At 44.1% G+C, this 53,986-nt stretch overlaps 1 protein-coding gene across 1 annotated transcript; it reads right to left on the bottom strand.

Annotated features, from left to right (window-relative positions):
* Window positions 1-14,615: 14,615 nt before the first annotated feature.
* Window positions 14,616-49,175, bottom strand: cysltr1 (cysteinyl leukotriene receptor 1). The gene is made up of 3 exons (XM_024143252.2): window positions 49,098-49,175; window positions 15,544-15,729; window positions 14,616-15,308 (listed from the first exon to the last, which is right to left on the bottom strand). The coding sequence occupies exons 1-3, from the start codon at window positions 49,143-49,145 to the stop codon at window positions 14,616-14,618; spliced, it is 927 nt and encodes a 308-aa protein (XP_023999020.1). The 5' UTR covers window positions 49,146-49,175.
* Between the last annotated feature and the right edge of the window lie 4,811 nt (window positions 49,176-53,986).

Genomic DNA, 53,986 nt, shown 5'->3' with positions numbered 1-53,986 from the left:
AGAGACAATACACACCTCACCAGCTACAGACAACATGGAGAGACAATACACACCTCACCAGCTACAAATAACATGGAGAGACAATACACACCTCACCAGAGCTAACAGACCATAATACAACAGATGAGAGACAATTACAACACCTCACCAGCTACAGATAACATGGAGAGACAATACACAACCTCACCAGCTACAGATAACATGGAGAGACAATACACAACCTCACACAGCTAACAGACTAACATGAGAGACAATACACACCTCACCAGCTACAGATAACATTGAGAGGACATACACACCTCACCAGCTACAGATAAATAGCATAGAGACGAGATACACACCTCACCAGCTACAGATAACATAGAGAACATAGAGCAGAACAGACAATACACACCTCACAGCTACAGATAACATGGAGAGACAATACACACCTCACCAGCTACAGATAACATGGAGAGACAATACACCACCTCACCAGCTACAGATAACATGGAAGACAATACACACCTCACCAGCACAATAACATGGAGAGACAATAACACCTCACAGCTCAATAACATGGAGAGACAATGCACAGCTATGTCGTCATGTTACTAGTCTGATTGGTCTTTAGCCATGTCGTCATGTTTACTAGTCTGATTGTCTTTAGCCATGTCGTCATGTTACTAGTTCTGATTGGCCTTTTGCTGGGTCATAAGTTTTTTTGTGAAGGTGTGATATTGTGGCAGTTATGTGTGTCTCCGGTGCAGTGTATTCCAGACATGGGAAGCTCTCACAGAGAAAGCAGATGACTAAAGGTGCTTTTCCTTAAAAGAACTATACAGTCACCTCTCATGGCGGACCTTGTGATCGCTGCCTTGGGTTGTGTGTTCTGTTTAACTAAAGTACTGAGTGAGGGGAGTCAGGTCATTTAGGATCTGGAATACAAGACATGCATTGGTGTATTGCACTGGCGCTCATTCTTTCTGAGACGTAACAGTGATGATTACTATTGACTTCCTATCAAGCACTTGGAGCCTGTTTGTAGACAGACGAATGGGTTTTAATGTTGTACAGCAAGCTTGGGCCCACTAGTCAAGCAGTATGTTAAGTGGGGGTATCATAGCATTAAAGTACAGTTTGCTAGCTCTGTAGGTCAAACAATTTCGGATGAATCGCTAGGTTGAATTCGGTTATTTGAGTTACCCTTTTCACCTGCTTTTTAAAAAGAGATTGGAATTAAGTATGATGCCAAGGTACTTAAAAATAATACCAATTGACTTCTCCCCTGACACATAGACATCTGGCACATAGCATCTGTTGTCCTCTTCGTGAACAATATGCAGACTGTTTTATTTCACATTGAGATGCAAACACGAGTCACTGAGCCACTTTGTAACCTGGACCATTTACAAGTAGTGAGTCACTGAGCCACTTGTAAGAACCTGGACCAACAGTAGTGAGTTACTGAGCCACTTTTAACCTGGACCATTACAGTAGTGAGTCACTGAGCCACTTTGTAACCTGGATCATTACAGTAGTGAGTCACTGAGCCACTTTGTAACCTGGACCATTACAGTAATGATCACTTGTTAACCTGGACATTACAGTAGTGAGTTACTGAGCCATTTGTAAACCTGGACCATTGCAGTAGTGAGTTACTGAGCCACTTTGTAACCTGGACCATTACAGTAGTGATCACTGAGTCACTTTGTAACTGACCATTACAGTAGTGAGTCACTGAGTCACTTTGTAACCTGGACCATTACAGTAGTGAGTCACTGAGCCACTTTTAAACCTGGGACCATTACAGTAGTGAGTACTGAGCACTTTGTAACCTGGACCATTACAGTAGTGATTACTGAGTCACTTTGTAACCGACCATTACTAGATGAGTCACTGAGCCACTTGTAACCTGGACCATTACATATGATCACTGAGCCACTTGTAACCTGGACATTACAGTAGTGAGTCACTGAGTCACTTTGTAACCTGGACCATTACAGTAGTGAGTCACTGAGCCACTTTGTAACCTGGACCATTACAAGTAGTGAGTCACTTTTGTAACCTGGACCATTACAGTAGTGACACTTTGTAACCTGGACCATTACAGTAGTGAGTTATGAGCCACTTTGTAACCTGGACCATTACAGTAGTGAGTCACTGAGCCACTTTGTAACCTGGACCATTAACAGTAGTGAGTCACTTTGTAACTGACATTACAGTAGTGAGTCACTGAGCCACTTTGTAACCTGGACCATTACAGAAGTGAGTTACTGACCACTTTGTAACCTGGACCATTTACAGTAGTGAGTCACTGACCACTTGTAACCTGGACCATTACAGTAGTGAGTCACTAGCCACTTTGTAACCTGGACCATTACAGTAGTGAGTTACTGAGCACTTTGTAACCTGGACCATTACAGTAGTGAGCATGAGCACTGAGCCACTTTGTAACCTGGACCATTACAGTAGTGAGTCACTGAGCCACTTTGTAACCTGGACCATTACAGTAGTGAGTCACTGAGCCACTTTGTAACCTGGACCATTACAGTAGGAGTCACTGAGCCACTTTGTAACCTGGACCATTACAGTAGTGAGTCACTGAGTCACTTTGTAACCTGACCATTACAGTAGTGAGTCACTGAGCCACTTTGTAACCTGACCATACAGTAGTGAGTCACTGAGCCACTTTGTAACCTGGACCATTAAGTAGTGAATTACTGAGCCACTTTGTAACCTGGACATACAGTAGTGATCACTGAGCACTTTGTAACCTGGATCATTACAGTAGTGAGTCACTGAGCCACTTTGTAACCTGGACCATTACAGTAGTGAGTACTTTGAACCGGACCATTACATATAGTTACTGAGCCACTTTTAACCTGACCATTGCATTAAGTGAGTTACTGAGCCACTTTGTAACCTGGACCATTACAGTAGTGAGTCACTGAGTCACTTTGTAACCTGACCATTACAGTAGTGAGTCACGTGATCACTTTGTAACCTGGACCATTACAGTATGAGTCACTGAGCCACTTTGTAACCTGGACCATTACAGTAGTGAGTTCACTGAGCCATTTGTAACCTGACCAATACAGTAGTGATTACTGAGTCCACTTGTAACCTGGACCATTACAGTAGTGAGTCACTGAGCCACTTTGTAACTGGACCATTACAGTAGTGAGTCACTGACCACTTTGTACCTGGACATACATAGTGAGTCCTGAGCACTTTAACCTGACCATTACAGTATTGAGTCACTGAGCCACTTTGTAACCTGGACGCATTACAGTAGTGATCACTTTGTAACCTGGACCATTACAGTAGTGTGTCACTGAGCCACTTTGTAACCTGGACCATTACAGTAGTGAGCTCGAGCCCTTTGTAACCTGGACCATTACAGTAGTGAGTACTGAGCACTTTTGTAACCTGACCATTACAGTAGTGAGTCACTGAGCCACTTTGTAACCTGGACCATTACAGAGTGACTCACTTTTAACCTGGACCATACAGTAGTGAGTCACTGAGCACTTGTAACCTGGACCATTACAGAAGTGAGTTCACTGAGCCACTTGTGTAACCTGACCATTACAGTATTGAGTCACTGAGCCACTTTTAACCTGACCATTACAGTAGTGATTCACTGAGCCACTTGTAACCTGGACCATTACAGTAGTGAGTTACTGAGCCACTTTTTAACCTGACCATTACAGTAGTGAGCATGCACTGAGCACTTTGTAACTGGACCATTACAGTAGTGAGTCACTGAGCCACTTTGTAACCTGGACCATTACAGTAGTGAGTCACTGAGCCACTTTGTAACCTGGACATTACAGTAGTGATCACTGAGCACTTTGTAACCTGACCATTACAGTAGTGAGTCACTGAGCCACTTTGTAACCTGGACCATTACAGTATGAGTCACATGAGCCACTTGTAACCTGGACCATTACAGTAGTGAGTTACTGAGCCACTTTGTAACCTGGACCATTACAGTAGTGAGTCACTGAGCACTTTGTAACCTGGACATTACAGTAGTGATACTGAGCCACTTTGTAACCTGGACCATTACAGTAGTGAGTCCTGATCACTTTGTAACCTGACCATTACAGTAGTGAGATACTGAGCCACTTTGTAACCTGGACCATTACAGTAGTGAGTCACTGAGTCCACTTTGTAACCTGGACCATTACAGTAGTGAGTCACTGAGCCACTTGTAACCTGACCATTACAGTAGTGAGCACTGAGCCACTTTGTAACCTGGACCATACAGTATGAGTACTGAGGCCACGTTTGTAACCTGGACCATTACAGTAGTGAGTTCACTGAGCCACTTTGTAACCTGGACCATTACAGTAGTGAGTCACTGAGCCACTTTGTAACCTGACCATACAGTAGTGAGTCACTGAGCCACTTTGTAACCTGGACCATTACAGTAGTGAGTTCACTGAGCACTTGTAACCTGGACCATTACAGTAGTGAGTCACTGAGCCACTTTGTAACCTGGACCATTACAGTAGGATTACTGACACTTTGTAACCTGGACCATTACAGTAGTGAGTCACTGAGCACTTTGTAACCTGGACCATTACAGTAGGAGTCACTGAGCCACTTTGTAACCTGACCATTACAGTAGTGGTACTGACACTTTGTACCTGGACCTTACAGTAGTGAGTCACTGAGCCACTTTGTAACCTGGACCATTACAGTAGTGAGTCACTGACCACTTTGTAACCTGGACCATTACAGTAGTGATCACTGAGCCACTTGTAACCTGGACCCTTACAGTATGAGTCACTGAGCCACTTTGTAACCTGGACCATTACAGTAGTGAGTCACGAGAGCACTTTGTAACCTGACCATTACAGTAGTGAGTCACTGAGCCACTTGAACTCTGACCATTACATAGGTCTGGAGCCGACTTGTAACCGGGACCATTACAGTATGATCACGAGCCACTTTGTAACCTGGACCATTACAGTAGTGAGCCACTTTGTAACCTGGACCATTACAGTAGTGAGTTACTGAGCCACTTTGTAACCTGGACCATTACAGTAGTGAGTTCTTGTGCAGCTTGTTGTTTACTCTTTGCATGCACATATATCACTGTATTATTTGCACACATTTGATATTCAGACAGAAGACAGATCATTAATGTACAGGCTGAACAGTATTGACCCTTGGGGAATGCCCACATCATAGCTAAGAGTGGGCGACAGCTCATTGCTCACTCTGACACACTGAGTTCTGCCTTCAAGGTATGATTTCATCCATCTCAAGGCATTGGGGAAAAGATTGTGTTGTGTTGAGAACCTCATGGTTCATGGTTAACCTCATGGTTAACAGTATCAAAAGCCTTCCTTGGGTCCAGAAACACAGCCCCAACAACGCCCCCTTTGTCCATCTTGGACTTCACATTTTCCAGAAGAAAGCAGTTGGCCGTTTTTGGGGAGTATTTTGCACTGAAGCCAAACTGCATGGAGTGTAATGTGAAGGGACTGTTATTGAGGTGGGCAGTTGTTCTGCTACAAACTTTTCAACAACCTTTGACACCAAAGGTAGTATACTAATGGACCTGTAGTTACTCATGTCAGCAGGTTCACTGATTTAAAGATGGCCGTTATTATGGCCGACTTCCAGACCCTTGGAAACACCCTGAGACCAATAGATGTGTTGGTGACCTTGGGGCCCATGAGTGACTCTTTGTAGTTTTTAAGAAAGGTAGAGTCCATCCCAAACACATCTTTGGCTTTAGAGTTCTTTAGTGAGCTAATCACCTTGTTCACCTCTGACTCAGAAACCTCCCTTATGGTGAAGACAGGTTGAGTGTCATTCACTTGCGCTGAACCCAAGAAACCACAGATCAATTTAGTCACATGGCCGTGGCTTGCTATATAAAGTTAGTCACATGGCTGTGGCTTGCTATATAAAGCAGGCAGACAGGCGATGTGGCATTCAGTTACTGTTTGATTGAACATTAGAATGGGAAAAACCAGTGACCTAAGTAACTTTGAGCGTGGTATGATCGTCGGTGCCAGGTGCGCCGGTTCCAGTTTCCCAGAAACCAGCCTCCTGGGATTTTCACATATGACAGTGTCTAGGGTTTACTGAGAATAGTGCTACAAATAAATAACATCCCGTCATTGGCAGTCCTGTGGGCGAAAACAGCTCGTTGATGAGAGAGGTTGAAGGAGAATGACAAAAACCATGCAAGCTAACAGGTGGGCCACAAAAAGGCAAATGGTGTACAACAAAGCAGTACGGTGCAGCAATGGTGTGCAGAACGGCATCTTGGAAAGCACAACTCTTCAGTCCTTGTCACGGATGGGCTATTGCAGCAGATGACCAGACCGGATTCCACGTCTATCAGCTAAAAAACAAGAAGAAGCGGCTCCAGTGGGCACACAATCACCACCACTGGACAATTGAGGAGTGAAAAAACATTGCCTGATATGACGAATCACAGTTCCTGTTGCATCACGCTGATGGAAGAGTCAGGATTTGGAGTAAGCAGCATGAGTCCATGGCCCCATCCTGCCTGCTGTCAATGGTACAGGCTGGTGGCGGTTGTGTAATAGTGTGGGAAATGTTTTCCTGGCACACGTTAGGTCCCTTGATACAAACTGAGCAACGTTTTAATGAGACACCTTGAAGAATCCATGCAATTCAGGCTGTTCTGGAGCAAAGCCAGGTCCGACCCAGTACTAGATGAGTGTACCTAAAAACCTGGCCGCCATATATACCAGTCAAACATTTTGGACACATCTACTCATTCAAGGGTTTTTCTATATTTTACTGTTTTCTACATTGCAGAATAATAGTGAAGACATCAAACCTATGAAATAACCCATGGAATCATGTAGTAACCAACACCCCATGAAAGAATGCCAAGAGTGTGCAAAGCTGTCAAGGCAAAGGATGGCTACTTTGAAGAATTTAAAATATATTCGGATTTATCTAACACTTTTTTTGGTAACTTCATGATTCCATATGTGTTATTTCATAGGTTTAATGTCTTCACTATTATTCTGCAATGTAGAAAATAGTAAAAATAAAGAAAAACCCTGGAATGAGTAGGTGTATCCAAACTTTTGACTGTGTGTGTGTGTGTGTGTGTATACACTACAGTTCAAAAGTTTGGGGTCACTTAGAAATGTCCTTGTTTTTGAAAGGAAAGCACATTTTTTGTCCATTAAAATAACATCAAATTAATCAGAAATACAGTGTGTCAGGTTTTGGCCAGGACTGTTCAGGTTTTGTTCACTAGATGTCCCCCTTGCACCTTTTTTGTACCTTTTGTTTTTCTTGCCCTAATTATTGTTTGCACCTGTAAGTCATTCCCTTGTTAGTATTTAAACCCTGTGTGTTCCTCAGTTCCTTGCTCAGTGTTTGTAAGTTAGCACCCAGCCCCAGCCCAAGCCTTGTTTTATTCAGATATTTCTCTTGTTGGATTTTCCAGAGGTTCTCTGGTTTAGTTCTTGTGTATTATTTGAGTAGTCTTTTGAGGTTTGTTTTTCCCTGCTGTTTTTTACCACTTTGTGGAGTTTCTTTTGTATTTTGGAGGATTTCCATTTTGTGCCTTTTGGCTTTATTTTTGGACATTGTGGATTTAGTTTCTTTGCCTGAAGATTTTGTTCTTTAATTAAACCACCATCTCTAGTACTGCTGTGTCTGCCTCATCTTCTGGGATCTTACGATTATTAGTGACTGTTTCTCGCACCGGGTCCTGACACAGTGTAGACATTGTTAATGCAAAATGAAAAAAAATCTGGATCCCTACAAATCAGCTGGGCTAGACAATCTGGACCATCTCTTCCTAAAATTGTCCACTGCCATTGTTGCAACCCCTAATGCTAGCCTGTTCAACCTCTCTTTCGTATCGTCTGAGATTCCTAAAGATTAGAAAGTGGCTGCGGTCATCCCCCTCTTCAAAGGGGGAGACACTCTTGTCCCAAATTGTTACAGAACTATATCCATCCTGACCTGCCCTTCTAAAGTCTTCGAAAGCCAAGTGAACAAACAGATCACCAACCATTTCGAATCCCACCGTACCTTCTCCACTATGCAATCTGGTTTCCGAGCTGGTCATGGGTGCACCTCAGCCACGCTCAAGGTCCTAAAAAATATCCTAACCTCCATCGATAAAAGACAGTACTGTGCAGCCATCTTCATCGACCTGGCCAAGGCTTTCGACTCTGTCAATCACCGCATTCTTATCAGCAGACTCAATAGCCTTGGTTTCTCAAATGACTGCCTCGCCTGGTTCACCAACTACTTCTCAGACAGAGTTTAGTGTGTCAAAACAGAGGGCCTGTTGACTGCCTCCGGCAGTCTCTACGGGTGTGCCACAGGTTTCACTTCTCGGGCTGACTTTTCGTTGTATGTAACAATAATGTCGCTCTTGCTGCGGGTGATTCTTTGATCCACCTCTACGCAGACGACACCATTCTGTATACATCTGGCCCATCTTTGGACACTGTGTTAACATACCTCCAGATGAGCTTCAACGCCATACAACACTCCTTCCGTGGCCTCCAACTGCTCTTAAATGCTAGTAAAACTAAATGCATGCTCTTAAACCGATCGCTGCCCGCACCCGCCCGCCCGACTAGCATCACTACTCTGGACGGTTTTGACTTAGAATATATGGACATCTATAAATACCTAGTTGTCTGGCTAGACTGTAAACTCTCCTTTCAGACTCACATAATTAAGCATCTCCAATCCAAAGTTAAATATAGATTCGGCTTCCTATTTCACAACAAAGCCTAATTCACTCATGCTGCCAACCATACTCTCGTAAAACTGACCATCCTACCGATCCTTGACTTCTACGATGTCATTTACAAAATAGCCCCCAACAGTCTACTCAGCAAATTGGATGCAGTCTATCACAGTGCCATCCGTTTTGTCACCAAAGCCCCATATACTACCCACCACTGCGACCTGTATGCTCTCGTTGGCTGGTCCTCGCAACATATTAGTCACCAAACCCACTGGCTCCAGGTCATCTACAAGTCTTTGCTAGGTAAAGCCCCGCCTTATCTCAGCTCACTGGTCACCATAGCAACACCCACCCGTAGAGCGCTCCAGCAGGTATATTTCACTGGTCATCCCCAAAGCCAACACCTCTTTGGCCGCCTTTCCTTCCAGTTCTCTGCTGCCAATGACTGGAACGAATTGCAAAAATCATTGAAGTTGGAGACTTATATCTCCCTCAATAACTTTAAGCATCAGCTATCAGAGCAGCTTACCGATCGCTGCAGCTGTACACAGTCCATCTGTAAATAGCCCATCCAACCAACTCTCTACCTCATCCCCATATTTGTTTTTGTTTTTCTGCTCTTTTGCACACCAGTATTTCCACTTTACACATCCTCATCTGCACATATATCATTCCAGTGTAAATTGATAAATTGTAATTACTTCGCCACTATTAGCCTATTTATTGCCTTACCTCCTTACTTCATTTGCACACACTGTATACAGATTTGTCTATTGTCTTATTGACTGTACTGTTTGTTTATCCCATGTGTAATTCTGTGTTGTTTTTGTCGCACTGCTTTGCTTTATCTTGGCCAAGTCGCAGTTGTAAATGAGAACTTTTTCCTAACTGGCCTACCTGGTTAAATAAAGGTGAAATAAAAAATACAAATAAAAAATAATGTTGTAAATCACTATTGTTGCTGGAAACGGCTGATTTTTTATGGAATATCTACATAGGTGTACAGAGGACAATTATCAGCAACCAATGGCACGTTGTGTTAGCTAATCCAAGTTTATCATTTTAAAAGGCTAATTGATTATTAGAAAACCCTTTTGCAATTATGTTAGCACAGCTGAAAACTGTTGTCCTGATTAAAGAAGCAATACAACTGGCCTTCTTTAGACTAGTTGAGAATCTAGAGCGTCAGCATTTGTTGGGTTGATTACATAGAATTTGGATTAGCTAACACAACGTGCCATTGGAATACAGGAGTGATGGTTGCTGATAATGGGCCTCTGTACGCCTATGTAGATATGCCATAAAAAATCTGCCATTTTCAGCTACAATAGTCATTTACAACATTAACAATGTCTACACTGTATTTCTGATCAATTTCATGTTAGTGGACCCAAAAAATTGCTTTTCTTTCAAAAACAATGACATTTCTCAGTGACCCTAAACTTTTGAACGGTAGTGTATGTAAATATATATATATATTTACATACACTATATATATATATATAAAACAAAAAAACTAGGTTTTGTGTGAGAATAGGCATTGGTCTGAATTAAAAAAAGATAGGAAATTCACATGAGCACCAGATTGCCAATTCCACCCATGCTGTACCAAGGTTTTACAGCACACAGCTTTGACCTACTACAGTAACTATGTTGGTATTGCACTTCAAACTATGTGTAGGTAGGTTGCTTAGGATTTAAATCTTCTCAAACAGCTTAATTCATAGTCTGAGAGGAGGTGTGCCCACAATAATGTGATTTTTACCACGTGCAAGGTAAAGTATTGGATTCTTCACACACCACAGTAAGACATTATCCCATTATGCTCTCTTTTCATGCTTTTTGTATTAAAAGAAAGCAAACTTTCCTTTTATACTTACAAGACCATCAGGTTTGATTTGTCTTGTAGTAATGTGATGCCTGCCTATATTTCCTTAAACCTTTACTTTAGCAAAACATGTCATTACATTTATTTATTCCTTTTTTGGTTAGTAGGTGCCCAACATAGCAGGTGGTGGTGTGTAGGACACAGTAGCTCAGATAGATAGAGCCTGTCTGCATTCCTGATTTCTGTAACTGTTAGCTTACCTGTGTAAAATTGACATAAACTCAGAGCCATTTGTGTTTGAAACATGGTCCTGTTTTATCAGTTGCTGTGCTGATCAATGGACAGTTCATTAACTCTGTCAAAATAATATGGAGCTTAAAGTCATGTTTGTACTTGTATTTCTTTTTGCAACAAAGATGGTTATGCAGCAATAACACATTTACAATACGCCTATATCTAAAAATACAGCCAAATGATAGACATATACATCATTTTAATAGCAGGGTATAGTAAAGTCCATTATTTTTCTGAAGAGTATAGACTGTTTGAGAAGTGTTGAATGAGCATGGACGGAGTAGGCATTGCGGTGCTCATGAATTTCCTTTCTTTTTCGGCTTCAGACCAATGACTATTCTCACTTAACTTCGTTTTTTTGTTTTTCATTTCAATGGTTTTTACACCGGAAGGTGATAATGCAACATTATTATACACTATTATAATACACATAGCACATGCTCTCCTCACAATGTCATGCGTTTTATTGATTTTATTTATTGATAAGATCCTAGCTCATAATCCTACTGATCATTGCTCAAAGCAAATTGGCGAGAGCAATGAAACACAAACTGAAGTGAATGTTTACTATGTGATTACACAATGTATCTGGCTGGAAGACTACAGGAGAGATTATACAATGTATCTGGCTGGATGACTACAGGAGAGATTATACAATGTATCTGGCTGGATGACTACAGGAGAGATTATACAAACCGTAAATCTGGACTGGAATGACTTACAGAGAGAATTATATAGCAATGTATCTGGCCTGGAGATGGACTACCAGGAGGAGAGTTATACAATGTATCTGGCTGGAAGACTACAGGAGAGATTATATACAATGTATCTGCTGGGTGACTACAGGAGAGATTATACAATGTATCTGGCTGGATGACTACAGGAGAGATTATACAATGTATCTGGCTGGATGACTACAGGAGCGAGAAATATGGATGAGCTGTTCTCAATGGAAGAGTTCTGAAATATTCTTTCTCGGCAAAATGTGACTGTGAGTATGTCATATTCATCAAACTCGGTGGAAATGACTTAGGCCACACAAAGGGGACAGCCCTGGTGCATCAGATGAGAGCTGATTTGGAGGTAGTCATCAGAATGTCCCCCGGAGAACGGTGGTCAACTCTGACATCACACAGTGGAGGAGTTGGATGTTCCAGTGGGAGGAGACCAGGCTGGTACACAGCAAGTCACCAAGCAATGATGCTGATATTGTTATTTGAACCTGGTGCAGTGTGTGGAGTCCCCTGACTATGTTTTACTTGCGGATAGCGATTTCAGATTTTCTGTGAACACACTGAAAAGTAATTTGACACCTATGTTGATCAGTCAGCACACATTTGGATTATAAATGTCAAGACGGCAGGAGAGGGAGTTTATGCCGGAGCTGGCATTTATTCGACAAATGTTTGAAACAGCAATACTGTCAGTCTGGTAAGCATGCACAGCTGAGGTTCGGTTTCCATGTGCGTTTGGGGTTCTTAACTATATGCGGATCAACATCGCTAATTTACTGTATCTCAACAAATCAATTTGTTTTCTCGGCTATGGTTTGTGTTGCGGTCTTGGTTCTTCTTAGTCGAGGAAATGTAGCATAGCTTACTGCAATGCTAGTCCTGTCTGACATTACCGTAGCTTGATCAGTGCAATGCAAATAAACGTGATGAGTATGGCAGTTTCCCAAAGTTTGGTGGTTTTAGACTTAACGTAACTAACATTAACTAAATAGTTATGTTTTGTGTAAGAAAGTATGATATATTGTCGTGCATGAACGGGCCATACACGTTAGCTAAAGTTAAGTCTTACGTTGGCTAAGGTTACTTAGCTAGCTAAAGTTAATTGACTATCATAGCAGCCAAGGACATTAGCTAGTTTATTTGTGCATCTTTGTTTGTGCTCTGGTTACATGTAAGTGTCTAGATCAGCAGTTTACACATGATGATTTAGCTAGCTAGCTAGCGTTCCTTACTTATTGGTTAGCTACCTAGCCAATACTTAGCTCTCACTTGACTGGTATAACATTATGTTAGCTAGCTAGCTAGCTAATCAAAACAAAAACACATTCATCGGCTAGCTACATTTATTTGCCTCTTTGTTTGCTAGCTAGCTTTCAGCTGACTGGTGATAGCTAGCTACAGAGGCTAGCTGCTGGACTTTGTACAAGCAAGCTAATGTTAGCTAGGTAGCGTTAGCTATTTAGCTACCTAGCTAATCAAAATATCTCTTTAAATGTATTGATTAACCTCAGCTATATGGTGGTATCGAAGCTATCTATATACAGTAGTCTTGGTTTGTTCCATACACTTCTTATGACTGGCAGGATGGTGAAAGCAGCTGTATTGTTACCAAGCAACCGACCCAGTGTTAGAACTCTGAGTTTCAGCTAAAAAATATGTTAGCATTGTCAAAAATGCTACCAAAAGGTAGCACATTGTTGTTTCTTAACGGACAGAAATGTGCACGTGAGGCCGATTTGAAATTATAAATTTAACAAAAACTGTTGCACCTACAAACTTAGTCAATCAGCCATTTTTTAAGTCCAACGGTCATTTTATGGAGGGTATAGCCTTGTTTTAATCCGCCATCTAGAATTTGACCTAGGTAGGCGAAAGAAAACACGCTTCACCATCTGGCAGTCCGACGGACGAATCTGGGTTTGGCGGATGCCAGGAGAACGCTACCTGCCACCATGCATAGTGCCAACTGTAAAGTTTGGTGGAGGAGGAATAATTTGTTGTTTTTCGTGGTTCGGGCTAGACCACCTAGTTCCAGCAAAGGAAATCTTAACGCTACAGCATACAATTACATTCTAGACAATTCTGTGCTTCCAACTTAGTTTGGGGAAGGCCCTTTCCTGTTTCAGCATGACAATGCCCCAGTGCACAAAGCGAGGCCCATACAGAAATGGTTTGTTGAGATCAGTGTGGAAGAACTTGACTGGCCTGCACAGAGTCCTGAACTCAACCCCATCGAACATCTTTGGGATGAATTAGAACGCCGACTGCGAGCCAGCACTAATAGCCCAACATCAGTGCCCAACCTCACTAATGCTCTTGTGGCTGAATGGAAGCAATGTTCTAGTGGAAAGATTTTCCAGAAGAGTTGAGGCCAATATTGCAGCGAAGGGGAACCAACTCCATATGCATTGTGCATAGGGGCTTTGTCATGCTGAAACAGGAAACTGTTGCCACAAAGTTGGAACTACAGAATAGTCTAGAATGTCATTGTATGCTGTAGCGTTAAGATTTCCCTTTACTAGAACTAAGGGGCCTAGCCCAAACCATGAAAAACAGAGCTTGGCATTGTGCATGGTGATCTTAGGCTTGTGTGCGTGTGCGTCTCTCTCTCTCTCTCTCTCTCTCTCTCTCTCTCTCTCTCTCTCTCTCTCTCTCTCTCTCTCTCTCTCTACTCTCTCTCTCTCTCTCTCTCTCTCTCTCTCTCTCTCTTCTCTCTCTCTCTTCTTCTTCTCCCCCCTCTCTCTCTCTCCTTCTCTCTCTCTCCTCACGCTCTCTCTTCTCCTCCTCCTCTCTCTCCTCTCTCTCTCTCCTCTCTCTCTCTCTCTCTCTCTCTCTCCTCTCTCTCTCTCTCTCTCTCTCTCTCTCTCCTCTCTCTCTCCTCTCTCTCTCTCTCTCTCCTCTCTCTTCTCTCTCTCTCTCATTGCGCTTCCTCTCTCTCTCTCTCTCTCTTCCTCTCACTCTCTCTCTCTTCACTCAAAAGCGTGTTCCCCTCCCTAACTGTGGCTGTGCCCCTGTCTCTGTGGCCGGTTGGGTTTTCCCTTCGGTGTCGCTGCTAGTGACCTGAAGTTGACAGGCGTCGTCTGAAGCCCTCTCCAGAGAAGAAATAGAGCAGGGGGTCGAAGCAGGAGTTGGAGGCAGCCAGACAGAGTGTCACCACCACACTCTTCTGCATGTACACCAGCTCCGAACAGGAAGTGGCAGTCTGGGACAGAAAGCTGAGGTGGATGGAGCGTTGGACGTGGTACGGCATGAAGCACAGTAGGAATGCCAGCATCACTATGACAATCATTCTGATGGCCTTAGACCCTGCCCCCTTCTGGCGCTGCGCAGTGTGTTTCCGTGACAGCAGGGCCCGGATAATCCCGGCATAGCACAGCAGGATGACCAAGAAAGGAAGCACGAAGCCCACGGCCAATGAGAAGTAGTTGAGCATGATGAGCTTGCTAAGCCCGCCCCCTGTGCTGCGCTCTGGAGGCTCGAAGCACTTGGTCTTATTGGTGGCTGGGTCGAGATGCTGACCAGTCATGAGGAAGGGGGAGGAGACAGTGCAGATGAACACCCAGATACAGACACACACCAGACGGGCGCGACGCTCTGAGACCAGGCGCAGGTTCTGCACGGGAAACACGATGGCGAGGAAGCGTGTGACGGACATGGCGGTCATGAAGAACACGCTGCAGTAGAGGTTCACGTAGAGGGCATAGGACGAAACCCTGCACAGGAAGTCTCCCAGGTTCCACTGACCCTGAGGGAGAGGGTCAAAAACAACAATAATCTATTTTAATAGCATCTCAAAGACCTGATTTCATTCAAAGGTGCGACAATGTGCCTTTTAATAAAAGGCAATTTCCCCCGAAGTAAATTAGCTGTAAAAATCAAGTGAAATGCGCTTGTTGACAACTCACCTTTGATTGAATTTGTCCAAAATGCTGTTACAGAGCACAACCCCCCCCGAAAACAAGAAGTAGAAATAGTCCTACCTTATTAACGTAGTAGAGGACCCGTAGCGGCAGCGTGGAGACACACAGCAGGTCGGACACGGCCAGGTTCAACATGTAGATGTGGAACGCAGAACGCTGACGGAACGTTTTAACCAGAACCARCAGGGCGAAACCATTACCGGCCAGGCCGAACACCGTGATGATAGAGTACACCGTAGAGTACACCTGGAGAGACAAACACCTGGTTACAGACAGTAGAATGCACCTGGAGAGACAAACACCTGGTTACAGACAGTAGAGTACACCTGGAGAGACAAACACCTGGTTACAGACAGTAGAATGCACCTGTTAAAACATAGAAAACCTGGTTACACACAGATACACCTGGTTACAGACAGACAGTAGAATACACCTGGCAACACACAGATACACCTGGTTACAGACAGACAGTAAGAATACACCTGGCAACACACAGATACACCTGTTACAGACAGACAGTAGAATAACACCTGGCAACAACCAAGATACATCTGGTTAAGACAGACCAGTAGAATACACCTGGCAAAACACAAGATACACGCTGGTTGACAGACAGACAGTAAGACCCTACATCACCTGGCAAACACACAGATACACCCTGGTTACAGACAGACAGTAGAATACACTGGCAACACACAGATACACCTGGTTTACAAGACAGAACAGTAGAAATACCACCTGGCAACACACAGATACACCTGGTTTACAGAGCAGACAGTAGAAATACATGGTCACTGGTTAACACACCAGATACCCACCTGGTTACCAGACAGGGACCACAGTAGAAATACACCTGGCACACACAGATACCACCTGGTTACAGACAGACCAGTAAGAAGTAGCCCTTGGTACCTACATTGATACAATCTGGTTAACAGACAGACAGTAGAATAGCCCTGTACATCATTGAATACATCTGGTTACAGAGACAGATCAGTGAATATCACGTGGGTAACACATTGAATTACATCTGGTTACAGACAGACAGTAAAAATACACCTGTTTAACGACACTTGACACACGCTGGTTTACACAACAGAGAGTAGAATTACACTGGTCCACTCATAGATACATCTGGTTACAGACAGACAGTAAAATACACCTGGTAACACATAGATACACCTGGTTACAGACAGACAGTAGAATACACCTGTTAACACATTGCATAGGACATCATGTTACACAATACATTTACGCCATGTTCAGAAATGCCTCCAAAATATCTGGAGAAATTGCAGAGAGCCACGTCAAATAACAGAAATACTCATCATAAACTTTGATGAAAGATACATGTTTTACATAGAATTAAAGATACACTTGTTCTTAATGCAACCGCTGTGTCAGATTTAAAAAAAACGTTACGTAAAAAGCACACCGTGCAATAATCTGAGACATCGCTCAGATAACAACAACATTTCTCCGCCATGTTGGAGTCAACAGAAATACGAAATTACATCATAAATGTTCCCTTACCTTTGATCATCTTCATCAGAATGGACTCCCAGGAATCCTAGTTCCACAATAAATCGTTGTTTTGTTCGATAATGTCCATTACTTATGTCTAAGTAGCTACTTTTGCTAGCATGTTTAGTGCACATGTCCAAACGCTCGCGCAGATGCAGGCAAACTCGGACGAAAACTTCAAAAAGTTATATAGCAGGGCCTCCTGGGTGGCGCAGTGGTCTAGGGCACTGCATCGCAGCGCTAGCTGTGCCACCAGAGTCTCTGGGTTCGCGCCCAGGCTCTGTCGCAGCCGGCCGCGACCGGGAGGTCCGTGGGGCGATGCACAATAGGCCGAGCGTCGTCCGGGTTAGGGAGGGTTTGGCCGGTAGGGATATCCTTGTCTCATCGCGCTCCAGCGACTCCTGTGGCGGGCCGAGCGCAGTGCGCGCTAGCCAAGGGGGTCAGGTGCACGGTGTTTCCTCCGACACATTGGTGCGGCTGGCTTCCGGGTTGGAGGCGCGCTGTGTTAAGAAGCAGTGCGGCTTGGTTGGGTTGTGCTTCGGAGGACGCATGGCTTTCGACCTTCGTCTCTCCCAAGCCCGTACGGGAGTTGTAGCGATGAGACAAGATAGTAATTACTAGCGATTGGATACCACGAAAATTGGGGAGAAAAGGGGGTACAATTTTTTAAAATAGGTTGAATAAACTGGTCAAACTAAGTAGAGAATCAATCTTCAGGATGTTGTTATCATATATGTCCAATAACGTTCCAACCGGAGCATTCCTTCATGTCTGTAGAAGTTATGGAACGCAAGGCGATATCAGGAGGAAAGCGCATGACCAGGAACTGGTGTTCTGCCAGACCAATGACTGAAACACCTCCCATCCGGCCCCACATCACAGCAGAGGCTTCATTCCACGTTCTACAGACTGTTGACATCTAGTGGAAGGCGTAGGAAGTGCAAACAGATCCATATCTCACAGGGAATTGAATCGCGATGAGTTGAACATTGACCAGTCTCAGAATTCTCACTTCCTGTTTGGATTTTTTCTCAGGTTTTTGCCTGCCATATGAGTTATGTTATACTCACAGACATCATTCGAACAGTTTTAGAAACTTCAGAGTGTTTTATATCCAATAGTAATAATAATATGCATATATTAGCATCTGGGACAGAGTAGGAGGCAGTTCACTATGGGCACGCAATTCAACCAAAAGTGAAAATGCTGCCCCCTATCATAAAGAAGTTAATCTTTTTTTAACTGCATTGTTGGTTAGGGGCTCGTAGGTAAGCATTTCACCGTAAGGTCTACACCTGTCGTATACGGCACATGTGACTAATACAATTTGATTTGATTTGAATACACCTGGTAACACATACAATAGATACACCTACAGAATGTAGTTACACCTGGTAACACATACAGTAGATTCACCTCGTTATAGAATGGAAATGTATCCTGTTGTCTCCCCAATTTCATGGTATCCAATTGGTAGTTACTGTCTTGTCTCATCGCTGCAACTCCCATACGGACTCGGGAGAGGCGAAGGTCAAGAGCCGTGTTTTCTCCGAAATATAACCCAACCAAGCCACTCTGCTTCTTGACACAATGCCCACTTAACCCGGTAGCCAGCCGCACCAATGTGTCAGAGGAAACACCGTACACCTGGCGACCGTGTCAGCATGCATTGCGCCCGGCAACCCACAGGAGTCGCTAGTGCGTGATGGGACAAGGACATCACTGCTGGCCAAACCCTTCCCTAACCCGGAGGACGCTGGGCCAATTGTGCGCCGCCCCATGGGTTTCCCAGGCACGACCAACTGCGCCAGAGCCTGGACTCGAACCCTGAATCTCTAGTGGCACAGCTGTACTGCCTTAGACCACTGCGCCACTCGGGAGATAGTATGTAAATACACCTGGTAACGCATACAGTACATACACATGGTTACAGACAGAATGTAGAATACACCTGGTAACATTTTTTTTACCCTTATTTTACCAGGTCATTTGACTGAGAGCATTCTCATTTGCAGCAACAACCTTGGGAATAGTTACAGGGTAGAGGGGTATGAATGAGTCAATTGGAAGTTGGGGATGATTAGGTGGCCATGATTGTATGAGGGCCAGATTGAGAATTTAGCCAGGACACCGGGGACACACCTGCTCTTACAATAAGCGCCATGGGAAGTTGTGACCACAGACAGTGAGGTCACCCGCTTAACGTCCCATCCGAAAGACATCGCCCTACACAGGGTAAGCCCTGTGATATGTTTCTTTAGACCAGAGGAAAGAGTACCTACTATTGGCATTCGAGACCATTTCCAGCAGCATCTGGTCTCCCATTCCACATGCTGAGCACTTATTGCCTGCTTTTCCTTCACTCTGCGGTCCACCTCATCCCAAACCATTTCAATTGGATTGAGGTCGGGTGATTGTGGAGGCCAGGTCATCTGATTCAGCACTCCATCACTCTCCTTCTTGGTCAAATAGCCCTTACAGAGCCTAGAGGTGTGTTTTGGGTCATCGTCCTGTTGAAAAACAAATGACAATCCCACTTAGCTCAAACCAGATGGGATGGCGTATCACTGCAAAATGCTGTGGTAGCCATGCTGGTTAAGTGTGCCTTGAATTCTAAATAAATCACCAACTGTGTCACCAGCAAAGCAACCCCACACCATCACACCTCCTACTCCATGCTTCATGTTGGGATCCACACATGTTGAGATTATCCATTCACCTACTCTGTCTCACAAAGACACGACAGTTGGAACCAAAAATCGCAAATTTGGACTCATCAGACCAAAGGACAGATTTACACTCGTCTAATGTCCATTGTTTGTGTTTCTTAGCCCAAGAAAGTCTCTTCTTCTTATTAGTGTCCTTTAGTAGTGGTTTCTTTGCAGCAATTCGACCATGAAGTCCTGATTCACCCAGTCTCCTCTGAACAGTTGATGTTGAGATGTGTCTGTTACTTCAACTCTGTGAAACATTTATTTGGGCTGCAATCTGAGGTGCAGTTAACTATAATGAATGTATCCTCTGCAGCAAAGGTAACTTTTGATGTCTTCACTATTATTCTACAATGTAGAAAATAGTAAAAATAAAGAAAAACCATTCAATGAGTAGGTGTGTCCAAACTTTTGACTGGTACTGCACGTCGGTGAGTAAATAAACCTCCTCTACCCTCCTTTCTATTGGTGAACATACAAATCACTGGAGAACAAACTGGATGAGATCCATTCTTATCAACGGTACGTGAAGAACTGATATATTTCTCTGAGTCGTGGCTGATCAAGGACATGGATAATATACATCTAGCTGGACCGAACGGAAGCCTCGGGTAAGCTCAAGGGGGAGGTGTGTGTCATGCCCTGACTGTAGAGATCATTTTTATGTCTCTATTTTGGTTGGTCAGGGCGTGAGTTTGGGTGGGCATTCTATGTCTGGTGTTCTATGTTGTCTATTTATTTGTGTTTGGCCGTGTGTGGTTCTCAATCAGAGGCAGCTGTCTATCGTTGTCTGTGATTGAGAACCATATTTAGGTAGCCTGTTTTCCCACTTTGAGTTGTGGGTGATTGTTTCCTGTTTAGTGTTTGTTTCACCTTTCAGGACTGTTCGTTTGTTGTTTTTTTGTTGTTTTGTGTTTCGTATTTTATTTAAAAAAATATGAACACTTACCACGCTGCACCTTGGTCCTCTTCTCCTTCTCCCGACGAAAATTGTTACACAACCACCCACAAACAAAGGACCAAGCAGCGTGGGAACATGGACTCCTGGACATGGCAGGACATTTTGGACGGCAAAGGACCATGGGCACAGTCGGGAGAGTATCGGCGTCCAAAAAAGGAGCTGGAGGCAGCAAAAGCGGCGTGGCAACGCTATGAGGAGTTTGCTCGAGGAGAAGTGCACGAGAGGCAGCCCCAGACATTTTTTGGGGGAGGGGGCACACAGGGAGATTGGCGGACTCAGGTAGGAGACCTGAGCCAACTCCCCGTGCTTACCGTGGTGAGAGAGTGACTGGGCAGGCACCGTATTATGCGGTGAAGCGCACAGTGTCCCCAGTGCGCACGCATAGCCTGGTGCGTTACATCGCAACTCCTCGAATCGGCCGGGCTAGAGTGGGCATCGAGCCAGGAGGGCTGATGCCTGCTCAGCGCTTCTGGTCTCCAGTGCGTCTCCTCGGCCCGGGGTATCCTGCACCAGCCCTACGCACGGTGTCTCCGGTTCACCAGCACAGCCCAGTACGGCCTGTTCCAACTCCCCGCACTTGCCGGGCTACATGAGGTATCCACCCAGGACGAGTTGTGCAGGCTCTTTGTTCGAGACCTCCAGTGCGCCTCCACGGCACAGTGTATCCGGTGCCTCGGCCAAGGACAAGGCCTCCTGCATGTCTCCCCAGCCTGGTGAGTCCTGTGCATGTGCTAAGCCCTAACCCTCCTGCATGTCTCCCCAGCCTGGTGAGTCCTGTGCCTTCTCCCAGAGCCAGGCCTCCTGTGTGTCTCTCCACTCCTGTGATGATCCAGGGCACGAAGCCTCCAGTGATGATCCATGGCAACAAAGCCTCCCAGTGAATGATTCCATGGCACGAAGCCTCCAGTGAGGATCCATGACACGAAGCCTCCAGTGAGGATCCATGGCACGAAGCCTCCAGTGAGGATCAATGGCACGAAACCTCCAGTGAGGAGTTATGGCACGAGGTCCCGAACGAAGGACGTCAGTCCGGAGCCTCCAGCGTCACCCTCTAGTCCGGAGCCTCCAGCGCAGAGTCTCCCTCCTGTCCGGAGCAGCCAGAGTCTCCCTCCTGTCCGGAGCAGCCAGAGTCTCCCTCCTGTCCGGGGCCCACTGGGAGGGTCCCCGGTCCGGGGTCGGCGGTTTTCTCTTTCTCCCGACGAAAATCGTTACAGTGTGTGTATCTTTGTTAACAACAGTTAGTGCACAATCTCTAAAGAAGTCTCAAGGTTCTCCTCGCCTGAGTCAGAATACCTCATGAAAAGCTGTAGATCATATTATTTAGCAAGAGAGTTTTTATCTATATTTTTCATAGCTATTTATTTACCACCACTAACCGATGCTGGCACTAAGACCACACTCAACAAGCTTTATAAGGCCATAAGCAAACTAATAAAAGCTCATTCAGAGGTGGCACTCCTAGTGGCTGGTGATTTTATTCTGTTTTACCTCATTTGAACAAGCATGTCACCTCTAGATCACCTTTACTCCACACACAGATATGCTCTGCATTTCACATATCTGTCTATAGCTCTATACTCCTTATTCCCGCTCACAACCAAAGACTCAAACAGGAAGTACCATTGACGCGCTCAATAAGGAAGTGATCTGATTAAGCGGATGCTAAGCTACAGGACTGTTTCCCTAGCACAGACTTTAATATGTGCCGGGATTCATCCGAAGGCATTGAGGAGTTTACCACATCAGTCACCGGCTTAATTTGTATTTGTATTTATTATGGATCCCCATAAGATCCCCATTACTCTTCCTGGGGTCCAGCAAAATTAAAGTAGTTTTTCAAAACTTTACAGTACATTCACAGATTTCATAACACACTGTGTGTCCTCTGGCCCCTACTCCACCACTACCACATATCTACAGGACAAAATCTGTGTGTACGTGTGTGTATGGTGCATATGTTATTGTGTGTGTGTATACATGTGTCTGAGCCTATGTTTGTGTTGCTTCACAGTCCCTGCTGTTTATAAGGTATTTGTATCTGTTTTTTAAATCTAATTTTATTGCTTGCATCAGTTACTTGATGTGGAATAGAGTTCCATGTATTCATGGCTCTATGTAGTACTGTGCACCTCCCATAGTCTGTTCTGGACTTGGGGACTGTGAAGAGACCTCTGATGACATGTCTTGTGGGGTATGCATGGGTGTCTGAGCTGTGTGCCAGCGACTGAAATAGACAGCTTGGTGCATTCAACATGTCAATACCTCTCATAAATACAAGTAGTGATGAAGTCAATCTCTCCTCCACTTTGAGCCAGGAGAGATTGACATGCATATTATTAATATTAGCTCTCTGTGTACATTCAAGGGCCAGCCGTACTGCCCTGTTCTCAGCCAATTGCAGTTTTCCTAAGTCCCTCTTTGTGACACCTGACCACATGACTGAACAGTAGTCCAGGTGCGACAAATCTAGGGCCTGTAGGACCTGCCTTGTTGATTGCGCTGTTAAGAAGGTAGAGCAACGCTTTATTATGGACAGACTTCTCCCCATTTTAGCTACTGTTGTATCAATATGTTTTGACCATGACAGTTTACAATCCAGGTTAATTCCAGGGTTACTTCAAACATGTTACCTGTTGAAATTGCTGTACAATATGATCTTGTTCCCATTTGATGCACATTCAGATGTCATAAATCAGCACTGCAGAGCTCTCCCTGTCCTCTGCGGTGCCTTGACTGTATTACTGTTGATGATATCTGGAAATGTGCATCTACACCCTGACCCATCTACTGTTGCTGGCTCCAATTCTGACTGGTGCTCTATCTGCTTCACTGATTAAAGCCTTAGTTTTCCGCACGTTAACACTAGAAGCTTATTACCTAAAATGGATCAATTGAAAGTGTGGGTTCACAGCTCCAATCCAGATGTGTTGGTCATTACTGAGACGTGGTTAAGGAAAAGAGTGTTTTGAATACTGATGTTAACTAACTTTTCTGGTTATAACCTTTTTCAAAAAGACAGATCTTCCAAAGGTGGGGGATTGGCAATCTTTACCAAGGATCAACTTCAGTGCTCGGTTGTCTCCACCAAGTCTGCCCCCAAACAATTTGATTTGCTGGTTTTAAGCATTAAACTTTCAAATAGCTCTTCGTTGACTGTTTCTGGGTGCTATCGTTCTCCATCAGCCCCGACCTGTACCCTACCTCTCCTAAGCTCTCTCCTGGCGCCTTATACTAAGTCTGAATTTGTCCTGCTAGGTGACCTAAACTGGGACATGCTTACCTGACCATGTCCTAAATCAATGGGACTCCCTAAATCTTTCTCAGATTATTACCAATCCCACAAGGTATGACTCAAACACCCAGAAAAGACTACTCTCCTCAATTTAATCCTGATAGGTATCAGTCAGGTGTTTTCTGTAATGACCTTAGAGATCACTGTTTTACAGCCTGTGTTCGTGATGGCTGCTCAGGGAATAGTCTGACATGCCCAAAGTAAACTGCCTGTTTCTCAGGCCCAGAAGCTAGGCATATAATTGGATGTATTTGATAGAAAACAGTTTGAAAACAGTTTCTAAACTGTTAAAATAATGTCTGTGAGTATAACAGAACTGATATGGCAGGCGAAAACCCGAGGAAAACCCATCCGGAAAAATCTGTTTTTTGAGCTCCTATGTTGGCCTATTGAATTTCCAACCAGAGGACCCAGATTGCAGTACCTATGGCTTCCACTGGATGTCAACAGTCTTTATAAAAGGTTTCAGGCTTGTTTTTTGATAAATGAACAAGTAGTTGTAGTTTTTCCAAGGTGCGTGAATGAAGGCGAGCACTTTCTTATTTATCTCCGGTATTGAACATACTATGTTCCGTCTTAAATGTTATTGTTTATTTACATATTAGGGTACCTGAGGATGGATTAGAAACATTGTTTGACTTGTTTGGATGAAGTTTACAGGTAACTTTTGGGATTCCTTTGTCTGCATGTTGAACGGGTTGAACGGGTGGATTACTGAATCAAACATGCCAACTAAACAGACTTTTTTGGGATATAAAGAATTACTTCATCGAACAAAACAATAATTTTATGTGTAGCTGGGACCCTTGGGATTGCACACAGAGGAAGATCTTCAAAGGTAAGTGATTTATTTTATCGCTATTTGTGACTTTTGTGATGCCTCTGCTGGTCTGAAAAATATTTTTATGCAGGGCGCTGTCCTCAGACAATCAAATGCTATGCTTTTGCCGTAAAGCCTATTGTAAATCGGACAAAGCGGTTCGATAACCAAGATTCTAAGCTAAAGAATTATGTATGACACTTTTATTTTCATGAATGTTTTATATTACGATTTTTGTATTTTGAATTTCGCGCTCTGCAATTTCACCGGATGTTGTCATAGTGGCACGCTAGCGGGACATCAAGCCCAAAGAGGTTTTAAGTCAGGATTCCTATTTGACTCAGCCATGCCTCCTTGCCCATTCAACATTTCCTCATCTCCCACCCCTTCTAATGCGACTATCCCCAATGCTACTCCCTCTTTTTCCCCTGCACCACTACAAAGTTTCTCCCTGCAGGTGGTCACTGAGTCCGAGGTGCTAAAGGAGCTCCTTAACCTTTTGTCAATAGGGGGAGCTGTTAGCATTATTTTTTTTTTTACATTTCCAAATTAAACTGCCTCGTACTCAATTCTTGATCGTACAATATGCATATTATTGTTATTATTGGATAGAAAACAGTCTATAGTTTCTATAGGAGTTGAAATTTTGTCTCTGAGTGGTACAGAACAATTTCTACAGCACTTTTCATGACAGGGTTCAGATTTCAGAAATTTTTACCTCTGATCTGGGGTCTGTTTATAAGGCCCACAAAAGTGAAAATGCTATGAAGGAACCACACTGCCTACGTCTTCCTTGGTGTCTGTACGTCATCACGTTTCAATGAAATCGATGGGACGTTCACAGCCATTATAAATGACAAAAATACAGAGACCCTCTTTCTCAATGTGCGCTCAAGCTTGAAGGCCATCGGACCTGTCTCGTTCCAAATCGTTTTCTAACCAGAATATTTCTCCGTCATGTTTTCAGTCGTTATAGTTGTTAAAAACATCATAATTAGTGAATTTGAACCTTTTTATATCAATTTATATCCTTTATGGCGATTTTGAGGAATTTCTTTGTTGTGCGTTCTGAAAGTTTGGACACACGTTTTAGGAGTCGGTCGTTGGTGATGGACATTTCAAGGACAGAGGACATCTATCGACCAAAAGACGTTATAACATAGAAAGGATACATTGCCAAGAATATATGAAGAACAGCTCAAAGAAGCAATATTAATATGATAAACCGTGTTTCTGTCGAAATATTTTAAACGCATCATCGCCATTTTTGTTTGGTATAGCTTCACTTGGCAACCCTGTATTGAAAAGTAAGGATAATTTTAAAAATGTAAATCCGCGGTTGCATTAAGAACTAATTTGTCTTTCGATTCCTGTAAACCCTGTATTTTTTAGTCAGTATATGATTAGCTTTCAATTAAACTAATCACTCTGATAGATGACGTCAGATCATATTGAGGCTTGATTTCCTAGTATTTTATTGTGTAACCACGGTTTTGTATGGCTAAATATGCACCTTTTCGAACAAACTGTATATGTATATTGTAAAATGAGTGTTACAGGGAGTGTCATCGGAAGAATTCTGAAGAGGTTAGTGAAAAAATTAATATATTTTGCGGTGATTACGTTATAGCGCTCTTTGGCTGGAATCGATGCTCTGGGAACGTTTGTTCATGTATGCTAACTTATCGATTTATTGTGTTTCGCTAAAACGCTTAGAAAATCTGAAATATGGTCTGAAATCACAAAACTGGTCTTTCCATTGCTATGCTTTGTCTATTTTTATAAATGTTTTATGATGAGTAAATTGGTCATACACGTTGCTCTATCTAGTAATCTAGTCGATTTGTGATGGTGGGTGCAATTGTAAACTGTGATTTCTACCTGAATATGCACTTTTTTCTAACAAAAACTATCCATATACCATATATGTTATCAGACTGTCATCTGAAGAGGTTTTTTGTTATGGATATCAATATCTTAGTGAGCCGAATTGTGAAGCACCTGAAGGAGTAGAAAACTGATGAGTTAGAATATGTATTTTGCTAACGTGTTTAGCTAATAGATTTACATATTTTGTTTCCCTGAACACATTTAAAAATCTGAAATGGTGGCTTATTCACAAGATCTGTATCTTTCATCTGGTGTCTTGACTTGTGATTTAATGATATCTTAGATGCTACTATCTACTTTTGAAGCTATGCTAGGTATGCTAATAGGTTGTGGGGTGGGGGTGCTCCGGATTCGGGTTTCTGAGGCCAGTAAAAGTTAAACTTGACTCCAAAAAACATCTGGGTTAGATGGTTTAGACCTTTCTCTGTAATTCATATGCTGCCAATTCCTGTAACGGGATCGATATGACAACAGCCAGTGAAAGTGCAGGCGCCAAATTCAACAACAGAAATCTCATAATTAAATTCCTCAAACAACATGTGTCTTATACCATTTAAAGAATCTTATTGTTAATCCCACCAAAATGTCCGATTTCAAATAGGCTTTTCAGCAAAAGCACCACAAATTAACATTTAAGTCATTTAGCAGACACTCTTATCCAGAGCGACTTACAAATTGGAAAGTTCATACATACAATCCTGGTCCCCCCGTGGGGAATGAACCCACAACCCTGCGGCAAGCGCCATGCTCTACCAACTGAGCCACACGACCAATCAATATGTTAGGTCACCACCAAACTCAAAGAAAAATTCAGCCATTTTTCCACCAAAGAGAGAGCCACAAAATAGCACATAGAGAGAAAATGAATCACTAACCTTTGATTATCTTCATCAGATGACACTCATAGGACTTCATATGCACAATACAATATGTCTTGTTCGATTAAGTTCATATTTATATCCAAAAATCTCCGTTTACATTGGCGCCATGTTCAGAAATGCCTCCAAAATATCCGGAGAAATTGCAGAGAGCCACGTCAAATAACAGAAATACTCATCATAAACTTTGATGAAAGATACATGTTTTACATAGAATTAAAGATACACTTGTTCTTAATGCAACCGCTGTGTCAGATTTCAAAAAGCTTTACGGCAAAACACAATATTCAATCATCTGAAAACAGCGTTCAGCCACAAAAGCAAGCCATACAGTTACCCGCCCAAATTGTGCAGTCAACAAAACTCATAAAAAGCATTATAAATCTTCAGTTACCTTTGCTAGTCTTTGTCGGAATGCAGAATCCAGGACTCCCACTTCCACAAGAAATGTTCGGTTTTGTCTGTAATGTCCATCATCTATTTTTGTCACGTGTTTGGTATACAAATCCAACGTCAGGAAAGCGCGTTCACTAAAACCTGACGAAATGTCCAAAAGTTCCGTAACTGTTCCGTAACAGTCCGTAGAAACATGTCAAACGATGTATTGAATCAATCTTGAATAACGTTCCAACCGGAGAATTACATTGACTTCAGTTGAGCGATGGAACAGAGCTGCCTCTCACGTGAACGCGCGAGGTCAAAGCGTGGTCACCTCATGGCAATGCTTACTCATTCCTGTCTTCTTCGGCCCCCTTCACATTAGAGTCATCAGACAAAGTTCTATTGACTGTTGACATCTAGTGGAATCTGTAGGAAGTGAAAACTCATCCATATCTCGCTGTAATTTCAATGGGAGCTTGGTTGAAAATCTACCAGCCTCAGAAAAAATCCAAACAGGAAGTGGAACTTCTCAGGTTTTTGCCTGCCATATGAGTTATGTTATACTCACAGACATAATTCAAACAGTTTTAGAAACTTTTCTATCCAATACTAATAATAATATGCATATATTAGCAACTATGACTGAGGAGCAGGCCGTTTACTCTGGACACCTCTGTGCACCTTTCATCCAAGCTACTCAATACTGCCCCTGCAGCCATAAGAAGTTAATCCACCTATCGTGTCAGATTTTGAAAGTATACTTTACAGCGAAAGAAATCCAAGCTTTTGTGAGTGTAGCTTTCAATGCTACAACAGTTAGCCTTATATTAGCTTGGTCACGAAAGTCAGAAAAGCAATGAAATGAATCGCTTACCTTTGATAATCTTCAGATGTTTCCACTCATGAGAGTCCCAGTTATACAACAAATGTTATTTTTGTTCGATAAATATTACTTTTATCACAAAAAAACGCGATTTGGTTTGCGCATTATTTTGATAAAACCAAAGCCGTGTTCCGTTCGACAAATTACAAAAAGTATCCGTAATGGTCGTAGAAACATGTCAAATGTTTTTTATAATCAACCCTCAGGTTGTTTTTAACAAACATAATCGATAATATTTCACCCGGACCATAACCTATTCAGTAAGAGACAAAAGGAAAATGGTGAGCCCCTCTGTCACGCGCAGGAAATATTCAGAGGACACTTGACTACTTTTGAAAAATGTTGCTAATTTTTAAAAATAAAAGCCTTAAACTTCTTGTCAATAGGGGGGCGCTGTTTTCACTTTGGAAGAAATCGTGCCCAAATTAAACTGCCTCGTACTCTATTCTAGATCGTACAATATGCATATTATTATTACTATTGGATAGAAAACACTCTCAAGTTTCTAAAACAGTTTGAATTATATCTATAAGTAAAACAGAACTCATTTTGCAGCAACCTTCCAGACAGGAAGTGAAAAATCTGAAAACGATGCTCTGTTCCAGGGCCTGCTTATTCAATTGCCTTATATTTATGGATTTGCATGCACTGCATACGCCTTCCACTAGATGTCAACAGGCAGTGGAAGGTGGAATGGGGTGTCTAGCTTGATCTGAGGTCGAACAAGAGCTCTTGGAATGACGTGACCAGAATTTCCTTTCTCTACCTAGGCGCGGGAAGGACATCAACATTGGCTTCTGAAAAGCGTTCGATATACACGGTGGATATCTCCGGCTCTGATTTTATTTGATAGATGTGATAAAAACATGTTAAAGTAGTTTTTTTCAACCAAGTTGTATCAGTTTATTCAACGTTTATTGCGACTTTTGGAATTTTCCTTTCTTTGCGTCAGGGGAAGATGGCCATGTTCGCGCCACATGGCTAGCTAAGGTTGCTAATTCGACAGGAGAAAAGGACATTCTAAAACCAACCAACGATTTATTCTGGACCTAGGACTCCTTGTACAAGATTCTGATGGAAGCTCAGCAAAAGTAAGAACAATTTATGATGTTATTTCGTATTTCTGTGGAAAATGTTGAGTCCTATTTTCCGCCCTTTTTGCGGGCGCTGTCTCGCTATAACGTAAGCTGTTTGTTATGGTAAAGTTATTTTTAAAAATCTAACACGGCGGTTGCATTAAGAACTAGTGTATCTTTCATTTGCTGTCCAACATGTATTTTTTTGTAAAGTTTATGATGAGTTCTTTAGTCAGATTAGGTGAGTGTCCAAACTAGCTCCGGACAATTTGGTGAATCGATGCTACATATTCACAATGTATAACCACGGTTTGCAGCTCAAAATATGCACATTTTCGAACAAAACATAAGTGTATTGTATAACCTGATGTTATAAGACTGTCATCTGATGAAGTTGGTCAAGGTTAGTGATATATTTTATATCTTTTGCTGGTTTTTGCGATCGCTACCTTTTGCTGCTGATAAATGCATTTGTGTGTTTGGCTATTGTGGTAAGCTAATATAATGCTATATTGTGTTTTTCGCTGTAAAAAATATGAAATATTGGCTGGATTCACAAGATGTTTATCTTTCATTTGCTGTACACCATGTATTTTTCATAAATGTTTTATGATGAGTATTTAGGTATTTCACGTTGCTCTCTGTAATTATTCTGGCTGCTTTGGTGATATTTTTGATGGTAGCTGCAATGTAAAACTATGATTTATACCTCAAATATGCACATTTTCGAACAAAACATAAATTTATTGTGTAACATTTATAAGACTGTCATCTGATGAAGTTTGTTTCTTGGTTAGTGACTAATTATATCTCTATTTGGTCGTTTTGTGATAGCTACCTATGCGGTAGAAAAATGGTGAAAATATGCGGTTGAGTCTTTTGCTTATTGTGGTTAGCTAATAGAAATACATATTGTGTTTTCGCTGTAAAACATTTTAAAAATCGGAAATGATGGCTGGATTCACAAGATGTTTATCTTTCATTTGCTGTATTGGACTTGTGATTTCATGATATTTATATGCTATTATTTACTTGTGGCGCTATGCTAGGCTATGCTAGTCAGCTTTTACTGATGAGGATGCTCCCGGATCCGGATTGGGTGTTAAGTAAAGGTTAAACTATGTTTAAGGAGTATCTGTGTCTCTGAGGGGTCTTTGGCCTTGTTTCCTAACTACCTCTCTCAAAGAGTGCAGTGTATAAAGTCAGAACATCTGCTGTCTAAGCCACTGCCTGTCACCAAGGGAGTACCCCAAGGCTCAATCCTAGGCCCCACACTCTTCTCCATTTAAATCGACAACATAGCTCAGGCAGTAGAAAGCTCTCTCATCCATTTATATGCCGGTGATACAGTCTAGCCCCTCCCTGGATTTTGTGTTAAATGCTCTTCAACAAAGCTTTCTTAGTGTCCACAAGCTTTCTCTGCCCTTAACCTTGCTCTGGACACCTCTAAAACAAAGGTCATGTGGCTTGGTAAGAAGAATGCCCCTCTCCCCACAGGTGTGATTACTACCTCTGAGGGTTTAGAGCTTGAGGTAGTCACCTCATACACATACTTGGGAGAACAGCTAGACGGTACACTGTCCTTCTCTCAGCACATATCAAAGCTGCAGGCTAAGATTACATCTAGACTTGGTTTCCTCTATCGTAATCGCTCCTCTTTCACCCCTGCTGCCAAACTAATCCTGATTCAGATGACCATCCTACCAATGCTAGATTACGGAGACGTAATTTATAGATCGGCAGGTATGGGTGCTCTCGAGCGACTAGATGTTCTTTACCATTCGGCCATCAGATTTGCCACCAATGCTCCTTATAGGACACATCACTGCACTCTATACTCCTCTGTAAACTGGTCATATCAGTATACCCGTCGCAGACCCACTGGTTGATGCTTATTCCTAAAACCCTCTTAGGTATCACTCCCCCCTATCTGAGATACCTACTGCAGCTGTCATCCCCTGCATACCACCCCAGGTCTGCCAGTCACATTCTGTTGAAGGTCCCCAAAGTACACACATCCCTGGGTCGCTCCTCTTTTCAGTTTGCTGCAGCTAGCGACTGGAAGAGCTGCAACAAACACTCAAACTGGACAGTTTTATCTCAATCTCTTCATTCAAAGACTCAATCATGGACACTCTTACTTACAGTTGTGGCTGCTTTGCATGATGTATTGTTGTCTCTACCTTCTTGCCGTTTGTGCTGTTGTCTGTGCCCAATAATGTTTGTACCGTGTTTTGTGCTGCTACCATGTTGTGTTGCTATCATGCTGTGTTGTCATCTTAAGTCTCTCTTTATGTAGTGTTATGTTGTCTCTCTTGTTGTGATGTGTTTTTGTCCTATATTTTATTTATTGTGTCCAGAGATTTGACTCTGTATGTTGACAGCAGCATCTCTATGTTAGTGATGGCTGTATAACAGTCTGATGGACTTGAGATAGAAGCTGTTTTTCAGTCTCTCAAGGCCCAGCTTTGATGCACCTGTACTGACCTCGCCTTCTGGATGTTAGCTGAGAGAATAGGCAGTGGCTCGGGTGGTTGTTGTCCTTGATGATCTTCTTGGCCTTCCTGTGACATCGGGTGCTGTAGGTTTCCTGGAGGGCAGGTAGTTTTCGCCCGGTGATGCGTTGTGCAGACCGCACTACGCTCTGGAGAGCCTTGCGGTTGAGGGAGGTGCAGTTGCCGTATCAGGCGGTGATACAGTCCGACATGAAGTTCTTGATTGTGCATCTGTAAAAGTTTGTGAGTTTTAGGTGACAAGCCAAATTTCTTCAGCCTCCTGAGGTTGAAGAGGCACTGTTACGCCTTTTTCACAACGCTGTCTATGTGGGTGGACCATTTCAGTTTGTCCGTGATGTGTACGGCGAGGATCTTAAAACTTTCCACCTTCCCCACTACTGTCCCGTCGATGTGGAGGGGGGGGGGGGTGCTCCCTCTGACGTTGAGTGAGAGGTTATTTTCCTGACACCACACTCCGAGGGCTCTCACCTCCTTCCTGTAAGCCGTCTCGTCATTGTTGGTAATCAAGCCTACCACTTTAGTGTCGTCTGCAAACTTGATGATTGAGTTGGAAGCGTGCATGGCCACGCAGTCATGGGTGAACAGGGAGTACAGGAGAGGGCTGAGAACACACCCTTGTGTTGAGTATCAGCAGGGTGGAGATTTTGTTTCCTACCTTCACCACCTGGGGGCTGCACTGTAGCTCAGTGCAGATGTTGCCTGTAATTGCCTGAATTCCATTGGGGTATGTGCATATGGTCACTGTGGGGACGACGTCATCGATGCACTTATTGATTATTACTGATGTGGTGTACTCCACAATGCCATCGGAAGAATCTTGGAACATATTCCAGTCTGTGCTAGCAAAACATTCCTGTAGCTTAGCATCTGTTTCATCTGACCACTTTCTTATTGACCGAGTCACTGGTGCTTCCTGCTTTAGTTTTTGATGGTAAGCATGAATCAGGATAGAATTATGGTCAGATTTGCCAGATGGAGGGCGAGGGAGAGCTTTGTACATGTTTTGTACAAGCTTTGTACAAGTAAAGGTGGTCTATAGTTGTTTTCCCTCTGGTTGCACATTTAACATGCTGATAGAAATGAGGTAAAACTGATTTGAGTTTCCCTATATTAAAGTCCCCGGCCACAAGGAGCGCCGCCTCTGGATGAGCGTTTTCCTGTTTGCTTATGGCTGTATACAGCTCATTGAGTGCAGTCTTAGTGCCAGCATCGGTCTGCGGTGGTATTTAGACAGTACGAAAAATATAGATGTAAACTCTCTTGGTGTCACGACATCCGCTGAAGTCGGCTCCTCTCCTTGTTCCGGCAGCGTTTGGTGATTGACGTCACCGACTTTCTAGCCATCGCCACTCCATTTTTCATATTTCCATTTGTTTTGTCTTGTTCCATACACACCTGGTTTTCATTCCCTAATCACACTACATGTATTTAGTCCTCTGTTCCCCTCCATGTCTTTGTGTGAAATTGTTTTATGTTTTGTGGGTATTTGGCACCAGACTTTTTTTCATGTTCCGTGTTTTGGGCACGTTTATGTACTTATGTGCTTTCGTTTTGGACCGGGGAAAAAAGTGTGCCTGTTACTACACTCTGCTCTCCTGCACCTGACATCACCTCCCGTACACACCCGTAACAGTAATTCACACCCACCATGGAGTCAGCATGAGCAGGTACCCCGGTTAGAGCAGTCGAGGAGCGCGTCCAGGAAATTCTGCTATGTTACATCATCTTGGTGCCATGATGGATCGCGTTGCCCGGACTATGGACCACTGGGAGAAACAGGAAGTATCTCCAGTGCCTCGACGAGCGCAACCAGGCCTCTACCCGTCCCGTCCGGAACCAGTCCCAGTGGGATGCGTCTCTCCCTTCCCAGGGAATATGATGGGACGGCAACACAGTGCCAGGGATTCCTGTTACAACTGGACCTCTACCTGGCCACTCTGCACTCAGCTACCTCAGGGAGGGAGAAAGTGTCAGCCCTCGTCTCATGCCTCTCAAGGAGAGCTCTGGAGTGGGCAAACGCCGTGTGGGGAGAAGGAGACGTGGCATTGGACCACTTCGAGGAGTTCACCCGTCGCTTCCGGCCGTCTTCGACCATCTGCCCGAAGGTAGAGCGGGGGAAAGGCTCTTCCATTTGAGGTAGGGGACGAGGAGCTCCCAGGATTTCGCCCTGGAATTCCGGACCTTGGCCGCCGGAACAGGCTGGAACGACAGGGCCCTCATCGACCACTATCGGTGCAGCCTGCGCGAGGATGTCCGACGTGAGCTGGCCTGCAGGGGTGCCACCATCTCCTTTGACCAACTGGTGGATTTGTCCATCCGTTTGGATAAACTGCTGGTCACCCGCGGATGTCCAGAGGGGGCTCTGTCGGTGCCATCTTCCAGCACTCCCGCTCCGGTGCCCATGGAGTTGGGAGCTGGAGGCTGGAGGAGGGGCCATCACGTGCACCATCTGTGGCCGCAGAGGGCACACTGCCGGTCGGTGCCGTGTCGGTCCCTCTGGGAGCTGAGGCAACAGGCAGAGCACTCTGGCGTCACCCCAGGTGAGTCTGCACCACACTCATCCAGAGTCCAGAGTCCTTGACCACCTTTTTGTACCTGTTTGTTTCCCAGAGTTTTCCCCGCATTCCCCGCATAAGGCACTCGTCGATTCAGGCGCAGCTGGGAATTTTATCGACAGAGCATTATCCCTTAGTTTAGGGATCCCCATTATTCCTGTAGTTAGACCTTTCCCGGTTCTCGCTCTGGATAGTCAACCATTAGGGTCGGGGCTAATCAGGGAAGCCACCATCTCCCTGGTCATGGAGACGCAGGGGGGTCACGAGGAGAAAATCAGTCTCTTCCTCATTGACTGTCCTGCGTTTCCCGTGGTACTAGGCCTTCCCTGGTTGGCTCATCATAACCCCACTATTTCCTGGCAACAGAGGGCTCTCATGGGGTGGTCGCGAGAGTGCTCGGGGAGGTGTGTAGGGGTTTCCGTTGGTGCTACCACAGTAGAAAGTCCAGACCAGGTCTCCACCATGCGCATCCCCACAGAATATGGCAATTTGGCTCTCACCTTCTGTAAAAAGAAGGCGACTCAATTACCGCCTCATCGACGGGGGGTTTGTGCGATAAATCTACTGGCAGACTCTGCGCTTCCCAGGAGTCACGTGTATCCCTGTCGCAAGCGGAGACGGTGGCTATGGAGACATACGTCTCTGAATCCCTGCGTCAGGGGTACATTCGGACCTCCCCTTCACCCGCCTCCTCGAGTTTCTTTTTTGTGAAGAAGAAGGATGGAGGTCTACGCCCGTGCATTGACTATAGAGGTCTCAATCAAATCACGGTGAAGTACAGTTACCCGCAACCTCTTATCGCCCTGGCGATTGAGATACTGGATCTCAGGAGTGCGTATAACCTGGTGCGTATCCGGGAGGGAGAAGAGTGGAAGACAGTATTGAGTACCACCTCAGGGCATTATGAGTACCTCGTCATGCCGTACGGGTTGATGAATGCTCCATCAGTTTTCCAATCCTTTGTAGACAAGATTTTCAGGGACCTGCACGGGCAGGGTGTAGTGGTGTATATCGATGACATTCTGATATACTCCGCTACACGCGCCGAGCATGTGTCCTTGGTACGCAAGGTACTTGGACGACTGTTGGAGCATGACCTGTACGTCAAGGCTGAGAAATGTCTGTTCTTTCAGCAGGCCGTCTCCTTCCTAGGGTATCGCATTTCCACATCAGTGGTGGAGATGGAGAGTGACCACATTTCAGCCGTGCGTAATTGGCCGACTCCCACCACGGTAAAGGAGGTGCAGCGATTTTTAGGGTTTGCCAATTACTACCGGAGATTTATCCGGAGTTTTGGTCAGGTGGCTGCTCCCATTACTTCACTGAAGGGGGGTTCCGTACGGTTGCAGTGGTCGGCTGAGGCGGACAGGGCTTTTGGGCAGCTAAGAGCTCTGTTTACTTCGGCTCCCGTGCTGGCCCATCCGGATCCCTCTTTGGCGTCCATAGTGGAGGTGGATGCGTCCGAGGCTGAGATAGGAGCCGTGCTCTCACAGCGCTCGGGTACACCACCGAAACCCCGCCCCTGTGCTTTCTTCTCGAAGCCCCGGCGGAGCAAAACTATGATGTGGGGGACCAGGAGCTGTTGGCTGTGGTTAAAGCGTTGAAGGCGTGGAGACATTGGCTTGAGGGGGCTAAACACCCTTTCCTCATCTGGACTGACCACTGCAATATGGAGTACATCCGGGCAGCGAGGAGACTGAATCCTCGTGAGGCAAGGTGGGCCATGTTCTTTACCCGTTTTGTGTTTACCCTGTCCTACAGCCCAGGTTCCCAGAATACGAAGGCAGACGCACTGTCGATGCTGTATGACACAGAGGAGCGGCCCATGGATCAGACTCCCATACTCCCGGCCTCTTGCCTGGTAGCGCCGGTCATGTGGGAGCTGGACGCGGACATTGAGCAGGCGTTGAGTACAGAGCCCACTCTCCTCCAGTGTCCCGTCGGGCGTATGTATGTTCCATCTGCTGTCCGTGACCAGTTGATCTATTCGGCCCACACGTCACCCTCCTCTGGCCATCGGGGGATCGGTCGGACGGTGCGCTGTCTGACTGGGAAGTACTGGTGGCCCACCTTGGCTAAGGACTTGAGGGTTTATGTTGCCTCCTGCTCGGTGTGTGCCCAGTGTAAGGCTCAGAGACACCTGCCCAGAGGTAAGCTACACCCCTTACCCGTTCCACAACGACCTTGGTCACACCTGTCGGTCGATTCTTTTAACCGATCTTCCTCTTTCACAGGGAAACGATCCTGGACGTTGTGGATCGTTTCTCTAGGTCCTGTAATCTCTTCCCTCTGCCCGGTCTTCCTACGGCCCTACAGACTGCGGAAGCCCTGTTTCCTCACATCTTCCGGCACTACGGGGTGTCTGAGGATATAGTGTCTGATCGGGGTCCCCAGTTCACGTCGCGAGTCTGGAAGGCGTTCATGGAACGTCTGGGGGTCTCGATCAGCCTTACCTCAGGTTTTCACCCCGAGAGAAATGGCAGATAGAGAGATTCATCCAGGATGTGGGCAGGTTTCTGTGGTCCTATTGCCAGGACCGGCCAGGGCAGTGGGCGCCGTTTGTGCCCTGGGCCGAGATGGCGCAGAACTCGCTTCGCCACTCCTCCACCTTTCTGTGAGTATTGGGGTACAAGCCGGTTCTGGCACAGTGGCATCAAGGTCAGACCGAGGCTCCTGCGGTGGACGACTGGTTCAGGCGCGTGCAGGAGACATGGGAGGCAGCCCATGTTTATCTTCAGCGAGCCGCGCTTCGCCAAAAGACGAGCGTGGACCGTTACCGCAGTGAGACCCCATTGTTCGCACCGGGGGACCAGGTCTGGCTCTCGACCCGAAACCTGCCCCTCCGCCTGCCCTGCCGGAAGCTGGGTCCGCGGTTTGTGGGGCCATACAAAATCTTGAGGAGGGTGAATGAGGTGTGTTACAGATTACAGCTTCCCTCTGATTACCGTATTAACAACTCGATCCATGTGTCTCTCCTCAGGCTGGTGGTGGCTGGTCCGCTCCAGGAATCGGAGGTGCGGGAGGTTCCTCCACCCCCTCTGGACATCGAGGGGGCCCCGGCGTACTCCGTTCGTTCCATCCTGGATTTGAGGCGTCTGGCAGGGGGCCTTCAGTACCTCGTGGAGTGGGAGGGGTACGGTCCGGAGGAGACGTGCTGGGTCTCGGTTGCGGATGTGTTGGACCCCGAACTGCTGCGGGAGTTTCACCGTCACTGGAGCCGCACGTCAAGGGGGGGTACTGTCACGACTTCCGCCGAAGTCGGCTCCTCTCCTTGTTCGGGCGGCATTCGGCGATCGACATCACCGGCTTTCTAGCCATGCACCTGACTTCGCCCCCCGTACACACCCGTAACATTTGAGAAATAGTGTGGTCTACAGCTTATCATGAGATTTTCTACCTCAGGCGACAAAACCTCGATACTTCCTTAGATTTCGTGCACCAGTTGTTGTCTACAAATATACATCCGCCGCCCCTTGTCTTACCAAAAGCCGCTGTTCTTTCCTGACGAAAAAGCTTAAAACCGCCATCTGTATGTTAATCATGTCGTCGTTCAGCCATGACTCGGKGAAACATAAGCTATTACAGTTTTTAATGTCACGTTGGTAGGGTATACATGCTCGTAGTTCGTCTATTTTATTATCGATTGATTGTGGGTATTCGTCACACGCCAGACTTTTGTTCATGTTCCGTGTTTTGGGCACGTTTATGTACTTATGTGCTTTCATTTTGGACCGGGGAAAAAAAGTGTGCCTGTTACTACACTCTGCTCTCCTGCACCTGACTTCTACACCTGCATTGCTTGCTGTTTGGGGTTTTAGGCTGTGTTTCTGTACAGCACTTTGAGATATCAGCTGATGTAAGAAGGGCTATATAAATACATTTGATTTGATTTGTACGTTGGCTAATAGGACCGATCGTAAAGGTAGATTACCCTCTCGGCGACGGAGCCTTACATCCGGACCATGATATCGTCGTCTTTTCCTCCTGTGAATGACGGGGATGAGGGCCTTGTCGGGTGTCTGGAGTAAATCCTTCCCATCCGACTCGAAGAAGATGAATTCCTCCGGTATAGGGTGAGTAATTGCTGCCCTGATATCAAGAAGCTATTTTTGGTCATAAGACACGGTGGCAGAAACATGATGTACAAAATAAGTGACAAATAACACGAGAAAAAATACACAATAGCACAATTGGTTACTGGATCGTAAAATGGCGGCCATCTCCTTCGACGCCATTATCCATGTTTGTGCGTATTCACGTGTATCTCAAAATCAAATCAAATCAAATCAAATTTTATTAGTCACATACACATGGTTAGCAGATGTTAATGCGAGTGTAGCGAAATGCTTGTGCTTCTAGTTCCGACAATGCAGTAATAACCAACATAATCTAACCTAACAATTCCACACTACTACCTTACACACACACACAAGTGTAAAGGGATAAAGAATATGTACATAAAGATATATGAATGAGTGGTGGTAACGAACGGCATGCAGATGCAGGTAGATGGTATAGAGTACGGTATATACGTATGAGATGAGTACTGTAGGGTATGTAAACATAAAGTGGCATAGTTTAAAGTGGCTAGTGGTACATGTATTGCATAAAGATGGCAAGATGCAGTAGATGATATAGAGTACAGTATATATACATATGAGATGGGTAATGTAGGGTATGTAAACATTGTATTAAGTGGCATTGCTTAAAGTGGCTAGTGGTACATTTTTACATAATTTCCATCAATTCCCATTTTTAAAGTGGCTGGAGTTGAGTCAGTATGTTGGCAGCGGCCGCTAAATGTTAGTGGTGGCTGTTAACAGTCTGATGGCCTTGAGATAGAAGCTGTTTTTCAGTCTCTCGGTCCCTGCTTTGATGCACCTGTACTGACCTCGCCTTCTGGATGATAGCGGGGTGAACAGGCAGTGGCTTGGGTGGTTGTTGTCCTTGATGATCTTTATGGCCTTCCTGTGACATCGGGTGGTGTAGGTGTCCTGGAGGGCAGGTAGTTTGCCCTGGTGATGCGTTCTGCAGACCTCACTACCCTCTGGAGAGCCTTACGGTTGTGGGCGGAGCAGTTGCCGTACCAGGCGGTGATACAGCCCGACAGGATGCTCGATTGTGCATCTGTAGAAGTTTGTGAGTGCTTTTGGTGACAAAGCCGAATTTCTTCAGCCTCCTGAGGTTGAAGAGGCGCTGCTGCGCCTTCTTCACAACGCTGTCTGTGGGTGGACCAGTTCAGTTTGTCCGTGATGTGTACACCGAGGAACTTAAAACTTTCACCTTCTCCACTACTGACCCGTCGATGTGGATAGGGGGGTGCTCCCTCTGCTGTTTCCTGAAGTCCACAATCATCTCCTTTGTTTTGTTGACGTTGAGTATGAGGTTATTTTCCTGACACCACACTCCGAGGGCCCTCACCTCCTCCCGTGTAGGCCGTCTCGTCGTTGTTGGTGATCAAGCCTACCACTGTAGTGTCATCCGCAAACTTGATGATTGAGTTGGAGGCGTGCATGGCCACGCAGTCGGGTGAACAGGGAGTACAGGAGAGGGCTCAGAACGCACCCTTGTGGGCCCCAGTGTTGAGGACCAGCGGGGTGGAGATGTTGTTACCTACCCTCACCACCTGGGGCGGCCCGTCAGGGAGTCCAGGACCCAGTTGCACAGGGCGGGGTCGAGACCCAGGGTCTCGAGCTTGATGACGAGTTTGGAGGGTACTATGGTGTTAAATGCTGAGCTGTAATCGATGAACAGCATTCTCACATGGGTATTCCTCTTGTCAGATGGGTTAGGGCAGTGTGCAGTGTGGTTGCGATTGCGTCGTCGTTGACCTATTGGGTCGGTAAGCAAAAATTGGAGTGGGTCTAGGGTGTCCGGTAGGGTGGAGGTGATATGGTCCTTGACTAGTCTCTCAAAGCACTTCATGATGACGGAAGTGAGTGCTACGGGGCGGTAGTCGTTTAGCTCAGTTACCTTAGCTTTCTTGGGAACAGGAAACAATGTGGGCCCTCTTGAAGCATGTGGAACAGCAGACTGGGATAGGATTGATTGAATATGTCCGTAAACACACCAGCCAGCTGGTCTGCGCATGCTCTGAGGACGCGGCTGGGAATGCGTCTGGGCCTGCAGCCTTGCGAGGGTTAACACGTTTAAATGTTTACTCACCTCGGCTGCAGTGAAAGAGAGCCCGCAGGTTTTGGTAGGGGCCGTGTCAGGGCACTGTATTGTCCTCAAAGCGGGCAAAAAAGTTGTTTAGCCTGTCTGGGAGCAAGACATCCTGGTCCTCGACGGGCTGGTTTTCTTTTTGTAATCCGTGATTGACTGTAGACCCTGCCACATACCTCTTGTGTCTGAGCTGTTGAATTTCGACTCGATTTTGTCTCTGTACTGAGACTTAGCCTGTTTGATATGCCTTGCGGAGAGAATAGCTACACTGTTTGTATTCGGTCATGCTTCGGTCCACTTGCCCTCGGTTTAAAAGCAGTGGTTCGCGCTTTCAGTTTCACGCGAATTGCTGCCGTCAATCCACCGTTTCTGGTTTGGGAATGTTTTTTCGTTGCTGTTGGGTACGACATCGTCAATGCACTTCCTAATGAACTCGCTCACCGAATCAGCATATTCGTCAATATTGTTGTTGGACGCGATGCGGACATATTCCAATCCGCGTGATCGAAGCAGTCTTGAAGCGTGGATTCAGATTGGTCGACCAGCGTTGAACAGACCTGAGCGCGGGAGCTTGTTGTTGGAGTTTTTTGTTGTAGGCTGGAATCAACAAAATGGAGTCGTGGTCAGCTTTTCCGAAAGGGGGGCGGGGGAGGGCCTTATAAGCGTCGCGGAAATTAGTATAACAATGGTCTAGTGTTTTTCCAGCCCTGGTAGCACAATCGATATGCTGATGAATTAGGGAGTTTTGTTTTTAGATTAGCCTTGTTAAAATCCCCAGCTACGATGAATGCAGCCTCAGGGTGTGTGGGTTTCCAGTTTACAAAGAGTCAGATAAAGTTCGTTCAGGGCCATCGATGTGTCTGCTTGGGGGGGATGTATACGGCTTGTGATTATGATTGACGAGAATTCCCTTGGTAGATAATGCGGTCGACATTTGATTGTGAGGAGTTCTAGATCAGGTGAACAGAACGACTTGAGTTCTTGTGTGTTGTTATGATGATCACACCACTTCTCGTTAATCATAAGGCATACCCCCCGCCCCTCTTCTTACCGGAAAGATGTTTGTTTCTGTCGGCGCGATGCATGAAGAAACCAGCTGGCGCTACCGACTCCGTTAGCGTCCCTTGAGTTAGCCATGTTTCCGTGAAGCAGAGCACGTTGCAATCCCTGATGTCTCTCTGGAATGCTACCCGTGCTCGGATTTCATCAACCTTATTGTCAAGAGACTGGACATTGGCGAGTAGTATGCTAGGGAGTGGAGCGCGATGTGCCCGTCTCCGAAGCCTGACCACGAGACCGCCACGTTTTCCCCTTTTTCGGCGTCGCACAGGGTCGCCGGCTGGGATCAGATCCATTGTATTGTGTGGAGGCACACTGATCCGTTTCGGGAAAGTTATATTTCTGGGTAGAACGATGATGAGTTGACGTTAATCGTATATTCAGTAGTTCCTCCCGACTGTATGTAATGAAACCTAAGATTACCCGGGGTACCGATGTAAGAAATAACACGTAAAAAAACAAAATACTGCATATTTTCCAAGGAACACGAAGCGAGGCAGCCATCTCTTTTCGGCGCCGGAAGTAAAATTTGTATCTCTGTATCTCTTCACAGTCCAGTGCTGCCCTGTTCTGAGCAAATTGTAATTTTCCGAAGTCCCTCTGTAGCACCTGACCACACAACTGAGCAGTAGTCCAGGTGTGACAAAACTAGAGCCTGTAGGACAAGCCTTGTTGATAGTGCTGTTAAAAGGCAGCGCATTGCTTTTATTTAACTTACTTGCCTAGTTAAATAAAGTTAAATTTAAAAATGTCAAAAAAATAATAGCTACTGTTGTATCAACATGTTTTGACCAGGACAGTTTACAATCTAGGGTTACACCAAGACGTTTAGTCACCTCAATGTGCTCAATTTCCACATTATTCATTCCAAGAGGTTAGGGTTTAGTGAATGATTTGTCCCAAATACAAAGCTTTTAGTTTTTGAATTTTTTAGGACGAACGTATTCCTTGCCACCCGTTCTGAAACTAACTGAAGCTCTTTGTTAAGTGTTGCAGTCATTTCATTAGTTGTAGTAGCTGACGTGTATAGTGTTGAGAAAGTATGGTGTGGAGCATCCCCAAACCATCACACTACTACCACCACGCTTGACCGTTGATATGAGCTTCTTACTGTGGAATGCAGTGTTTGATTTTCGCAGAGCATAATGGGACCCATGTCGTCCAAAAAGTTGACTCAAGTTTGCCAAAACAGCACCTGGAAGCACCTGGATGATCATCAAGACTCTTGGAAGAATGTTCTATGTCCTGTGGAAGGACCACCATGGGGCAGGCTGGTCCCACGGATAGTAGCCCGGCATGTGAGTAAAGTTGATCAGAGGCAATTAAGCACAGCTGACGGTACTAATTACCTATTCCTTTCCCCCTACAAGAGAGAGGAGGGAACCGGCAGTGGAGAAGACTTACCGGATAGAAGAGAGAAGAAGAGGACAAACCCATAGATCCACACCACCACCCGAAGGGAATTCTCCACGAACGGATAGTTCGGCGGTGACACACCCGTAATTTATGTTATAGTTAAAAGTTACTCACCTTGTGTTCCTTGTTCCTGTAAAGAAGAATATTTGTGTTTTCCTTGTGAGATTATCCTTGAATGTGTGGGATTGTTTGAGAAGAAACAAATACCTCAATAGAGAACATTGTTCAATGTAAGAAAACCTGACTAGATTATTCCACCTTCCCCTTTAGAGCAACCTCCGCTCACAGTACAGATAATTCAAAAGTATAACCTTTTGGTCGACATGGGTCCCAGACTGAAAAGATTTGGCATGGACCCTCAGATCTGAGGGTGAGCTCCCTGCCATGCAGGACCTCTATACCAAGTGGTGTCAGAGGAAGGCCCTAAAAATTGTCAAATATTCCAGCCACCCAAGTAATGGACTGTTCTCTCTGCTACCGCACGGCGAGCAGCACCAATGCACCAAGTCTGAAACCAACAGGACCCTGAACAGCTTCTTCCCCCCAAGCCATAAGACTGTTAAATAGCTTGTCCGGGTAGCTATTTACCTTTCTGCATTCACATGCGCTGCTGCTACTGTTTATTATCTATCCTAGTCACATTATTATGTATGCAGATGACTCAACACTATACACGTCAGCTACTACAGCGACTGAAATGACTGCAACACTTAACAAAGAGCTGCAGTAAGTTAGTCCTAAATATTTCAAAAAGTAAAAGCGTTGTTTTTAGGACAAGTCATTCACTAAACCGCAACGAAATCTTGAAATAAATGATGTGGAAATTGAGCAAGTTGAGGTGACTAAACAGCTTGGAGTAACCCTGGATTGTAAATTGTCATGGTCAAAACATATTGATACAACAGTAGCTAAGATGGGGAGAAGTCTGTCCATAATAAAGTGCTGCTATACCTTCTTAACAGCGCAATCAACAAGGAAGGTCCTAGAGGCTCTAGTCTTGTCACACCGGACTACTGTTCAGTCTTTTGGTCAGGTGCCAAAATTGCAATTGGCTCAGAACAGGGCAGCACGGCTGGCCCTTGGATGTACACAGAGTGCAAACATTAATTATATGCATGTCAATCTCTCCTGCCTCAAAGTGGAGGCGAGATTGACTTCATCAATACTTGTATTTATGAGGGGTATTGACATGTTGAAAGCACAGAGCTGTCTGTCTAAGCTACTAGCACACAGCTCAGACACCCATGCATACCCCACATGCCACAAGTCCAGAACAGATTATGGGAGGTGCACAGTACTACATAGAGCCATGACTACTTGGAACTCTATAACATATCAAGTAACTCATGACAGCAGTAAAATTATATTTAAAAAACAAATAAAGATACACCTTATGGAACAGTGAGGACTGTGAAGCAACACAAATAAATACAAATTCCTAGTTATAGACTGACCAGGTGACATGGACTGACCAGGTGAATCCAGGTGAAACCTATGATCCCTTATTGATGTCACCTGTTAAAACCACTTCAATCAGTGTAGATGAAGGGGAGGAGACAGGTTAAAGAAGGATGTTTAAGCCTTCAGACAATTGAGACATGGATTGTGTATGTGTGCCATTCAGAGGGTGAATGGGCAAGACAAGACTTTAGCCCCTTTGAACAGGGTATGGTAGTAGGTGCCAGGCGCACCGGTTTGTGTCAAGAACTGCAATGCTGCTGGGTTTTTCACGCTCAACAGTTTCCTGTTTGTATCAAGAATGATCCACCACCCAAACAGCGTCCAGCCAACTTGATACAAATGTGGGAAGCATTGGAGTCAACATGGGCCAGCGTCCCTGTGGAACGCTTTCGACACCCTCAACACAAATTGAGGCTGTTCTAAGGGCAAAGAGAAGGTGTTCCTAATGTTTGTTATACTCAGTGTATATACAGTGCATTCGGAAAGTATTCAGAGCCCTTTAATTTTTCCACATTTTGTTACTTTACAGCCTTATTCTGATATTGATAAATACTTTTTTGCCCCTCATCAATCTACACACAATACCCCATAATGACAAAGCAGAAACATGTTTTTTGAAATTTTTGCAAATGTATTACAAAATAAAAAACTGAAATACCTTGTTTACATCAGTATTCAGACCGTTTGCTATGAGACTTGAGATGTTTCTGCAACTTGATTGGAGTCCACCTGTGGTAAATTCCATTGATTGGGCATGATTTGGAAAGGTACACACCTGTCTATATAAGGTTTCGCAGTTGACAGTACATGTCAGAGCAAAAGCCAACCCATGAGGTCGAAGGAATTGTCCGTAGAGCTCTGATACAGGATTGTGCCAAGCTTGTAGCGTCATACCCAAGAAGACTTGAGGCTGTAATCGCTGCCAAAGGTTCTTCAGCAAAGTACTGATTAAAGGGTCTGAATACTTATGTAAATGTGATATTTGTTTTTATTTTTAATACATTTGCAAAAATTTCTAAACCTGTTTTAGCTTTGATGTGGGGTATTGTGTGTAGGTTGATGAGGATTTTGAGGATTTTTCAATCCATTTTAGAATAAGGCTGTAACCTAACAAAATGTGGAACAAGGTCTGAATACTTTCCGAATGCACAGTACATACTGTATCTACCTCAATTACCTCCTAACCCAACACATCGACTCGGTATTGGTACCGTGTATATAGCCAAGTTATCATTACTCATTGTGTATTTATTATTATTTGTATTATTACATGTTTTTACTTTTCTATTGTTTCTCTATTTTCTTTCTCTCTGCATTGTTGTGAAGGCCCATAAGTAAGCATTTCACTTTTAGTCTGCACCTGTTGTTTACGAAGCAATTGGCAAATAAAATCTGATTTGATTTGAAGGTGAAGAACAGTTTGCAAAAATGCATATCTATGGCTCTGGTCTGCCTGAGGACTGAGGGTAAATGGTAGGCATGTTCTCTGCTATCTATCCTCTGGGCACACTGGTTGAACCAATGTTGTTTCCACATCATTTCCAGTGGTGTAAAGTACATAAGTAAATATACTTTAAACTACTTGTCACGCCCTGGCCTTAGTTATCTTTGTTTTCTTTATTATTTTAGTTAGGTCAGGGTGTGACATGGGGGATGTATGTGTTTTGTATTGTCTAGGGGTTTTGTATGTTTATGGGGCAGTGTTCAGTCTAGGTGTATGTATGTCTATGGTTGCCTRGATTGGTTCTCAATTAGAGAAAGCTGTCTATCGTTGTCTCTGATTGGGAACCATATTTAGGCAGCCATATTCATTAGGTAGTTCGTGGGTGATTGTCTATGTGTAGTGTTTAGTGTCTGCACTATTTGTTATATAGCTTCACGTTCGTTTGTTGTTTTGTATAGTTTGTCAAGTGTTCTTCGTCTTCGTTAATTAAATATGTATTCATTTCACGCTGCGCCTTGGTCCTCCTCTCTTCCACAATACGACGAACGTGACACTACTACTTAAATCATTTTTTAAGGGTATCTGTAATTTACTCTACTATTTATATTTTTGACAACTTTGACAATTTTAATCCACTACATTCCTAAAGACAATAATGTACATTTTACTCCATACAGTTTCCCTGACAGCCAAAAGTACTTGTTACATTTTGAATTCTTAGTAGGATAAGAAAATGGCCCAATTCACACACGTATCAAGACAATTCGTGGTCATCCCTACTGCCTCTGATCTGGTGAACTCACTAAACACAAATGCATCAGATGTGGAATAGATGTGGAATAGATGTGGAATAGATGTTGAACCAATGTGGAATAGATGTGGAATAGATGTGGAATAGATGTTGAACCAATGTGGAATAGATGTGGAATCGATGTTGAATAGATGTTGAACCAATGTGGAATAGATTTTGAATAGATGTGGAATAGATGTTGAACCAATGTGGAATATATGTTGAATAGATGTTGAATAGATGTGGATAGATGTTGATGGTTGAGACAAATGTGGATATATGTTGAATAGATGTTGAATATATGTGAATAGATGTGGAATAATGTGGGAATAGATGTTGAATAGATGTTGAAACAATGTGAATAGATGTGGAATAGATGTTGGATAGATTGTGGAATAGATGTTGAACCAATGTGTGAATAGATGTTGAACCAATGTGGAAAAATGTTGAACCAATTGCACGATCGTCTACTGAGAGAGTGAGGACCAAGGCGCAGTGCGTGAAAAGAACATCTTCTTTTATTCAGAGAGAGAAAACTGAAACGAACACTATACATAACCTAAACAAACGACCGTGAAGCTATAAACGTTGTGCACACACACACAGGCACAAACGTTCAAATATAGACAATTACCCACAAACACCTAAAGCCTATGGCTACCTTAAATATGGCTCCAATCAGAGACAACAATAACCAGCTGTCTCTGATTGAGAACCAATCAGGCAACCATAGACTTTCCTAACACCTACACTCAACATAGACAATAACATACATCAACACAAACCCTACACTAAAACCAACACCCCCTTTACCATATAACACCCAAAACACAAACATACCCCATGTCACACCCTGACCTAACTAAAATAATAAAGAAAACAAAGAATACTAAGGCCAGGGCGTGACACCAATGTGGAATAGATGTTGAATAGATGTTGAATAGATGTGGAAAGATGTTGAATAGATGTTGAATAGATGTTGAACCAATGTGGAATAGATGTGGAATAGATGTTGAATAGATGTGGAATAGATGTGGAATAGATGTGGAATAGATGTTGAACCAATGTGGTATAGATGTGGAATATATGTTGAATAGATGTTGAATAGATTTGGAATATATGTGGAATAGATGTGGAATAGACGTTGAATAGATGTTGAACCAATGTGCATAAATGTTGAATAGATGTTGAATATATGTTGAAGTGAGATGTTGAATAGATGGTGAATAGATGTTGAATAAATGTGGAATAGATGTTGAATAATGTTTGAATATGATGTTGAAATAGATGTGGAATAGATGTTGAATAGATGTTGAACCAATGTGGAATAGATGTTGAATAGATGTGGAATAGATGTGGAATAGATGTGGAATAGATGTTGAATAGATTTGGAATAGATGTGGAATAGATGTGGAATAGATGTTGAACCAATGTGGAATAGATGTTCAATTGACTTCTGTGCCCAGTGGCTACTTTAAGTTTTAATGATTCATCTATACTGTGTGTAATTTGGCGACATACAGTCATTCCTATTCTAAATACTGTACAGTCCCTTATATCGGCCCATGCCTGTTCACAACAACGTGGATCCCGATTACTCTGTTACCACTGTAAATTACTGCCTGAACACACTGCTTCTGTTACATACCACTAACCAATCAATCTCTCTCAATGCACAACTTTCCCATAGCATAGAAGTATATCAATGAGTGGGCATCTGCCCTTTGCGTGACGCATGGACGGACAGGGGAGCGGGGGGCAGACAGGCAGGCAGACAGACAGATATGGTTACCTGGTTACGGAAGTCATCGATAGACAGACAGTTGGTTGTGTTGTCCATCAGAGTCACGTTGTCAAACTCCCCTAGATGCATGTCTGGAACACACAGACAGACAGTATAAAAAGAGAGGAAGACAGACAGTATAAAAAGAGGAAGACAGACAGACAGACAGTATGAGAAGAGAAGAAAACACTTTTCTACAGAATTCAGGTACGCCTCTGCACTACATGAAAGAAAACACTTTTCTACAGAGTTCAAGTACGCCTATGTATGAAAGAAAAGAACATTGGAGGAGTGTTCAACAACAATGACAAGAATCCCGTACTAGGGCAGAACCAGGAAAACTTCCAGTACTACAGTAATACAGAGTAGTTTTATGTTTGCTTTGATGGCAACCTACAAAACATGTGTTATCTAAGCTTTGTTTGTCGTAAAGCTTTGCTGTTTATGAAGCAGATACTAATCTGATAATTTTCTGTTGAAGTTCCGTCGGTTCACAGGAGAAGAGTTTCCACAGAACACCAACAGAGCCCTCCGCATTGTTACAACATTTTAGAGGCACTCGGCGATGCGGTACGGAGCTTGATTTAGCCTCAGCATGACCCCGGGGCGTCACACAATCCACACGCAGCCACTGAACCTACGCTCCGGGATCAAGAATAAATTGGCTTCAACTTCCTCTCCCTGCTGCAGAGAATACCACAGAACACCCTAACCCTCCCTGTACCAGTTATTGGGGCATGATTTTTATGTTCTGTCAGTACCTGTCAGTGTTAAACACCTGACAGACATCCTGTTAGTAGCTATGTTAAACACCTGACAGACATCCTGCTAGTAGCTATGTTAAACACCTGACCAGACATCTGTTACGCAGCTATGTTAAACACCTGACAGAATCTGTTAGTAGCTAATCCCTGTTAGTAGCTTTGTTAAACACTCTGACAGACATCTGTTAGTAGCTACATCCTGTTAGTAAGGCTATGTTAAACACTGACAGACATCCTGTTTAGTAGCTATGTTAAACACCTGACAGATATCCTGCTAGTAGCTATGTTAAACACCTGACAGACATTCCTGTAGTAGCTACATCCTTGTTTTAGTAGCTATGTTAAACACTTGACAGACATCTGCTTAGTAGCTTATGTTAAAACACTGACAGACCATTTCCTCTGTTAGTAGCTATGTAAACACCTGAATCAGACATCCTTTTAGTAGCTATGTTTAAAACACCCTGAACAGACATCCTGTTAGTAGCTATGTTTAAACACCTGACAGACATCCTGTTAGTAGCTATGTTAACACCTGACAGAGCATCCTGTTTTAGTAGCTATGTTATACACCTGAACAGACATCCTACTAGGCGCTATGTTAACACGCTGGCAGTAATCTGTTTTAGTAGCTATGTTAAACACCTGACAGACATTCCTGCTAGTAGCTATGTTAAACACCTGCAGACATCCTGTTTAGTAAACGCTACATCCTGTTAGTAGCTATGTTAAAACCTGACAGACATCCTGCTAAGTAGGCTATGTAAACACCTGACAGACATCCTGTTAGGAGCTATGTTAAACACCTGACCAGACATCCTGTTAGTAGCTATGTTAACACCTGACGACATCCTGCTAGTAGCTACATCCTGTTAGTCCCCGCTATGTTAAACACCTGACAGACCATCTGTTTAGTAGCTATGTAAACACTGCAGACATCCTGCTCGTGCTACAATCCTGTTAGGTAGGCTATGTTCAACACCTGACAGAGCATCCTGTTGTATACATCCTGTTATAGCTATGTTTAAACACCTGACAGACATCCTGTTAGCAGCTTATGTTAACCTGAACAGACATGCTGTTAGTAGGCTACATCTGTTAGTAGCTATGTTAAACACCTGACAGACAATCCTGTTAGTAAGCTATGTAAACACCTGACAGACATCCTGCTAAGTAGCTATGTTAAATCACCTGACAGATCATCTGCCTAGTAGCTATGTTAAACAACTGACAGACATCTGCTAGTAGCTATGTTAAACACCTGACAGACATCTGCTAGTAGTATGTTTAACCACGCTGACAAGACATTCCTGGTTAGTTAGCTATGTTAAACACTGACAGACATCCTGCTCGTAGGCTACAATCCTGTTAGTAGCTACATCCTGTTGTAGCTAATGTTAAAGCACCTGAAGACATTCATGTTAGCAGCTATGTTAAAACACCTGACAGACATCCTGTTAGTAGATTACATCCTGTTCAGTATATGTTAAACACCTGACAGACACCTGCTAGTAGCTATGTTAAACACTGATCAGACTATCCCTGCTAGTAGCTATGTTTAACACCTGACAGACATCCCTGCAGTTAGGCTATGTTAAACACCTGCACAGACATCCTGCTAGGTTAGCTATGTGGGTTACACGCTGACTAGACGCATCTCTGTTAGTCAGCGTATGTTAAAGCACCTGGACAGCATCCTGTTAAGTAGGCTTCACATCCACGCTTAAGTAAAGGCTTTTGTTAGAACACCTGAAAGACATTACTTGGTTTTAGTGGTATGCGCGGGTCACATCCTGTTAGTAGCTATGTTAAACACCTGCAACAGTGAGAGCAGTACCTGTTTAGTTGAGGGCTATGGTTATAAGAGCGAGCTCGTTGACAGATATCTGGCTAGTAGCGTAGTTATAAGCACCTGAAACAACATCGTGCTAGTAGGCTACAGTCCTGTTAGGTAGCTATGTTAGAACACTGAGCAGTAGCACATCGGCTGCTAGTAGCTAATGTTTAAACACCTGAGCCATCCTGTTTAGTAGCTATGGTTAAACACCTGACAGACAATCCGTGCAGCAGTATGTTAACACCTGCAGACAGTCCTGTTAGTAGCTATGTTAAACACCTGACAGACATCCTGCTAGTAGCTATGTTAAACACCTGACATAGAGCATCCTGTTGGAGTAGCTAGAGCATGCTGGGGTTAGTGTGAGCTATGTTAAACCTGCAGATGCATCCTGCGCTGAGTAGTAGTGTTAAAACTGTGACGAGAGTCCGCGCATCCTCTGGTGAGGAGCTATGATTAAACACCTGACAGACATGTCTGTTACGTTAGCTATGTGTAAACAGTCTGTGAGAGCAGGTATATCGCTGTAGTAGCTATCGTTAAATCCATCAGCATAGATACGACATTCTCGCTGTCGCTAGTAGTGCTAATGTTAGAAGCACCTGAACAGAACATCCTGTGGTGTAGCTATGTTAACACCTGACAGACATCCTGCAGCAGCCTATGTTAACACCTGACAGACATCCTGTTAGTTAGCTATGTTAAACACCTGAAGACATCCTGCTAGTAGCTTGTTTGAAACACACTGACAGACATCCTGTTAGTAGCTACATCTGTTAGTAGCATGTTAAACACCTTGACAGACATCTGCTAGTAGCTATGTTAAAGCACCTGACAGTACCATCCTGTTAGGAGGCTATGTTAAACACCTGACGACATCCTGTTAGTAGCTATGGTTAAACAATCCTGACGACATCCTCTAGTAGCATCTGTTAAATTCACCTGACAGAATCCTGTTAGCAGCTATGTTAAACAACCTGACAGACATCCTGTTAGTAGCTACATCCTGTTAGTAGCTTTGTTAAACCAGCACCTGTGTACATGTAATGACAGACCCCTCGTAGTAGCTACATCCTGTTAGTAGCTATGTTAAACACCTGAAGAAATCCTGTTATGCTAGCTATGTTAAACACCTGACAGAATCTGCTGGTACCGCTATGTTAAACACCCGAACAGACATCCTGCTAGTAGATTTAACATACACTCCTGTAGTAGGCTATGTTAAAACACCTGACAGACATCCTGTTAGTAGCTATTTAACACCTGACAGAACCATCCTGTCTAGAGCATTTGTAAACATCCTGCAGTGTACATCCTTTAGTTAGGCTATAGTTAAACACCTGACAGGACATCTGTTAAGCGGTATGTTTAAAACACCTCGACCAGACATCCTTTACGTAGTACATCGTTTTTTACTACTACATGCATTCTTGAGTATAGCTTTAACATCCTGAACAGACATCCTGCTAGCAGCTATGTTAAACCCTGACAGACATCCGCTTGTAGTAGCTATGTTAAACACCTGACAAGACATCCTCTAGTAGGACACTATGTTAAAACACGGTGAACGGACCATCTCTGTTTAGTAGTACATCTGTAACATACCGACCTGACAGACATCCTGCTAGTTAGCTAATCTGTTGTACTAATGAACATCCCTGAGACAAGACATTGCATGTTAGACAGTATGTTAAACACCTGCCAGACATCCTTTGTCAGCCTATCTGTTTAGTTAGCTATGTTAACACCTGACAGACATCCTTGCTAGTAGCCTCTATAGTTAGCTAGTTTCACCTGACAGACCATTCCTGTTACTAGTATGTAAACACCATGACCAACATTGCTGCCTAGGTACTACATCCTGTTTAGTAGCTTACCTAACCTCGCTCCGTCTTATTAGCAATTCCTAGACTCATAGTATTTAAACACCTGACAAGACATCCTGGTTAGCAAGCTAGTGTACTGAAACATCCTGTATAGACATCCTGTAGTAGCTTATGTCTTAAACAACACTGACCCAAGAACATCCTGTTAGTAGCTAATGTTAAACACGTGAACAGACATCCTGCTAGTAGCCTCTGTTAACACCTGACAGACATCCTGCTAGTAGCTGTATGGTTAACCGGGTGAACATAGAGGACGAACAGTCCTGCGGTTAGTAGGCTAATCTGTATCCTGTTTAGTAGCTATGTTAAACACCTGAAGATCATCCTGTAGTAGCTTTTAACCCCTGACGAACATCCTGTTAGGTAGCTAACATCTGGGCGTTAGTAGCTTATGTTAAACACTCTTGGTGT

Source organism: Salvelinus sp. IW2-2015, unplaced genomic scaffold, assembly GCF_002910315.2.
Source record: "Salvelinus sp. IW2-2015 unplaced genomic scaffold, ASM291031v2 Un_scaffold3787, whole genome shotgun sequence".
In the NCBI taxonomy this organism is placed as follows: Eukaryota; Metazoa; Chordata; class Actinopteri; order Salmoniformes; family Salmonidae; genus Salvelinus; species Salvelinus sp. IW2-2015.
This window is presented reverse-complemented; position numbering and strand designations above follow the sequence as displayed.